We start from the raw sequence: 51,848 nt of genomic DNA, 5'->3' as shown, positions 1-51,848 counted from the left end.
GGAGTTGGAAAGATTGCATCAAATTCTTGTTTATTTTTTGATCCGTTGAACGATATCAACCATTTTATTGTCTTTGTAAACAATATCATAACTTTATTTATGTTTGTTCTGCGTTAGATTTTATCATAACATCAGTCTATTATGCTTGTCCTACATCATAATTCTACTAATTCGTTAGAAAATATTTTTCCTAGTTTAAGCCGGGGGATGCTAAATTTATTCGTTTGAAACATCGTATATTAAGATTAGTATATCAGAATGCTAAATATATTGAGAACAATATATTATCACTTACGATAAACAAGTGTACAAAATTAAGATTGATATATGGATGAGGATATTCTGGTTACAAAAGAGAACAAAAATATTGTTGCTGGTTAGAAAAGAGAACAAAAATATGGTTGCTGTGAAGCATATGGCCCTTGGTTGCCGAACAAGACAGATAAAAACAGGAATTCTCTTTTTCTTTCAATCAAAAACTGATGATTCGAAGAAAATGGAAAATATTAAGCGCCCTAACATCAAACAGTGCCAGGCATGATAAAGAATGGCCCGTTTAGCACGATAAGTATTTAACGATATTGCCTTTCGCTTTAAAACTTATCCTTTAGACATTTCAAAGACAAGTTGACACTTCTGGGACATGGGACCAAATTCTGTTCTTATACAGCTTTATACACAAATTAATTTATGTCTTAACCGTTACTCAAAATGGAGAATATTAAGGGGTTTTATGTTTTTGATGAATCTTTAGAAATTTAATTTTTAGAATAAATGGAACTAATTAATTAGATAGTGGTAGACAATTGACAAGGTATTGGGACGTTAATAAATTATCGTAAGTGTTGTCCAGTTGCTGCACATGGGAAGAGAGAAAGGAGATTCATAAGAAGACAGATTGACAGCTAAAAGCTTAAAATTATCTTTCAAGCCTTGCTGTCCTACAAATCACAACCAACGAAACAATGCGTGGCCTTCAAGGGTTCCCTTTCTGTTAAGATTTTTATCCACTGGATATGCCTCAGTTTTCACACTAGCTTTATATTAAGTGTGGCTTGTCATATTTTGATTATCTTAAGACTATGCAGTTTATCTTTGTCAATGAGGATTGATTTTTATCTTGATTTCGTAAAGCGATTGCCCAATGGAAACAAGAGAATTTTGGACAAACGGAAGCTAGGTTAAGAAGAAGCATTTAGCTAATTTCTGTCTTATTCTCCTGACTTATAATGTAGAAACATAGACTTCACAACGTTGACAATAAGGGTAGAAAAGAGTAATAAAAACCAATTACCTTATAGTTAGAGGCCAAATGATTATATCCCACCCAAACTTTGATGAAATGAGATTCCACCTTCTAAGTTTAAAAGGTTTGTCTTCCCACCCATCCATCAAATCTGTTAGTGTAAATCGTCTGATTCCTCAATAAATTACTTGGTTTATCTTTTAGTGAAATTATAAAATTGTCCTCAATACTTAGCACAAATTAATGACACCACTCAAACCCATTAACTTCACATATTGAAGCCCAAGTTAATGCCAGCGTAGTTCTCCACTTACGCTTCTTTGATCTTCAAATAAAGAACTTCTTCGTCCATCCAAATTTTATCAAGTCAGTCACCACCATTATGGACACACTCTTCGAAACTATTGATGTCACAGATCTCTTCTCCACTCACGATATATCAAACCGCACCACACCACTCATATTTATCTTCTAATCTCTAATGTTGAGTTACACTAATTTTAAATCAAATCCAAAATCTAATCTTGGACTCTTTTTTTTTTTTAAATTAATCCAAAGAACTCTTACTGTAAAACCTTCGAAGTTAGTAGCCATTTAGATTCATAATTACAGACTTGATAAATTAAAAATAAATTTTATTATAATACATCACATCAGGATTATTTAAACTTTAAACATTTATAAATAACTTTTGACATTTCACCACTTAGGTCAGCCATTAAGGTCTCTCTTGGACTTCGCTTTGCTTGATCATTTTTGTCTACAACGACGCAGTTTCTTGAACCAAAAAAATATCAAGGTTGGTGAGAGTAATTGTAAGAATCAACGAGGGAGTTCAAAGCTTCGGAAATTGGCGATGAGAATGCTAGAGCCAATAGCGTACAGTTTCCTGATGAAAGAGCGGCTTGATTGGTTAGAGGAGCTAGCTTAGAGAATTTGTGATGAGAATAGGATTCCATCGATTAAAGAATATTTCAAGCAAATGACTTTTTTAACCTTTTAATTAACAGTTTTCATTAACAAAATTGTCAGACAGCTGAAAAATAAATTTTCCAAACTTAAAGTAGGAAAAAAAAAATCTTTTATTAACTATTAGGTGGGAAATAGTCATTTTCCATGGTTAAAAAACTTTTAGTTATCACTAAAATTAAAATAGCAAAGGAAAATAAAGACGTAACATGAACATTTGTGCAGAGATTTAAACAGATTTGTCTTCGCATTTTACGAAAATGTCCTCATTCATTCACTAAAGATATGGGAATGACAATTTCGAATATTTTAAAAAATGAATCATTGGCATTATTAAAAGATTTTGTCTCTATCTTACGGATGCATAGCTGATTCCAAAATAACATTAAAAAAAATTCTGACAACTGGAAAAAAAAAAAAATTTACAGCCGCAGGTGAAGTTTCCTGGAACTTTGAAATGGAGGGTCAAAGATAAGCTGCAAAGGATCGTAGGTTTAATACTCGAGGAAGCCAGCAATTTATGGAAAATATAAGGGTAAATAAAGCTAAAACTATGCCGGTAAGGTCCAAATATTCTCTTACAATTTCGTAGCAGACTGACTTTGTGACGATGCAAAGTAGAAATAGGAAGCGGACAAAATTTGAAGATCTTAGAATCTTTGTTCAGTAAATTGTTGTTTAGACAGAAGAAAATAGCATTCAAAGTTTGCATTTACAGGCTTTGAAACGTGCATTCTGACGATTTTTCTTGATGAATATGAGAAAGGTAGATTGTACTAGTGCAATCATACGTGCTTGAATTTGCCATTGCCAGACTAGTTCTCTGGACAACACTGAATCATAATATGCTTTCCAAAGGACAATATTACTGCACCTGTACTTGTTCAATGCTGTAAACTTGGACAGGCTTGACTTACCTATTTCATGATATTTTTTTGCCGAATTATACTCTGGTAAGTCAATAATATGAATAAACCCTAGATATAATGATCAAATTTAAACATTTTTTTCGAAAGTTCTAGTGTTAAAGAAAATGGTTTGCCTAATTATTTACCAAATTGTAAGTCACCAATTCGATAATTCACTTCAATTGAAGTCAGTCTGGGCTGATAAATGGGTCACATGGCAAATCCCAAAAATGGCTTAAATTTGCAAGATGAATTGAAGCCCATCCATAGGGAAAATTTTATGCTCAATGCAAATTTGTTTTTGTTTTTTATTTTTCTATTTCCAGCTACATGCTAACGCTGGCGAGTGGTAGCCAGGCTCACCTTTCACAAATTTCACCGCATAAATGCTTAATTTTCGTACCTTTCAAGAGTTTGCCAAGCTATATAGACATGTAACATGATGAATATTGTTTTAACAATTTATAACCTTTCAAAAGATAGATTACAGTAGAGATGGTGAGGGTACAACAATGGACCCTAATATCTATTATGGTAGTTAATTTAAAATATATGGTTTCATTAAAATGGTTATAATTGCGGCTGATAAAGAATAAAATTATTGTTTTTCATTATAGGTGGATGATATGGAAGAAATATAAACTAACATATTACATTGTCTAGTCATAGGATATAAATCCGTTAGCAAAGGCACAAGTTATCACTTGCATAGATGATCGCCTCTGGAAGAGAGGCTCCTAGGAAGCTACTGTGCAACAAATATTAGCCTAAAATACCAAGCCTTAAAAACAAGGTCATAGAGACGATAGGGGGCCACACCGGCTTTGGTAAGGCCTACCGTGCCAGCCTAGGACCCTCATAGTTATGGATTGGGGCTTTATCGATCCAACCCTCAGGTTTTGCAGTGGGTCGAATTGGTAATTATATTTAAAAAATGATTAAAGTTTACTAATTTATATTTTCTTTTAAATTAATACAATTAAATATCATAAATTATAAGTCGATTATTCAAATCATATTTTGTATATATTTTTTAATATTGTAAAATCATTTTTTATTACTAATTAGCGTTTTTCAATTAAAGAAAACTTTTCATTTTATCAAAAACGTTGTATTATGACTTACTTTTTTTAACTACATTTTCTTGGCTTAGCTGGCACTTAGGGGGCGTTTGGTTTGGATAATATTTTATTATCAAAATAAAGAGATTACTTTAAAGATATATTACTTAGAAGATTACTGGGTATAAATAATTACTATGTTTGATAAATTTTAGTAAATATAAATAATTATTGTGTTTGGTTAAAAGTAATAAAAGAAAACTTGTAAATTATTTTACTTAAATGTCTTTGAGTATAATTATTTTTAAATATTTTTCATATTATTTGTTATATTAATTAAAAATAAATTTATTTTTATTTCAAAAAATTAATAAATAATAATATAACTATAATAAACTCAATATTACCTTAGCAATCTTTTAATACCTAAGGTAAAGGTAATAATAAGATTATCACTTATATTACCTGTCACGTTAGCATAATATTTTATTACTGACAAATCAAACAAGGTAATAAAAGATAGATTACAAAAGTAATCTTTAAATCCTGAAACCAAATAGTCCCTTAAGATCTGGGACAATTGTTGTTCATATACTTTGCTTACGAGAAGAATCAAGTAACTCACGTGTGTGATCGTTAAATAATATCTCTTCTCGTATTTTTGTTGTACCTGCTATTGCCACAATTCCTTTAATATTTTATTAACAACTTAATTTCTCTTTTGTTTTTTCAATTTCATTAATTATTATTTTTCTTTAAAATAATTTGATAATGAAAAAACTAAATATGTTTTAAACGAAAAAAATGTTCAAATGATTGTGATGACTTTACTTTTTCCAAACTTAATTGACCAGAAATTGGTGCAATAAAAATACTGTTAGAGAAACTATGTAGAAGCAACTAAAAACATATTAAGTTTTTAGAACTCTTATTTGTTTCTACAATGTCTCTTTTATAATGTTTACGTTATACTCATTTCTAGTCAATTAATTCTACAAAGTGAAGTTGTTTAGATCGTTTGTACATCTTTTTAGTTTAAAACATATTAAGCTTTTTTTATTATCAAAATATTATTAAGTAAATAATAATTAGCAAAATTGGAAAAAAAATATAAACTAAATTGTTAATAAACATTAAGGGAACAGTGGAGGAATAGGTAAAACAAAAACCAAAAAACAGGTGACACTATCTAAAGGCTATGTGTGCTAGTTTTTAGGTTCTTCTTGTTAGCAGAGCATATAAACAATAGTTGTTCCAAATCTCAAGTGTCAGGTAAGCCAAAAAGGTGTCGTTAAAGAAAATAAGTCCTAATGTGATGATATTGATAAAATAAAAAGTTTTCTTTAATTATAATATGACAATTAATTATAAAAAATAATTTTACATTATTGGAAAATATAAACAAAATGTGATATGGAGGATCAACCTGTTATTTACAATCCTCTGTTGCATTGATTTTAAAGGAAATATAAATTAGTAAAGTTAAATAATTATTTTTTAAATATTTTTTAATAAAAATAGAACACAAAAAATAAATGAAAAAATACAAAATTTTTAAACAAACATAAACTAAGTTGCTAAAGTAAGACAAAATTAATGTTTGGTTAAGATTTATAAGAGTTTGAGATTGAAACTGAACGAAGAAAATGTAAAAAAAGATTAAGAAATTAGATTTTGGATGTGTGTGGTTAGACAGTGGGGGAGGGGAGTTTTATAGAAAAAAAAGAAAAAAATTCAAAACTTTAATGGCTATTGGATTGCAGGAAGGCAGAATGACTTTTGCAATTGTAGAAATTGTTATATAATTTCATCTTATTTTTATTTTTTAATTCGGTTATAATGTTGGGTCAAGCTAGGCTAGAGTGACCCACGGGTTTGAAGTTCAGGCTTGCGACATGCCTCGGACAACTAAAGTTTAGCCCGTGACACAATGTGGACAACCTATGGGTTTAAAGTTCAGGTCCGAAACATGGTTTGGTTAACTCGTGGGTTTGAAGTTCAGGCCCGCGGCATAGCTTGGACAACACATGGGTCATTTCTACCCATGCTGGGAGAAAAAAAGGGGCTCAAGGCATGGCCCGACCGGCCAACCTCTTTGCCATCTCTAATGGGAAATAATCCTTGTTTTATGAGATAATTGCATCTTCTCTTAGGGGAATATTAAATCGGAAGTGCCCAAGGACGAAGGACCCCAATAATTTAGGAAAATTAAACATTTTGTAAAATTTTTTAAGAATATTGCAAACATTTTCTAAAAATAACAGCAACCTCTTTTCTTGTACTTTCTAAAAATCATTTTCAGACTTAATTATCTCAGGAGGTGGACCATTTAACTTGAGTCTTAACAATTTCTTTTTCATTATTATTTTATCTTCTGCAATACACAGTGCAATCAGTTGGGAAGCAACCCATGGAATCAGGCAAGCACACTGACTCACTAAGTCTGGTTTTCTGAGTCAAAGAAAAATATCTCAGGTAAGGTTTAGACCTATACATGACTCTGGAAATTCTGCCAAAACACTCTGCCAACCATGCTTCACAAGGAAAGATGACTAAGACTAGAATCTAAAGAGATGTATTCTTTCAAAGGAAAGATTTTGCATAATTTGTAAAACAAACAGTGAGATTCCGTAATAATAACAATATTAATATTAGTTCATGGTGGGTTGGTTGAACCATCATAAAGGAGAAGCCAAGAGAGAGAGGCATGTGTTTTGGGACAGAGAAACACAGAGTGAATAGTCCTGACCTCAGAGTGCACTTCTGTGCTGACACTTCACCTGCCAACTTTCAACAAAGGTTAAAAGATACAGCTTTTAATAGCAAACAAACAACTTCAAACCTCTCTTTTATCCAATGGTTTTTCTATTGCTCCTCCTTTCCCACCTAATAAAATCCCACTTCTCCCCATTTGCAACAGTGTTCTTAAGAAAGCCATTAATTTTTTGCTGGCTGAGCAATAAAATAATTACATGTTTCTAGTTACTTTTACAATCTAGGAATCTCTAACCAATTCTGCAAACCCGAGTTTAAAATTAGCTTTTTTTTGACATGAAGGGTTGCTGGTAGTGCTAGACCATTGTTTTTTGGCTGGCTGAAGCTCCAAAACATGGTTTTTTTTGCCACTGTTTTAAAAAAGGCCAAACGAGATATTACCCCTTAAGGTTTGGTCCGAACCAATTTTCTATCAGATAATTTTTAAAATTTAAATTTTTATTTATATATGATTAAAAATAACAAAAATAATTAATTTTTAAATTAAATTATTATTTAATTAACGATATATTAAAAATAATAAAATTTATTTAATTTTTTAAAATTAAACTTTAAAATTTTATATTTTTTTACTGATTTTTCTCTCTTTTTAAGGCCAAAATTGACAACTTCACTCTCTCTCCCTTTTTTCAACGCATTCCTCTATTAGTGACTCATCCTTATTTAATAACAAAAAAAAATTATTTTTATCTAATATCAAAAATAATTTATTATTATTTGATGACAAAGATGAGTCACTAAAAGAAAAACACATTAAAGATACATAAAAAAAAAAAAAGTAAAATCGGTCATCCTACCATTAGAAAAAAAGAAAAAAAATTTTAAAAAAAATATATGATTTTAAAATTTAATATTAAGATAAATTATTAATTTTTTAAATTTAAAAATATAAATAATATTTTATTATTTTTAATATATTATTAATTAAATAATAATTTTATTTTAAAATTAATTATTATTATAAATAAGTGTTCTATCAAAGGAAGGAAGCCTAAGTCCACAATCCCTGTTTCTCCAGATTATCTTTGCAAACCGAAGGCAAAAGCGGAAAAATTTAAAAGGTTGAAAAAGAAAAAGCAGCTCATCCGTACTACAAAAGCAGGCCCAGGCTCTCAGCTAGGCCCTCTGAGCCTGAGGTGTGTTTGTACCTTGCCAGATGTCAAAGTAGTTTATAATAAAATAATATTATATAGCACAAACACAAGGCAAACCTTCCTAGTAAGGTCTTAAGGATTGATAAGTCCACAATGTATTAACGTGGCCTTTAGGAAATGAGACGGCACTCATTTCAAGCCAAGCTAGCCTATATTTGAATTAAATTATACTTATACCTCTCTGTACATTTGTTTATGGATTTCTGTAAAGATGTCAGAGACAAGGGCAGCAACAAGGCAGAAGCATCAGAGCAGAAGGCAGCAGGTTTGCAGTCATGATAAGGGCAGCTCACTCGGTACCCTAGGGAGAGAGAAAGAAAAATTAAACGAGAGAGAAGAGAGGTGAGGTGATGGCGGTAATTTTATCCTAGCCATCAGTTTTTATCCATGCACAAAGAAGATTCTGCAACCAAATGGACTGTGCGAAAATACCCTTCAAAACTATCAACCCAGCAAGACCAAAACTCTCTTAACTTGTTACATCTTCCGTCATCTTCAGCACCGTCAACAAGTTCGTGGTCTTTTATCAAGCATCCTTCTTTTTCTTCTTCTTTTTTCTGTTTCAAAGATGATCAGTACTGATGCAACAATTAGTGTAAGAGATATTAGGTCTCCTTTTACTCCAACTCAATGGCAAGAACTTGAACATCAAGCTCTCATATTCAAATACATGGTCTCTGGCGTCCCTGTTCCTCCAGAACTCATCTACTCAATTAAAAGAAGCCTAGATTCTTCAATGACCTCAAGATTCTTCCCTCCTCAGCCAAGTAAGGCTTCGCTCATGAACTTTAGATAGGCTTTTTTTAATATATTTATAAAAGTGTCTTATTTTGTTGATATTTTAGTTCACCTTTTGCGGTTTTGGTGCAGTTGGGTGGGGTTGTTTTCAGGTGGGTTTTGGCAGAAAGGCAGACCCAGAACCTGGAAGGTGCAGAAGAACAGATGGGAAAAAATGGAGGTGTTCAAAAGAAGCTTACCCAGACTCAAAGTACTGTGAAAGGCACATGCATAGAGGCAGAAACCGTTCAAGAAAGCCTGTGGAAGCTACTTCATCGTCACCTCCAACACCAACAGTAAATCCGTCACCAATTCCATCATTCAACAGAAGCAGCATCTCCATCAACTCTTCACCAACTTCTTTTCCACCTGTATCTCCTGAACTCTGTTCTCATCATGATCCAACTCAAAAGACTACCACGTCTCTTCTCAATCCTTTTCTTTACAACCCTCAAACTTCCTCTTCAAGAAATGTTCCCGGTTCTTCCAGCTTGTCACCTCATGATAACATCACTGCTACTCATCATTTGTTTTTTGAATCTGGAACTTGTTCTCAGGCTGAAAAAGATTACAGGTAATAAGTTTGCTCTACAAGGAAAGTTTAAATTACTATTTTGTTGCTTTCTTTGCCTTGGTAATCCGTTAGTTATTTAGACTATTTTGATTCCTATTGCAACTTAGGTATTTTCATGGGATAAGGGAGACTGTTGATGAGAGAGCTTTTTTCCCAGAAGCTGCAGGGAGTGTTAGAAGCATACATGATTCATGTCAACCATTGAAAATGGAAAGTTCATATAAACCATACTCTGACCAGTCTCAGTTTCAAACTTTTCCTCAAGAAAACTCCAAACAACAACAGGAGCAGCATTGTTTTGTTTTGGGTACTGATTTCAAATCAGCTAGAACAATGAAGTATGAAAAAGAAGATGAAATACAGAAGCCAATACACCACTTCTTTGGCGGTGAGTGGCCACCAAAGAACACAGACTCTTGGCTTGATCTCTCATCCAATTCCAGACTTCACACTGGTAATAAATTTGATGTTCTTGTTACTCTTTAGTCCTTCAGCACTGTTCCAACATTTGTTTTCTTATATAACTTGATTTTTATTTATATATTTCTTCTTTGTGTTTGCAGATAGTTGATGATGAGGTCTCAATAATGGACGATTATTCCAAGTCCAAAAGGGTACTCTTAGCTGGTGGGTCACAGCCTTTTGTTGCAAAATTGTGGCTAGGAGAGCTTTGGATTTGCTTAAAAGCAATGAACAATAATGAAGGGCCACATGAAGCTATATAAATATAAATGTTATATCTATATATATCTATCTTTTGTTTTCTCCATACTTCAATTGCTTTCTCTTATTTCCCTTAAAGAGAACATGTTTCGGATTTGTAAAGCTTTTTCTAGTTTGAGTAGAAGCATCTTTCATATGGGTTGGCCTCTCTTCATCCTTGTAATAGATAGTTTGATTTGACTAGCTACAGATTTGCTTGATTACTTTTGGGTTCCAAGCTTATTCTTCCTCACCAACGTGGGTTCTATCTCTCAGTATCCACAGCTAAATCAGATTATCAACTGTATCTCGTCATAAAATTAATTTGATATATCATAGATTCTCAGTTGTGACTGTTTCATGGATAACAAAATATTTGGTACTGATATTAAATAACCACACAATGGAGCCAAGAAGTAAAGCCATGAAAGAATATACATAGTAACTGTAAAACAAATGGGAGATGTTAATTTTTGGCTAGACAGTTCTACTGATTCATAGTTATGGTGGTGCAGAGCGAAGTTACAAGAAAGATGTGAGAGTGACACAACTTTAACCTTTCTCTTTTATCAGGAAAAAATTGAAGCTGCAAACCTGAACCTGAGAGATGTAAATTAACCAACAAGTGCCCTTCATCAATATGACATAAGATCATATATGTTGCAGCTAGCATGCAGAACTCGTGCAATAAGCAGACACTTGAAGAATTGGGTCTCTTCTAGTTAGAGTCTGTAAATTATATAGGTTTGTTATAATCACGATTTGAGAGCACAACTATTCAAATAATCTAAAATTTAGAGATGTTTTCTACCAAAGAACTCGAGAGAAATTATCAAAACAATAAGCTAAAATTTAGAGAACTCAAAATGTCAAATGAGCTTAGCAGAGGAAACAGTATTCAAATTAAATAAAAATAAAGAAGAAATGCTGTTTATATAGTGATTCAATTTGAAGAATGTTTTATTATCAAAATTAAAAGATTATCTTGAAGATAAATTATCTTAAGGATTATTTAGTATAAATTAGAGATTATAAAAGAATATTAATGTATTAATTTTTTTTAATATCCGTGAGTATAATTATTCTAAAATATTTTTTATATTATTGGTTATATTAATTGAAAATGAGATTATTTTTATTTTTAAAAAATTAATAAATAAACATATAATTATAATTAAATCAAGATTACCTTAGTAATATTTTAATACCTAAGATAGATATAGAAATCAGATTACCTCTTATATTATTTGTCATATCACTATTAATAATAAAAAATTACTATTAATAATAAAAAATTACTGTAATATTTTAATACTTATAAATCATATAAAATAAAATAAATAATAAAATATAGGTTATTATTTATCAAACTGATGTTCAATATCTTCAACCAAACAGCCTTTAATTGTTGACACTTGTAAAACCAAATCATGGTTCACTTGTCTTTTTGTATGAAAATTAAAATAAGTACAAAATGTATCATGTGCTGTACCCTGAAGTCTCACATCGCTCCCGTATTGTCTACTGAGCTTGTATATAAGCAAGGGCCAGAAGCCTTTAACTTAATAGATGTGTTTTAAAGTCGTGAGGGCCTGAATTCCAAAGCGGACAATATCTGTTGGGTTGTTTATAATACGTTGTTAACACGATAGCGATGGCGGGGGGGTGGTATGTTGTGACCTGAAGTCCCACATCGCTCTCGTACTGTCTATTGAGTTTGTATATAAGCAGGGGTCAAAAGCTCTTAACTTAATAAACGCGTTTTAAAGCCGTGAGGGTCTGAAGCTCAAAGCGGACAATATCTGTTGGGTTGTTTATAACATCATGTAATATATAACTAATTTTTTCAAGTGGGGAAAAGGTAACATATAAAATTTGTGATAACAAAGTGCTCAATATGTTCACCCAATTAATTAATGTTCATGGTTTGCCAAGAATATTTACAAACGAATCCTTTCCAAGGCAACAACAGGTTTAAAACTTAAAAACTTTCGTTTCAATTATCCTATACAATATTTGTTCAGATGGATCATTCTACCATCATATCCTGAAGAATAGTAGTCCAAACAAGGTATCAACCAATCCAAGTACCTTATGTTCGTAGGACACATTGAAAATAGTTCAACAAAGCAAAATTAAAGCAGTAGCTACAAACATCAACAAAGCAGTTAAAGTTGTTCAGGAAATCAACTTTCTTTTACCAGGATTCCTAGTTGGAATACTCGGAGCAGACTTAGATGAACTGGAGGAGTCAATATGTCTGATGGAGTAGAGTAAAATTGAGCAAGAGAATCAGTAGAGGGATTAGAAAAAGTATCATCTCTGATAATGGTTGGAACAAATTTTTGTGTGTCCACAAGTGTTTTTGTTCAAGTAAGAGTTTCCTGTAGCTGATATTTGTCTTTTTATAGCTATGGGGTAATTAATAGTTCCCCCACCTTCATTCACTACTCCATCAACCATTTTGTCTACATCTTTTTGAATTACAGTTTGCTCACTTGTGAGCACATGTTTATCCATTGTTTTCACAACAAAGAGAACTACATCCAGCTTATCAAACTATTTCTCTTGCTAAGGACATTCTTGCTCACAATTTCTTTCCTGCTATTTGTTGGTTTTTTAGGTGGTGGAGCTTAAGCAAACTTCAATTAATGTTTTGTAATTTCCAGGCTAACTTTGCTTAGAAAGGATTTGGGGTGAGGGAAATTTATGATCCTATGTAGCAATTGTCTTCTTTAACCTCTTAATCATGATTTGTTCATAAATCATAATGCTTTCATCAAACCTTTATAGTGCCCATTCTCAAAGACTTAACTTTCTTTGTGACTACACCACGAATTCACAGTGCTCATGTATAGTTCTAAAGGTTGTCTTAGATATATCTTTCTTAGTGACCCTCACTTGGTGATATCCATACCTCAGATCTATTTTGAAGAACATTGATGCTCCCTTTAGTTGGTCATTAATAAACTCTCAGTAGTTTGTGCACATTCTTAGAGACTTAGTTTTTTTCTTAACGAATAAGAATGAGATTCCTAGAGACAGTGACTCAATCAAATGAATCCACTACTGACAATTCTTAGAGCTTTTTCTTCAATTCTTATAGCTTGGTTAAGGCCATACTGTACAAGACCTTTCGTAATCAGTGATATGTCTAGTGCTAGGTGAATTCTATCTTTCTCTCAAGTGCTAACCTAGCAATTTGTCTTGAAATACATTAGGAAAATCATGAACCACTGACATATCTCTCAAATAAGGCTTTCCATCTTAGCATTGCCTACCATATGAGTTAGAAATCTTATGTATCCCTTCATTAGTATCTTTCGTGCTTTAATGCAGCTTATGACCGTGCTATGCAAGTGCTTTTTGTCAAAGTTAAACTCGTCCCCATTCTAACACCTCTCTCCAAATACATACTTTTACACAAAATATGACTCAAAGAGACATGCACAACTTGACCTCTTACTTATACAACAAAATAAAAGAACATGCTAAAATGACTTGAACATAAATGCGTACAAAAAGGTGTGACAGAAATAATTCAAAATATATTTATTAAACCATTCATATAAACCAAAAGTGTCTACAAACAAATCATATAAGTTATGCAAATCTATTCACAATTTATTAACAAAAACAAATATATAAAGTCATAATTAACTAAAAATGATGAAAATGTCTTCTTCCCCATGCAACGACTTGAGCTGAACCGCTGGTTTCCCTTATGTCTTGTTACTCACCTCTGCTTGCAGAACCACAAAAAATGAACACGCAAGTGAAAAACAATTGCTAAATAGATTACTTCCCAACACCTTGCATAGAACATAATAGAAAACCTTGTGTTCCAACAGTTCACCTAAATATAGTTAAAGCAAATGTTTTCTAATGTTCTTCTATGCCCATTCATCTACTCTTGATAACCTCGTGTCCTAAGTATATAGGTCATCTTACACATATTACGAGGTCTAACCTGATCTAAACATATTTGATGTTTTAATAAAAAAATTGGCATCCCAAATATCTATTAACTGTTCTGTCTTGCACACATGTCAGTTGAACTATTGGGTTAAGTATCTATAATACCCTTGTCACATGAGGAACTAGTTACAATCTTTCTCTTATCACATATGTATAATTATGAAACTATTAAATAAATTACCATCCTCAAATTACCCCTACCACGAATGTGTATATGATGTATCTCATTGACCACATGAGGAACTAACTAAAATGCCACAATTCTTGACTATGACACTTGAACTGAATTGAACTATGAAACTAATATGTCTTGGTGTAAAGTACATGAGGTATCTCATAAGTATCTATCTCTCGTATAGCCCTATTACTTTCACATATATGTTATTTATGTAGATAACTGGTGACTATTTAGGTGTATAACATTTTCCTTAACTTTCTTTATTTTTTACCCAAATTCAACTCAGTCAAGGTTTGTTTTATTTTTCACACAATCAGACACCTTTATTATAGCTAGTTATCTTAAATTACCTTGTTAAAGTCTTTCTATTCTCTTTCCCTCTTTGCACATAGTCTTGGGGTAAAATAGTCTTTTATTTTACTTAAAACACATGAGCGTCCTATAGCCATGCTCTCCCTGTGTTCATCATATAGTCTTTATATAGGTATCCCTTTGCTTGCTGACTACAATCAACCTTGCACTAGCTAACATTGTTATTATGACTATACTTAGTCATTTCCCCCCTTCTAACACGATCATCTGCTTTTGGGAAAACACATGCAAAAATGTGTCTTATGTCAAATGACTATAGTCAAACATGTAGTTTAACTTAATAGAGTATCAGTTTGTAGACTTTTAACTGGTTTCAAAGATTGTAAGGTTTGACAAGAGCTCTAGCTATGAAGTTGTTCTTCCTCCTACACCTATAGGGATTGTCCTTTTAAGTGAATTACCGAACAAAGTAAATTCAAAACCATTAACTATTTGATATGGCTAGCATGATCACATCTAAGGTTGGATCCAAACTCAGTTCGAATTCGTTTACTTTGGATATGAGTCAAACTCGAATTAAGAGATTTAACTCATTTTAAAACCGAACCAAACTTGAACTATAGAAAGTTTAGCTCGATTTGGCTGCGAGCTAAATAGATGGCTCGATTCAGTTTGAACTTGACTCGTGACTCGATTCAAATTATATTAAATAACTGTTAAACAATATCATTTTATCAATAAACCATAAATTTGAGCTATATATTCAAACCATGAATTTAAACTATAAATTCAAATCAAACTCAAACCATCCTTAATGTTAGCTCGATAAATTCAAATTGAATTATTTTTTATTTGAATCAAATTCAAATCAAAAAGTGTTCAAACTCGTCTTAAGTTGTATCCACCTCTAGTCGCATCATTGTTGTTTGTTGTATCTGTAGCTCCTCATAAAAATGGCAATAGTAGTGGTTCACAAATTAAATGCTCCTGCAAGAGAAACTTTCATTTTTTAGCAATTATTCCATAATAAGAATTGTTAATAACGAAACATGTTTTAATAACGAAAATAAGATACATGTCATACTTCATAATAAGAAACATGTTTTAATAACGAAAATAATTACTTGAAGAACATTTAAAAAAAATAAACTTATTAAGAAACCTTAAAAAATTGTTAATTAGTGTTAGACTCAACGTGAAGTATGGCTAAAAATTTATCAATAAAATTATATAGATATAATTTTTGTACATAATTTTATACACAAATAATAATATATCATCGTATAATTAGGTATTATTTATTTTTAATTTTTAATTATTTAATTATATAATAATATATCGTTATTATTTGTATATAAAATTATATATAAAAATTACATAAATAATATTACTCAAAATTTATTTATTTATTATTTGGAGCACTTCCAATATATTACATGCTGCTTTTTTATTCATTTGTGATGTATAAAATTCATCACTAAAGTACAATTATATTTCGAATTATGACCCCTCAACCCCCAGTCACCCTCAAATTTAGATTTCACCAAGATATCTGTCAAATCTGCATGCCAAACAATTGGCACAGGTTTAAAAGCAGGAAAAGAGGCATGATTCTTGCACATTATTAAATGTTTTAATTAGATTTGATCCATTGTTTATTATTTTATTCAACCGACCTTTCAACACCAAATTTAGATACATTCTGATAGAATACAGATCAAGGTAAGTGCCAGACAGTGACAAACGGGCAACAAGATGCCCCCTCTCTGTCCAACTCAAATATATTCCTAGTCAAATATTATAAGATTCCAATCTATAATTCTTTGGTCAGCAGCCTACCATCACAGGAATTATGACCGTATGAGCAATCAATGCATGAAGTGACAAGGGTTTTATCTTATCTCTAGTGTAAGATAACATCTGAGCTCTTTATAAACAGTTTGAAGACCCAACAAACAAATTCAGAAAATAATTCTGGGCAAGACAAGAAGTTATGGATGTTATTTACTTGGGTATTGGCCAACCAACCTATTTGCTCAGGGTGTGCATGAGCATTATAAATCTAACAAGAATCAGATAACAAATAGCATTAGTTCCATAACAGAGTGCCGCTTGGGTATCAATTAATGTTTTGTGATTTTCTTAATTTCCAGGCTAACTTTGCTTAGAAAGGATTTGGGGTGAGTGGAATTTATGATCCTATGCAGCAAAAAGGGGAATGAAAATATTTTAGAATTCTTCTTCTTTAACCTGTTAATCATGATTTGTTCATAAATCATAATGCTTTCATCAAACCTCTATAATGCCCATTCTCAGAGACTTATCTTTCTGTTTGACTACACCACAAATTTATAGTGCTCATATATAGTCTTGAAAGTTGTCTTAGACATTTTTCTTAGCGACCCTCACGTGGTGATATCTGGACCTTAGATCTATTTTAGAGAACATTGATGTTCTCCTTAACTGGTCATTGATAAACTCTCGGTAGTTTGTGCACATTCTCATAGACTTATCTTTCTTTTTGACGAATAGGATTATGGTTGTTAGAGAGAGTGACTCAATCAGATGAATTCATTACCGACAATTTTTCAAGTTTTTTCTTCAATTCTTATAGCTTGGTTGAGGCCATACTACACATGACCTTTTGAAATCAGTGATGTGCCCAATGTTAGGTGAATTCTCTCTTTCTCTCAAGTGCTAACCTTGGTAGTTTGTCTTGAAATACATTAGGGAATCACATGAGTTAGAAATCTTATGTATACTTTCATTAGCATCTTTCGTGCTTTAATGCAACTTATGACCATGCTATGCAAGTGCTTTTCGTCAAAGCTAAACTCATTCCCATGGTAACACCCTTCTTTAGATACATACTCTTATATAAAATATGACTTAAAAAGATATGCACAACTTGACCTCTTAACTCATATAGGGAAATAAAAGAACATGCTAAAATGACTTGAACATAAATGTGTAAAAAAAGGTGTGATAGAAATAACTCAAAATATATTTGTTAAATAATTCATATAAACCAAAAGTGTTTGAAAACAATTCATAAAAGTTGTGCAAATCTATTCATAATGTCTCAACTAAAAACAAATAGATAAAGTTATAATTAACTAAAAATGATGAAAATATCTTCTACCCCATGCAACGACCTGAGTTGGACCGCTGGTTTCCCTTATGTCTCGCGACTCACCTTTACCTGTAAAACCACAAGAAAAGAACATGTAAGTGAAAAACAATTAGTAAATAGATGACCTCTCAACACCTTGCATACAACATAATAAAAAATCTTATGTTCCAACACTTCGCCTAAATATGGTTAAAGCAGATGTTTTAGGAATTCTTCTATACCCATCCATCTACTCTCAGTATCCTTGTGCCCTAAGTACATAGGTCATCTCACACATATTATTGAGGTCTAAACTGATCTAGACATATCTAATGCTCTAATAAAAATAATTGACATCCCAGATGTCTATTAATTGTTATGTCTTGTGCATATGCCAGTTGGACTCTTAGGCTAATTAGTTAGTTGTGATACCTTGGTCACATGGGGAACTGGTTACAATCCCTATTTTACTAGATATGCATAACTATGAGACTATTAATTGAATTGTCATCCTCGAATAACCCCTACCACAAACGTGTACCACATGAGAAACTAATTGAAATGTCACAATCTCTTACCATGCACACTTGAACTAAATTGAATTATATGACTAATGTGTTTTGGCACAGAGTACATGATATATTTCATGAATATCTATATTTCGTATAACCCTATTGTTTTCATATATTTCGTCATTTATGCACATAATTGATTACTATCTAGGTATACACCACTTTTTTAATTTTATTTTTTATCCAAATTTGACTCAATCAGAGTTTGTTTTGTTTTTCACACAGTCAAACACCTTTACTATAGTTAGCTATCTTAAATTACCTTGCTAAAGCCTTTCTACTCTCTTTCTTTTCTCTTTCCCTCTTTGCACATAGCCTTGGGGTAAAATAGTCTTTTCTTTTACTTAAGACGCATGGGCGTCCTCTAGCCATGCTCTCCCTATGTTCATCACATAGTCCTTACACAGGCATCCCTTTGCTTGTTGACTAACAGTAAACATGTAGTTTACCCTAATAGAGTATCAATTTGTAGAACTTTCAATTGGTTTCAAAGATTGTAAGGTTTGACAAGAACTCTAGCTATGAAGTTGTTCCTCCCACACCCATGGGGATTGTCTTTTGAAGCGAAGTGAATTGCCGAACAAATTAAATTCAAAACCATTAACTGTTTGATGGGGCTAGCATGGTCACATCATTGTGGTTTGTTGTATCAGCAGCTCCTCATAAAAATGGCAATTGTAGTGGTTCACAAATTTAAATGCTCCTGGTAGAGAAACCTTCTTTTTTTAGCAATTATCCCATAATAAGATTTGGTTGTATCCAGCCATACTTCATAATAAGAAACATGTTTCAATGACGAAAATAATTACTTGAAGAACATTTAAAAACCAAAAAAAAAAGGTACTAAGAAACCTGATAAAATAGTTAATTAATGTTAGACTCACCATGACGTATGGCTAAAAATTAATCAATAAAATTATAATGATTTTTATACAAAATCAACGATATATTATTATATGATTGGATATTATTTTATCTTTAAATTTTAACTATTTAATCATATGATGATACATTATTATTTGTATAAAAAAATTACACATAGTTCTACCCAAAATTTATTTATTATTTGCAGCACTTTCAATTTTTTATTCATTAGTGATGTATAAAATCAATTATTTTTAAACCGGATTGAACCGGTTCAACTAGTTGAGCCGAAAACTGACTGCAAGTCAAGTCTAGTTAATATGAAAAGATAGTTTATTCATTTACTCAGTCAAACCCAGTCAAAACCGAGTTTAACTAAAATTTAGAATATTTTTTGAAATTATAATTATTTTGAGTAATTCAATTTTTTTTATTAGATTTGATGAATTTCTAAAAGTTTGTAAAGAAAAATAAGTTCAAAAATAAAATAAAATAAAAAAAAATGTCTAATATCTATTGAAATGTCTTCTATAAGTAATATTTATAGAATTATATTTTTTTTTATATAATGAAATTGAGACTTTTTTATTTTAATTATTTCATTGAAATCAAATGAATAATTATTATTCTTTAAAAATAATATATTCTAATCTCTATAAGTATGAGTATCCTGATTAATTTTATTTTTTATAAATTTTTAAATAAAATCTATTTATTATAATTTAATAATAAATTAAACTGGTCAATTCTCGATTAAATCGATCGAACTGATCAAACCATAAATTAGTGAGATAATCGATTTGATTACCAGTCCGATTGTAAAAACATTGTACAAAATTCATCACTAAAGCACAATAAAGTACAGTTACATTTCGAATTATAACAAACTCAACCTCCACTCTCCTTCAAATGTACAGGTTTGAAGGTATGATTCTTGCACATTAAATGTTTTCACTAGATTTGATCCATTGTTTGTTATTTATTCAACCGACCTTTCAACACCAAATTTAGATACATTCTGATAGAATACAGGTCAAGGAAAGTGCCCGACAGTGACAAATGGGTAACATGATGCCCTCTCTCTTTGCAACTCAAGTATATTCATAGTCAAATCAAATATTATAAGATTCCAACCTATAATTCTTTGGTCAGCAGCCTACCATCACAGGAATTATTACTATATGACCAATGAATGCATGAAGGCACAAGGTTTTTATTTTATCTCTTGTGTAAGATAACATTGAGCTCACTATAAACAGTTTGAAGACCCATCAAACAAATTCAGAAAATAATTCTGGGCAAAACAAGAAGTTATGGATGTTTATTTACTTGGGTATCGGCCAACCAACACATTTGTTCAGGGTGAGCATGAGCATTATAAATCTAACAAGAATCAGATAACAAATAGCATAACAGAGTGCCTCTTGGTTCAGATTTCAGTTCCATAAATAGATTACCTACGAGGCAACATACTTCTTCCCTGATATTTCCAAAAGCATCAAAAGAATCGGTGCATATCTAGAAAATATCTACATACAAGAGAAACCTAAACAAAGTATATTAACACACTAAGAGAACAGAGGCACTCAATACTATACTAAACAAGTACATAAAATTAAAAGAAATCATGAATCGCAGTAAACAGCAAGGGTGTCTAAAGAAGTAAAGTCAACACCTCAATATAACATCCACAAGAAGTAAAAGTTTAATCAATTTCCAGAAAACTTAAGAAGCTCTTCTATTTCTTCAGCACAACAGACAAAGTATGCAAACAGAAATCCCGTTTACACCACTCCAGCATTTCCATCATTTTAATTGCAGACCAACTCCGACACCTCCTAATGCCTGAGAATCATAAATCTCACCTTGAATGTTTAATGGAATCAAGGTGTTTAGCTATTCCTATTATTTGCTTCTCTTTCAATTTGTATTCCCCACAAGCATCAGAAAGGAAATGGACAGGAAAAATAGCAACAATTTTCACAAAAATGATTCAGAATGCGTCTTAAACATGACACAAGTCTTTAAGAGATGCGAATCAAAATAACAAGCATTTAAAGTGACTAAATACTGTCATTGTGATCCTTAGATGACCTCTCTATTTATCATTAAGTCACACAGTTAGCTGACAAATATAACAACGTTCAAGAACACACAACTGTAGGGAAAAGGGTTTCTCCAGCCTTAAATTATCAGCCGTGTAGACAAAACCGCATAACTGAAATGAAAATATATAACATGATGAACAAAATGCCAATATGCCCTTTTTTGTACAGAGAACTCAATGAAGACACCAATGCTTCACACTCAATTTGTTTATATGTACCATCATTCATCAATCCTTCATTGCCTTGCCCTTAGCAGCTCATTATCAAAGAATCTGAATCCAATCCCATAAAATCCTGACATCCCATAAACTCATTCCAATCCAATTCAATCAATAACCTTCCACATTATAATTCGATTTCCCAAACAAAGGAGCAACGATATGACAAACTTCCAAAAAACCTATAACAAAAAAATTATAGTAATAAATTTCAAGCAGAGCAAGTTCCATATCTGTCAGTGATTTGTAAAAGCTGCCTTCTCTTGAACGCCAAGAACCCCACTACACCAAACTGAAAAATTGCTGCAATGCCAGCAAACAACAAGCCAATCTTTTTACCTGTATTCTCTTTGTTTTCATGGGTAGATAGTGGTTTTGCCGAATCTCCTATTTCCTTACCTGGGGATTTGTTGATTTGATCAGATAAGGCATTGGGGAGCGATTGCGCATGCGGCAGCGGGGCGGGATTCAACGGCGTTTCTGCTGGGGATTGTGATTCAGGAGGTGGAACTGGGCGTAATCCATCAGATGGTGGTGGCGGTGCTAGTGGTGGTGGAGTCGCCGGAGGTTGTGGGAGAGGCGGTGGAGGGCTTATATTTGCATTAATTTGTGAATTTAACTGATTAAAAAGAGCAAAAAAGGTGAAAACAAGGCATCGATTGATCAAAATGGGTGATAATGGTGATTCCATTAAGCAAACAATCACTAAACGCCCAATAAAAACAAGAACACAAAACTGTTCAAGGGAAATCAAGATCTAGTTTTGCTGCCAAACACTTGATTTTCTCTCCTCTTCTAATATTTCCTGCATCTAGCTCAAACGGGTTCAGCCCCAAATTTCTTAATTTCTCTTCTTTGAAACAGCCTTCTAAAAAATTTCGGTTCAAAAACAATATTATGGTTTGGGCAAAAGATGAAATATTTAAATCTGGGTACTTCTGATTCCCTCTTTTATGAAGAATCAAGGATAAGGATCACATGGGTTCGTTCCATAAACCCTTAGATAGCTCAAAAAAAAATGAACAATATAACTTCGACTGAACAAGAGCTTAGGCTTGTCTTCCGCTCCTGATTCTCCAGCTTTTTCAATTTTTTTCCTGGGATTCTTTTGTTGAGGTTCTGGGTGGAGAGAAATGAGTTAAAAATCAATAGGGTGGTTGAGAAAATTTCAATTTTGAAAACTGAAATAGGTGCAGAAGGCGATCAAGTTCTGTGCTGTCAGACCTTTTTTACCTTGACAGAGACATTTGGAAAACGGAGACAAAGTGTTATGTAGTCGTGCGAAAGAGAGGCTACGTGGGGCTCAACGGTTGGTGGCAATTTGGGACGAAAGAGATTTGCATGTGGAGTCTTTGGACGTGTTCCAAGGGAAGAATTCTTAAAGTCTTGAGTCTTAACTGCTCAAAGATTGTGTGATTTGCCTGTCAAATTGTGGCATAAACACCGTTTCGTGGATGCTTCGTTGGCCATTATAATTGGATATCAAGAATTGGGTTTGGGCCCCTTTGAGATTTTTTTTGATAAATCTTAAATCTAAAATTGCCACCTTCTCAGCACATGATCCATGGCATTCTATAGATTCTCTACTTGGACGTATATCTCATATGTGATATTTAACATTAATAAATTATATGCCTAGAAAATACAATAAAATTATTTGTATATATTTTTATTATATAATTTAGATATATAAATAATATATCATTATATAAATAGATAATTTTGATTTGAAAATAAAATAACACTCAATTATATGATGATACATTACTTATGTATTTATATTATTTATAAAAAATATATATGTATAATATTGCTCAAAAGAGGAGGGAATGAATTCGGTTGCGATTGCAATTGCGATTGAGATGGGAGTAAATTTAATTGTGGATGTGATAGAGTTTGAATGTTAGTGTGTTGGATTTGGACATAGTGAATTGATTTTGGGTGATTCCATGATTTAGTAATGGTTTTTGAGATGATAGTTGTTAGAATTTGTAAGGGAAGTGAGTTGATAATAAATTAGACAAAGGTTTAGCAATTTTTGAAAAATTTTTAATGAAGTGCCTATAGACCTTGGTGTGGCAAAAAAAACTCTGGACTCCCTTTACAGATGTCGGTGGGGCATCTTCTCAATCCCCCTTTATGACACTCTATGTCCTAGAACTATTTCTTCTTTCATCATATAATGACACTTGTCCCAATTAAGCATCAAATTAACCTCTGTGCATATTTGTAAAACCTTAGACAAGTTAGATAAACAATCATCAAAAGATGTTTCATATACGGAAAAATCATTCATAAATACTTCTATAATTAGCTTAGCAAAATCAGAAAATATGGACATCATGCATCTTTGAAAGGTGGCAGGTGCATTAAAAAAACCAAAAGGCATAAACCTATAGGCAAATATGCCATAAGGGCATGTAAAGGTGGCCTTTTCTTAGTCTTTTGGGTGAATGGGGATTTGAAAGAATCTCGAATACTCATTCGAACACAAAAGTAAGAATAGTTTGTTAATCTCTTCAAAACTTGATCAATGAAATGAAGAGGAAAGTGATCGTTACGGGTGAAACTATTAAGTTTTTCGTAATCAATACACATCCTCCACCCTATGACTATCTTAGTGCGCATTAAATCATTATTCTCATTTTTAACAATAGTTATACTCCCTTTCTTTGGTACCACTTGTACCAAACTTATCCACGAACTATTAGAAATAGGATAAATAATCCCTACATCCAACAATTTGATAACTTCATTTCTCACTACCTCTTTCATATTAAGATTCAATTTTCTTTGATGTTCAATGGTAGGTTTGAAATCATCAAGTATATGGATGTGATGCATGCAAATGGTAGGGCTTATTCTTTGATATTTTGAATGTTATAATCAATGATTTTTCTATATACTCTGAGTTCCCTAAACAACTTATCCTCTTGTTCATCATTCAATTCAACATCTATAATCATATGATAAGTGGAATTATGGTCAAGAAAAGCATATCTTAAATTAGCAGGAAGTGATTCAAGATCTATTTTAGGTGCATCTTCCATTTTAAGAGAAAGAAGAGAATGGTTACCTGACTTGAGTTCTTCATAATTGAAATTCAAAATGAGAGCAACCTTAGGATTTGCTTCCATAAACTGAATATAGGCTGCAATTTTCATATTTTCATCTTTGATTGAAGCTCCATGAACAATGCATAACTTGAGTGGATCCTCAAGATATTTCTTGATAAAGACTTTTTTCATGCGTTCATCAATGATCTCAACCCTACAACAAGAATTCACAATGTTAGGTTGCTTTGATATTAAAAAAATATTAAATTCTACTTTTTCATCTCCAATCTCAAAAATGAGTTTTTCATTTTTACTATTGATGATCACTCCCATCGTGACTAGGAATGGTCTTCCCAGAATAATAGGAACTTGAATATCTTCTTCTATTTCCAAAATTATAAAGTCTATGGGGACATAAAATTTTCCTACTTTAAATAACATGTTTTTCATTATCCCCATAAGATACTTTATAGATCTATCTCTTAATTACAGAGTCACTGTTGTAAGTTTTAATTCTTCGAGCTTCAATCTTCAGCAAATAGACAAAGACATTAGACTTATATTTGCACCAAGATCACATAAAGCTTTTTCAAATGATTTTTTACCAACTACATAAGGAATAGAAAAATTCCTAGATCCTTAAGTATTGGTAATAACTTATTTTGTAAAATGGTGGTGCATTCCTCTGAAAGAGCTACAGTTTTAAACTTTTCAAGTTTCCATTTATTTAAGAGGATATCTTTGAGAAACTTGGCATATGTCGATATTTGAGTTATAGCCTCCATAAAAAGAACAATGAGATGTATCTGTTTGAAGACATCTAAAAACTTTCTAAACTATTGGTTAAACTTTGCATTTTGGAACCTTTGAGGAAAAAGGCAAAAATGTTGTATATGTTTTAGATGACTCTTTCTTTTCAAGGGCTTCTTGAACATTTCTATCAACCTTTTTCTTCAATAGATCTTCCTCACTAAACTTTTCAACTTCCTTTTGCTTACCCTCATCATCAGTCTCATTTTTAACTTTGCCTACAGGTTTGCCCAATTATTTACCACTCCTAATTACAATTGTCTTATAATGCTTCCTTGGATTTTGAGATTGGTTAAGTAACTTTCTCATTTCTCTAGAATTAGAAGTACTTGTCTGTTGACCCAATTGTATCTTAAGTATCTTATTATGTGTGGCTAATTAATCAACCTTGGCAGTAAGTTACCTAATTGCTTCATCTTGCGCATCAACTTTTTATTTTTAGGCAAGAATGAAATTCTTCATCATTAATTCTAGATTTGATTTCTACTCTTGAGGAGGTTGAGGGTGATGTAGAGGTTATAGGTTAGTGTTTCTAGCTTGGATGGATGTGGCTACCTAAAATTCTAATTATATGAATTTGAGTAAGGATTACCCTATCCCCTTTGGTTATAGTTGAGAAAATTCACTTGCTCATTTGTAGGCTCATGTGCATAGTGGGTACCCAAATGACTTTCATAGCTTGCATTATCTCCTCCACACATCTCACAACTAAAAGTACTTATAGTCTTCATATCTAATCTCTCTAATTTCTTTTTCAATGCATCCAACTTAGCATTCACCATAGTAATTTTATCCACCTTATGTACTCCCAAATGTCTTCTACAACTATTTTTATCATTAGACCGTTGACAACTATTAGAAGTTATTTCTTCGATCAAGTGCAAAGCTGCATAAGATGTTTTACCCATTAATGACCATTAGCAACTGCATCCAAAATACTTTTCAATGAGTAAGAAAGACCATTATAAAAAGTTTGAACGACTAGCCAGATAGGCAAACCATGATGGGGGCACTGCCTTTATAAATCCTTGAACCTTTCCCAAGCTTCATATAAGGACTCATAATCTCTTTGGTAAAAAGTGGTGATTTCATTTCTTAATTTAATAGTTTTATCAGATGGAAAATATTTTGCAAGGAAAGCTTGAAAAAATGTCTACCAGGTAGTAAATGTACTAGTTGCCCTAGAATCAAACCAAACAGTTGCTTTATCCTTTAATGAAAATGGACATGTTAATCCTCATTTGCTAACCCCATTCATCTTGAAGTTGTCACATATCTGAGAGAAACGTGACAAGTGGACATGTGGATCCTCATTTGCTAACCCTCTAAACTGATTTGTTATACCATCTAAACAATGAAATGTTTGACCTCGAAATTATTGGCATCCACAGTTGTTAAAATATGTCATAAAAACCAATCGCTTTAATTGGTTTTAAAGATTGTATATTTGCATATACATTATTAATAAAAGAAGAGTTTTGTCATATTTCACATGTTTTCTACGTCACTTTTATATCTATGTTGTAGTTGTATATTACATTCATATTAGCTACATGCATACGACATGTGAAAGGTCTCGATGAGTTTTAATAAACGTCATCAAATCATTCATTGCATAGGCAATCTGTTTAGACAATAGTATTGTATAGTGGGTGTGTGCTATATCACCACAATATATCAATAGATGATATTAGACATGGTGGATATACACATGGGTAAACAATAAAACTATTTGATGGTTAGAGAACTGATCAAAGGTTATTCTATTATATTGTTTATCAAACGTGACCACGGAACAATGATCACATGGGCATTGATATGTAGTCAATGATACATCGTGAATCATACTAGTGTATAGATCTTTTGACTTGAGATATCACAGTTGTGTTTTGTTCCGGAACGTATGGTTTATACGGTGTATACCACAAGACTAATCATGTCTCGTTCATAAGCCATTTTGATCATATGTTGCTTGAGCAAGAGGATAAGTGATGATCATACAGGGATTCGTCAACTCGACTGCTCCCGAGGTACCATATGAATATTGAGAAACATGAAAATCTAATACACTGATCAGTGTAGATAAAAGACCACATGAAGAGAGTTTCGATATGGTACGTTATGATGTATTACTTGATATTCGAAAAGATTAAATATTAGATTTTGACATTCCGTGAATCCAAGTTTAATCGGGATGTAATGACAGAGAGATTAGACTATATAGTAAGTGTGAGTAAGAAAGGTTCATTTGATATTATGTGAAGCTTGTACTTCATTGTGATATAAGGGTCATGAGACATTGCTAGATGACACCACATGATCAGTGGGAGTTTCGTTTTGTAGCGGAAAATTAAGTATATCGGTTAACGACAATTTTAGGTTATATAGTGATATAATGAAACGTATCGTCCGATATGGGGCCCACGACTATGTCACTATGAACCTTGAAGGTCACTCATATTTCAAGGAAGAAAATGGTGTTATGAAGTTGAAAATATTTATCCATGGTTGGCTAGCACTTTTCGAGGATAAAAATTGTGTTTTTCGAATAAGATTCGAAAAAATGGCAAAATTGTTATTTTATACCTTTTAAATTGTTTAGAAAGTTAGAATGAATAATTTTGGACACAAATTATTCAATATGTGTCAAATTCTAATTTCTCTTAATTATCAACCAATGAGAATTAAACACATATTTTAACTTGATAAATATCAACTTTTAATGTAATAAATGTGAGATAAAATGAAGAAAAATATATAATTTCTCTTCTTCTTCTTCTTCTTTTTCCAGGAAAAATTCTCTTTTTCTTCCATTTTTCTTCCTTAAAGGGTGCAAGTTAAGAGATCACTTATTTTAGTGATTCAAGCTTCCAAACTTCAAATCAAATTACAAGGTACAAGGTAATTTACATGTTTTTATGTTTTATTTCTTAAAACAATATGTAAATTTTATATTACCATTATTACATATGATGTGAACATAAATTAAAAATTTTAATTTTCTTATCGAAATCCTTCAACAATAGGTCTCACAACACTAAAATAACCATCATGTATAATAGGTATAGCATAATCACAAAGCAAGTTGTATTATTAAACATTTTACTGGATTGTGCATGTAAAAAATGCTTTTGTACTCTTTTTGAAAACTGCAATAGATGTTTTTTTGTAAAGCATGAATTGAGTTTGACAAGTTTACAAGGTCTAGGTTACGATGGAGCAAGTAATATAAGGGGGTGAGTTCAATGGCTTGAAGATATTGATATTAAGAAAAAAATAAATCAGTTTTCTACATTCATTATTTCTCTCAACAACTCCAAGTAACACTAATCAAATTTGTAAGTAACCATGCAACATTGGGTGAATTTTTTCAATCTCTGTCATTGTTATCAAACATTGTAGTGGTATATTGCAAGTGTAGAGATCTTCAACGAGATAAACAATATGAATATGCGATATCTTTGATTTTTAATGGTGATCTTCAAATAGGATGAGGTCTGAATCAAGAATGCACTATTAAACGACTTTGAGATACACATTGGGGTTCACATCTAAGGACAATTCATAGTGTTATAAAATTATTTTCTTCTATTGTTGATGTGTTTAGGGTTATTGAAATTGAAGGAGATGGTTGGTAAAAGAAATGTCAAGCAAGGAGTTGATTATGAATCATGAAGAATTTTGAATTCGTCTTTTTGTTATTTTTTATTAAAAAAGTATTGGGAATCACAAATAAACTATCACAAGCATTACAAAGAAAAGATCAAAATCTTTGTAATGTTATGTAATTTGTATAAATTTCAAAGGGTCAATTGTATAAAATAATAAATGAAGATATTTGTTTCAACATCTTGATGAAATAAGCTTCTGATCTGTACAAATTAATGACATAACAATCCTAGAAAATATGTAAGATAACTTTGTGAGTAAAAAGTGAGGGATTGCACTAGTTATGAATAAACATCATTTTAAGGTAGAGTTGATGTATATAGTTTTATATAACATTTAAGAGAAACTCAAGAATCGTTTTGATGAAGTAAATATAAGGTTGCTTTAGTGTCTTGATCCAACTAACTCTTTTATTGCATTTTAACAAAGATAGATTACTTGAATTAGCAAAGTTTTATCCTGTCGATTTTCCTCAACGTGATATATGGTTCCTTGATGATTAACTTGAAAACTATTATGAAGATATTAGCACCAATGCTAATTTCACTCATATCGACGAGATTGTGAACTTTGCTAAAAAATTGGTTGAGTTTAAGAAGGACGTTGCCTACAATAAAGTTTTCTTGTTTATAACGTTAGCATTGGTTTTGTCTGTGGTTATTGCAACAGTTGAAAAAGTGTTTTCTACAATGAATTTTGTAAAAAATAGTTTGCATAATCAAATGAGTGACGAGTTGATGAACGATTGTTTGGTGGTTTACATTGAAAAGGAAGTTTTTGTTACAATTAACAATGAAGATATTATTGAACATTTTCAAAATATATCGAAACAAAAAATTATGTTAAAACAAAGATCTTTATGCATATCATTCTAATTTGCTTTCATTTTTAAGTAATTGATATTCAAATTTTTAAGTTTATTATTCTAACTTGATTTTTTGATTAATACACAACAAGATATAGAGATCTTTAATCTTAAAGATTTGAATTTTGATTTTAACGACTGTATTTGGAGTTATAAAGCTAGAAGATTGACAAATTCTGGTAATTTTATTTTATCTCTTTGTAAACCTTTATGTATTTTACTTGTGTTGAAATTGTGATTATGTTCTAAATTTTTTTGAAATATTTTTCTTGTATTATAGCTGATGTAAATAATTTTGATTATATTAAATTTGAATGGATTATTATATCCCATGTTTTTTTTCTTTTTTTCATTGAAAGGTTTTTCCATGTAAAAAAATGGGTTATATTATTGTATTTTTTTAATTATTTTCATTGTTTAATGATTGGTGGCTTTTTTTTTTAATTTTCACTAGTTGATTGACAAATAATTGTGGAGTCATGAAGACCCCCTTAACAATTATCTTGGGTTCGTCACTGCATGTAACCATAACAAGGAGCACGACGAGTGATACATTTAGTAAATAAATAATCTCTCAGCACCTAACAAATAACCATTCAAAGCTAGTGTTTCAATTCTATTTCACTATGTGATACTTTTAGATGTTTCTCTGGCATCCTAAATGCCGATCCAACCTTGTCTCTGCAAATTAAATAAATTTAGCTTCTAATTGTAGTTTGGGCTGCCCAACTAGATATTGCACATAATTACCCATTCAAGGGTAGGACATGAGCCCCTCCAGCTATGCCTCTGCAACGGTTAAAGGAGCTCATGTCCCAAATTGACCCGTTCAAGGGTAGAACGCTGCAAGTTTTGCCTTTTCTAAAATGGTGGGAAATAATTTCCTTGAATTATTTATTGCTTTCTAAATTAAGAATCGGTCTTCTATTTAAGAGTTAATACAATGTCTCCTTTTTAGGTATATCTATTAAGCAATTTACCATTTATGTAACTCACATAATAATTTGCCTTCAAAGTCGGTGTTTTCATTAGAGTTTACCTCATTTGATAAACACAGAGAGAATTGTTATCTAATTAGGACAAACTGTGATAAACACTTCTAATCACTCTTATCAAATTATTTATTAATCAAAGTTACATAATTCTTCTTTTTCTCATGTCAGTGTACACAAGAATCTATCATTCAACTTTGAATTCGTCAAAGGAGAAAAAGAACTTTGCCTGCTTTCCTGCATAAGTAATATGTTTGAACTTTTACAGTAAGTACCATCCAATATGCATGCTAAGAAAGATTCGCTCAAACTTTTGACTCCCTTCTGCAACAACGAATGACAAGAGTTTACCCTAAACCCTAGAAAAGCAGCAATGTCACATGAGAGAGAGAGAGAGAGAGAGAGAGAAATAGAGCATCCATCAGCAGCCCTTTCTTGCATTGTGCAGTGCAGCTAGGAAGAGCAAGAGCAAATGAAGAACGACTTATCAACCAGACGGATGTTTGGCTGGATGCATGGTCATCGCAGTCTCTTTCTTTACAGAATCCAAAATATGTCTGCACAAACTTTCCTATATCCTTCAGATTAAAGGATCCAAGAGAGGGGTTGGTGTACTTTTGCCCCATCATCTTTCTATCTCTCTCTCTCTCTCTCTCTCTTCACCCAAAGTTAAACCCAATTAAATTTCATAATAAAGACCATGAAAATGATGCCAATGGCAATCTTGTGAATCCTTTTATAACCTGTTCAACGCACATATTTATATGTACAATTCGTTCGTGTGAATAACATTATTAGAGTTGATATATAGATGTTGGAATTGCTGAGACAAACATGGGAGCGAATGGGCGAATTCAGAAGTGGGCCACGGGGTGGGGGACAACTCTTTTAAAATTTAGATATTTTAAACAAATGCCCTTGAACTTGATGATGCTCTGAAGTTTCTATTATAGGGTAAACTTCAGAAACCATGCGAGCTGTTGCTCTAGCTCAAACTTATTCTGGGTATTGCTTTCTCGCTTGCTTTTTTGTGCCTTTTAATGCAAAAAATGTGCAAAGATACCTGTTTCAAAGCCATGTCTATGAATCACCAAACCACAGGAAATGAGAGATCTTGAATAATTAATAGTCTCTATCAAACAGTAATAAAAAAATGCTTCGTTTGATGTGCAAAAAGTTGAGAAAGAAATAGTATTGTAATAATATATTTCAATCATCCAAAAAGTCAATTAGTAGAAGCCAATAGGGCATGCACCAATAGCTGTAAGTCTGAATCTGATCACAATCAATGGCTACAACCAACATTGAAAGCAAGTAATACCCATAGCTGGTAACAGATTAGAGGGATGAAGCAGGAAAGAACAGTCCCCAAACCCATGAAAGAGTTGAAACCCTAGAAACATAGCCCTGGTGCCCTATATGTGCAGGCAACCAAAGAATGCATTAGGTTTACGAATGTGGAGAGATAAGGGTGAGATCAGTAGTTTAAATTTGATGGAGAAATGTCGCTGCAAGCTGCGTGAAGTATCTTGTCCTGTGGGATTTTGTCACCATGTGTTTCTCTCTGTTACCAGTTTTTTACTTGAGCTAGCTTTAATAATTTGGATCCGAATCTCTCTCTAAATTTTCTCCCTGCAACACTCTCAAAGTCCGTACATATTCTCTTACCTTGATATTTGAAGCGTCTCTAAAAAAAAATCCATGTAAATTTCACTAAAAATATTTTTTAGTTCTTGAACAGAAATCAAGTCACTGAGAAAATTAGGCGCTATCATTGAATAAAAAAACTTAACAAATCAATGTTGTTTTCAAGTTAAATAAGGGTATTGCCTGAGAGAAATACTTCTATTGAGATTTTAGCCAGCTACAAACTTGGTAAAAGTATTTTAAAATTTTAGATTCATTCTAATTCATAAAATGTAATAGTTGATGCAATGAAATAATCGAGGGATTTTTTATTATTTATGAACCATAAATTAATTATTTTTGTAAGGATTATTACAATCAAAGAGATATATCAATATTTAAAATTGTTAAATTTAATCTCTAATGTACCAAACCCTGTTAGTGTAAACGTAGTGGACTCTATTATCATGGTGTCAATCTAATAAAATTATCGAGAAATTTTATGTTAAAATCAACACCTTAATTGTGATATAAATGTTAATCTTTTACGACAGAAAAGTTTGCACATATCTTGGACTATATGGGACAAAATGGATGGTGAATCCAGTGCTTTCTATATATATATATTTTTTTCTTGGGTTTGGAAGGTGATTTTACAAACCATGCGGGGGCGTGCTGGTGATTGGCATAGATTGAATGAAACTACGAGACAAAGATATAGAAGATAGAGAGAGGAGCATGTAAAGCAAGAGCACGCAATTTAAGGCACCCCTTGATCAGAAGGGCGGCAGCAGCAGCAGCAGGCTTGTTGGATTCTCTCTCTTTCTGTCCATGTAAGAGTCAAAGAGCTGAGCCTGAGCTTAACCAGTTGATGACTTCTTCTACAGCTGTATAATCTCCGTAAAGCAGATACGGTAGCAAAGGCCAAAAACTTAACCTCACCCAAGGTTTACTTCATTCCCATTTCATACGCGCCGGATGAAAAGCCTAATACGATCACGATTCGTCTCTTTTTCAGCAGATGAAAAGATAAAGACTTCGTCATTGTTTTTGTCTGCTCGTCAATTTTGTCGGCATTTCTTTATCTGTTGATAACTGATGAAGGCTTAAATTAAAAAAAAAATCTCACGTTTAGTAAAATTGAATAATGCGATGTACAAATATATAAGTTAGATTTTAATATAAGATAATTAGGTTTGTGTAATATAAGTTTTAATTTTTATATTTATAAATTTAATATATTTTTGATATAGTATTAGAGTATAAGTTAAATAACAGATTTAACAGTTGAAGTGTTTTTAGATATAAGTGATAATATATTATACCCAGTCAAAAGCTAACCAAGCCAAATAGTAAGTCTAATAACTTATAGTAGTTGTATTTGAATGGGGGTGTTAAAAACTCAAATAAGAAAAGTCTCATATCTAATAAAGGGTCTAACACCTAAAACCAGTTTAACAATCTAAATATTTTCTGGATACAAGTAATAATACACTCAGTGTAAAGTCGATTGAACCAAATATCAGATCTAACAACTTATAGGGTTCCATTGGAATAAAGGTGTTAGAAATTCAAATAAAAAAAACAAAATCCCACATTTAATAAATGATCTAACAACCTAAGGATGTTACATTTGAGTAAAAATATTAGAGAGTTAAATAAAAAAACGAGTCATACAACTAATAAAATTGAATAAAAGGTAGGTTTAATACCCTATCGTGACTATATTTGAACGAGAGTATTAGAGACTCAAATAAAAAAAAAAAGTTACATATATAATAAAATTGAGTAACCACTTGAGTAAATATTGAAGACTCAAATTAAAAGAAACTCTTATATTTAATAAAAGTGAATAAAATGAATAATATATAAGTATAAGCCTAATATATTTTGACAACAACAAAAAAAAATTGGCCAATGATAAAAAAGAAAAGAGAAGGTTGTGAGAGACAAAATGACAAAGGAAGAGGAGAGAAAAAAAACCAGATGAAAGGGAAAAATTAGTTTTTAAAATTAAATAAAAATAAAAAAAGGTTGAAATTAGTTCCTAAAATATAAAAAATAAAATAAAATAATATATTTTTAATATTAATATTAAAATAATAATTTTACCTTAACAATTAATAAAAGATAAAATATTTAATAATAATTAGATATTAAAAATTTTAAAATATAATGTATAAACTAAACCGTGCGTGGGAATATATCATTTGGCCCGTAGCAAAACTAATCTTACTAGCCAGCTAGCTAGCTGCCCTCTTTCAAGAGCCATCGACCAGGCGTTTACCCTATAATAAATCCCCCGTCATCAATATGTGATCTTCTCTCGTTCAAAGTCAAGTCTTGTCGTTGGTTTAAACTTCGAGCCTCCCCTAGAATTAAGCATTTGTCTTTGATGGCGAGAGAGAAACTTGGTTCAAGGGTTATTACTCCGCGTTTGAGCTGAAGAAAATAATTCAAATATATGTGTTGAAGTATTGACCCTGCTACCATTTTAAAATTTTTTCTACATTGTAACAAAACCCTGCAGTACGTCAAATCTTCCCTGGAATCTTCTTGATGAGAGAAGATAATAACACATTTGATCCAGAGCGTAGAATATTGCAGAAAATAATATTAGATGGATGCATACTTCGATTGTGAATACCAGTTGTTACAAAACTAACAAAACTAGCACAAAAACACCTAACAGCCACTACATTTTAATAGATATAATATGTAGTGCTGAAGACTATAGTGAAAATCGGTGGTTGAACATCAAAATAAATCATAATCACTTGTTAACATATTCAACTAGCCCCTGTTTAGCTAACTAAACTTGATTAACTTCCACTGTGAACTACTTTCTTCTACGTACCCCAACTTGTGTATTTTTTTTCTCCAAAATAAAACCCTTTTTACTACTCATTCCACAGAGCAAACATCGGGACTTGATTAACCAATCCCAGATTTGCAAACCTGGTGTTGCTTGCATGGTCACTTCCTGTATCGCTGTCTTCATACTTTGGACCCTGCAATGAGAAATAGCCTTGAGAGTAGTCTCCACCAATGCCGAATTCAGTGGTCAATCCAACCGAGCATTTAGGGCTCTGAGGATCAGATGAAGCCCTACTACTTACTGTCACTAGCGGCACATCATTGTTCGTGTTATTGCTTTGATGATGTTGTTGATGATCATCTGAGTTAGTACTCCACAGCATGTCAGCCAATTCATCAGATGCCTCACCGCTCGTTGCCATGGCAAGAAGGGGTTGAGGTGACGTTGAAGAGGCGCAAGAATTGTATGCCTCAAGAGCAGTTGGAGCAGACTCCTTAGGTGATCTTTTGGCAAGGTCACTGCCCAGAAGCGTAGGGCTTGAGCAAATTCTCTTTACATCATACCTACTTATATCAAAATTGGTCACTGCACCAGTCCCCCTAAATTTAATCGCAGCAATATCATAGGCTTCTGCAGCTTCCTCTTGTGTGCCTACATTGTCACAAAGAGAAATATTTCGTTTCCAAACAAGAAAATTGACATCATAAATTAAAAATGAAAAAGAAAGAGAAAGAGAGAGATTGAAAATGGAGGCTTACTAAATGTTCCAAGATACAAGTCTTTGTTGCCTGCAACCCTTCCAATTCTAGCTTGCCACCTTCCATGCTGATGGTGTCTGTGAACATATATAAAGCTGAAAACTTAACAAATAAAAGGAAAGATGGATAGATTTAATAATGGAACGACTTTAATAATGTACCAAGAGTACACAATTCATAACATAAACTATAATGCTTGTCTATTATTGCCTATTATAATGGGAAAGGGCTGCAAAATGCAGTAAATAATGGAAACTTTATCATTACCTTGTCACTCCTCTGTAAACAGAAGCTCCTCTTGAAAACCCACTACTTTTCCTGTCATAACATTATTAAGAAATTATATTAATCAACTTTACTTATTTTGTTACTACTTTACAGACATTCAAATGTGTGTAATTAATTAATTTTTATTAGATTTTTGATAAACTACAGTAAACATTAATACCTTCTTAAATTGGCAACAAATTCCTGTCTAGTCATGTGCTTCATCTGTTCAAGCTCTTTCTCATATGTACTCAACTAAGCAATTAAATAATAAAAAATGGCTACTATAATTAGTTGCTAATTAATTGCAATGTGAGAAACATTAATAATTGTCACCAACAAACTTACAGGAAAATTTATATGAGTTGTTGGACCCCAATACTTCAAGGCAGCCAAATCATAAGCCCTAGCTGCTTTCTCTTCCTTGTCATATCCACCTGATAAATATTTTTTTTGCGAAAAGAATAAAGGAGAAAATGCATGCACAGAACCCTAAGTTATTCTTAAATAAACAAAATTTGTAATAGTATTCTTGACTTCTTTAGATTCACTATAAGATAATTAATTAGAGAACATGCACAAGAATACACTAGTTTCACTTACCGAGATACACTGCAAAGAATTGAAGGAGCCAAAGGAGATTATAAACCCCAGACATGAAAGCAAAATCACAGTTAGTGTCGTCTTTTCAAGATGCTAAAAAGTTTTTTTTTTTTTGGTAAGTAAGATGCTAAAAATTTAAACAAACAATTTTAATGAAATAGATATTTAAATTGACATTGTTTATACTCTCTTACCTTGCCTTCCTTTTCTTGTTTGTCCTTCTTTTCTGCAACTATTGTCCCACAAATGAGCCTCGTATCGTCCAGTCCACCTATGCCTATCAAATTTAAGAACATAAACAAACATAAAACAACAGAATAAATACCTAAAAGTCTTGAATTAAAGCTGGATTTTAACAAAAATAATAAGTTGAACATAAAAAAAAAAGTGAAGAAAATAACCTTGTAACACCACGATACTGTGAGGTTCTTTGCCCGAAAGTATCAATAGATTTACGAGGAACCGGTTCTCTAGCAAGAGTTTTCCCCACTGCCCTTTTACGGGTATCCGTAATTACTCCTTGTAATGGCACTGAAATCGCACCCATTCCATCATTTTGCTCTAAGCTAATGGGGTTCATGGTGAGAGAGAGAGACTGATAGCTACAGTTGTTGGGTTGATTATCAGTAGGAGTTTTCTCAGCAGAAGATGGTGTTTGTCTAAGCCAAGACTTGAACCCAGAAACTGAAGTTGCATTCTCAAAAGGGACATGATACATGTTGTGATTAGAGATGTCGTTAGTTTGGCTTAAATCACTGGAAATTAGGGTTTGTGGGGTGTCAATGTAGTGATGGTGATGATGAGAATGGATTATCCCAGATGGGTTTGTGAGATTGTCACTGGGTTCCATCTCTCCGTTAGAGTTGTAACTTGGAGTTAGATTAACATTGATTCCAGATTTTAAGTCTTCACAATATACGGCTTTGTTAGAAACATCATCTGACGGAGAGTTTGAGTAACAACTCCCCAAGAAATCTTCAAGCTTTGGACCTTCCTGATCGTTTAGACCAGTTGAGCTTCCCATTCCATCTTCGTACCTCCAATCTCCTTCAAAACACAAAAGCAACAAACTTGAGTAACAAACATGCAACAAACTATGGAAAAGGAACAAACACGCTAGAAAACAAGAAGAGAATACCATGAGAAGAGCGCCTGAAAGGATCAACAACACAGAGAGAGCCATCAGAGTGCAAAGGCATGACAGACAAAGAAGAGTCATGATGATGATGATGATGAGAAGTAGAGAAACAAGGAGGATCTTGGCCATCTCTACCAACAAAACCATCATCGATTCTCAGGTGAGGAGTCAGAGAAAATCCCAACCAATTACTCATATTCTCTACAAAAATATGACAATCACAAACAGAAACTGTTTCTTATGTATATATAATAAACAAGAGGAGTTGATGTGTACTGTGTTGTGCTTTTCTCTCTCTTTTGTTGTTGCTCTTGCCTACTGGGACTTGGGATTTTGGCTTGAGAGCTCAAACTTCAAAAATGCATACAAACTTCTCCCGTCTTAATTTTCAGTTCTGCATCTGTTTTGCTCATGTGCATTGATTTTCGTGCCCCACCCTTTCATTTCCTACTCAGATTTTGCAGAGATGGCCGATTAATTTTTAGCGGCTCAATTACCCAAAAAAAAAATTTCACGGCTCATTTCCATTTTTGCATACAAATTAAAATCAGATCAATATATTCAAGAACATTTTTACAAAAAATATCTTTAATCAAAATTTTTAACATGTGTCATAATACAATTTATTTAAAGGTGTCATTTTTGCGTGTTGAATTCGTCAGAGAGAGAATGTTAACTCTCTATGAGTTAGCAAATATTTCTAATCTGAAAAGGATTATTTTCGTTTTAATTTAATTTTAAAATTATATTTATAATAAATAAAAAATTTTAATATTTATATGTAAATTAATTATCTTCTACAGTTTTTGTTAAAAATAGAAAAAAATTGTTATTTTAACTATAAATTTTAAAAACTTAAAATTTATATCATTTTCTCTACAGGTTTTAAAAACTAACACTTTAATCTATTCTTAAAGTTTAAAAAGTTTATATTTCACCTCTAGAGTTTATTTCCTTCTTTGGTTACTATCATTCTAACTAACGATCGAAAGTTTCCACTCATTTTCTAAATGTAGCCACGAAGGACAATGAAGGAGAGTTGTCCAGACGCAAAGACAAAAGACGACGAAGCGTGGTCCTTAGTTGAATGGAAGACTCGATGAAGAGTCATCCTTTATCTCATCTTCCCAATCTGGATGACGAATTCGGACAATGAATGATCATCCTTTGTCAAAGAAGACATTAACTTATTTTCGATCGTCAATCAGTTCTCTAAGCCATTAAAGATGAAATTTGGAAATGAGAGAAAGTGAATTTTTCAAAGTTTAATTATAGAGGATCAATGTGAGTTTTTTAAACTATAAAAGAAATGATAAAAATTTTTAGATTTTAAAGTTTATAGATAAAATAATAATTTTACCTATGTCTTTAACTAAAAATTGAAACGATAATTAGTTCATAAGTAAATATTTAAATTTTTTATTTATTGTAAATATAATTTTAAATTTGAACTAAAACTTAAGTGAAAAATTATCTTTTTTTCTATTTTTAATACTCTTAGGGTGTAATCATTTAAAAATATTGAATGGATTTGAATATAATTAAACATAAACGTATTCTTTTTCAATTTAAAAAAAAAAACCTCTATGATCAAATCTCAATAATGTCTCATAATCATTACATTATATATATTAAGTGTTTAATTATTTAAATTTAGGTAAGAATTCAATCAACTCAATTAAAAGTCTAATCATTCTTTCCCAATCAAGAGTTTACTCATTCAAATTTTATAAATATTAAATCATATAAACTAAAAATTTAATATTAAAATATTACAAAAATTTTAAATTCGAATTCTTTTATGTACAAAAACCCTTTTTCTCTATTCAATCAGTTCTTTGGGCTTTCAATTTTTTTTGTACTTGTGAATAACTTTAAAAAATTGTAATATGAATGGTACTAAAAGCAATTTTATATCAATTAATTACTTTTCAATTCACGCATTTACAGCTTTTGATTGATGAATGGCTGACATTATGGGGGTGACAAGAGTATGATGCTGTAGATTTATGCTCAAGATTAGAATTTAGGCTGTTTAGTTCTAGTTAAGATAAATTACCTTGATAATTTATTTTTTATTTTTTTATTTGATTTATCAGTAATAAAATATTACAGTAATCTTCTATTACTAATGCTGACGTGACTTATAATATAGGTGGTAATCGGATTACTACCTTCACTTTAGGTATTTAAAGATTACCAAAGTAATCTTGATTTTATTATAATTATACTATTATTTATTAGTTTTTTAAGACAAAAATAAATTTATTTTTAATTAATATGATAAATAATATAAAAAATATTTAAAAATAATTATATTTTAGGACATTTAAGTAAAATAATTTACTAGTAATATTTTATTATCTTTAACCAAATATAATAATTATTTATATCTATCAAATTTTATCAAATATATTAATCATTTATGCCCAGTAATCTTTTAAGTAATCTATCTTCAAGGTAATATTTCTATTTTGGCAATAAAACATTATTCAAACTAAACGCCCCCTTAGAGCATAGTCAATAGTTGATCCACGTAATCTACTTAAGAGTTGCATGATTTACTCGCAGCTCTAAATTTAAAACTTTAATGGCTATGGTGATGAAAGAAGAACCGTGATTAACCAAGTGTGCTCTGGTAAATTCATTTTGGAAACTTTGAGGATTTAGTTGGACATGTATCCAAGATAAATGTATATATAATTCGATTCAAATTATAAAATTAGATTGAATCGCTTAAAAATTATGATTTGTCTTTATTAGAGAAAAAGATATCAGAGAAAGGGAAGAAGGGTAGAATGATCACTGAAGAGAGAGAGAGAGTCGGGGAAAAATCGCTTGGAAATACAAAGCCTAATAAGGGAAAATATGATTTTTTTAAAGTTTAATTTTAAGATGAAAATTGTTAGTTTTCTAAACATAGAAGGCAAATGGATAATATTTTATTATATTTAATATATTAATGATTAAATAACGATTTTATCTCTAAAATTAATTATTTTTGTTAATTTTAACCTCTCATAGATGAGAGTTTAGATTTTTAATACTTAGAGAATACCAGTTTGGGTTTGTAATAAACCTCAGGTGGGAATATGTCTCTTACCCATAAATTTTTAAAAAATAGTTTTCAGTTTATGTTACAGTTTGAATGATTTTTAAGTCAAATCAACTGTAAATCATATTTTTTAAATACATATATAATATTATATTTGACATATTTTTTAATAGATTTTTTCAATAAGTAATTAGGTGTACAATTTGTTTTCTTTTTCATATTTGTTTTAATTTTTTTTTTCATGTATATTACATATATATTTCACATTTATTCTACATGTTTATATTATATTTTTAAAAGTTATAATTTTATTAATTTTATTAAATAACATGTATTTAAGAGTAAATGATTTTAACAGGTTTAAACCATAATATAATTAGAGTAAACTATATTTTTTCAATTTAGTTTCATTTGGTTTAACACTTAAAATGGTTTGGGCTTAAAAATTTTTTAAACTAATTTTTTAGTTTGACTTGAAAAAACTCTCAAACTAAACTATATATATCTCTAATTAAGGGCACAATTGTATTTAATTGTATTATGAGTTAAAGGAAAAATTAATGCTCTCCCGAAGGAGGGTTTTTTTTTTTTTTTGGACGAAATTTCCCTTTTTTAAGTATTTAATAAAAAATATGTAAATGTGGAAGCAAATTGACAAAAAAATACCATTGATAATAGGAGGAAACAAAATAAAAATCTTAAATCTTTGTGATATATTATTGACTTGTGAATAAAACAGTTCATGTCATCTTGTCATATTAGTTTGGATTTCGAATCAAAGATCTTCAATTTTAATCTAGCTCTAATTAGAATAATATTGAAATGTTGCAACTGTAAGTTGACCCAAATTGTATTCAGTTTGACCTGACATAATCCAAATTGATCTTAATCATCCACTATTTCTGGGAGTGGCTTTAGTGTTTCAATTCTCTTCCCAAATTATCCAAGTCTACCATTAACATGACATTTTACAAATGACCTAAAAGATTACATGCTAATATCTATTAAAACACATCAAATAATCATGATAATAAAATCTCATTTTCACTAACCAAAAATAAAATTATTTTTTTATAAGAAAATTAAGAATAATAGGAGTAAAGACAAACATATACAATATGTAAGCATTTAAAAATTTTTAATATTTTTTTAGTGCACTCCTAACAAATTTTGTTATTTTTGAGTAAATTTAAGTTATTTTTTGTCAATTAAAATATGACCAGATTTAATTTGAGGTTATATTGAGTTAATCTGAATCAAAATTACTTATTTGAGAATGTTGAGTATACAATAGAGTATTACATAGCATAATATGATAATCCATTGTGCATGCTATCATCTATTTGAAAAACATAAGAGATCATGCTTGTTTTTTTTATGCCAAAATTCCAGACAATGATCATTATATGTATAAGGCAAAAGGACTTATTCCCACTCAAATTATGCTACTTTACCAAATTCCTTCCCATTATCTTTGAACAACTCATTTACCTATTTATAAATAGTTAAATTTGTTAGTTTTAAAGTTAAAATTATTATTTTATCTATAATATTAAAAATAAACTAAAATGTTACCTCCTTTTCCTCTTAGCAATTTCACTTCTAAACCAAGTTTTAAAAAATAATATTTTTTCTTTTAAGGTTTAGTTTTCAATATTCAGTGACATCTCTGATGCCATCACTTTTAATGGTTTAGAGTAGATAAATGAGTTTTTCAAAATTAAAAAGTGAGAGTTTGGTTAAATAACATACTTCGGGTGGGAATAAGTTCTTAGGCCTATATATAAAAGCTAATGATAGATAAATTATATGGGCTGTAATTTTCCTTGATGGGTTTGTTGTAAACTTACATTAGGCCCATTGAGTTTTGGGCTTCTGCTTTCTTGATACACCTGTTGAAAATGTGAATTAGGCCCGGTAAATTCTGGCAGGATGAATGTGAAACAAGATTCCAATTCAGCATCTCAAGAAGAGAAAATCATTATAAGAAAAAAAAAAATGAAGAGTTTTAACTAACATGACTTGTTCCGTATAGTATTTTTGTCACACATTCAAAGTATTTATTTCAATTTTTGTTTTGTAGTGAAAATCTTACATATCAAAGTGCAGGTAGGAAAGATCTTGAGCGATAATTAAATATTATACAAAATTATAATATGATTGAAATTTCATAATCTTAGTCGATTAAAAATTATAAAATCAAAGATAAAAAAAAAAATAAAATTTTGTCAAAATTTGATACGATATCTAATAAGCCCAATTGTAGGCCCAAGAAAAGGATGATAAATGGGTTCATTTATATTCTCACACATCAAAAATGTTTTCTTACTCTACTCTGGTCTAAGCTTGATTCCAAGGCTAGACTTATTTCCTAAGAGTAATATTATATATATAATCTTTATGTATAATTTTATGTATAAACAATAACGTATCATTATATAATGATAGTTAAAAATTAAAGATAAAATAACACTCAATTACATATTGATATATCATTATTTGTGTATAAAACTGTGCACATAGTTTTATTAATTTCTCAATACACTAACTAATACATTACTTAATAATTATAAAATATATATTAAAAGCAATGTTACATGCATATATTTTTAATATACAATCAGGTATATAGTTTATGTTTTATTATTTGAATGAGTATTGTTTTATCTTTAATTTAAAATAACATGATAATTTAATATCTATAAACTTAATTATGTGCTTGGTAATATGTTAACATAGTATTATTGATATGTTATATGAAAGGATTCACATTTCATTCCAATAATATAAAACGAATTAGCCAATTAAGATATCCACTATTCCACACTATGATTCTCATTAGAGAAAATATATAAATCCATCTTTTTTCATTTATAAATAATTAAATTTAAAATAAATAAAATGAAAAATCCCTAAAAACTATTTGTAAGGAAATGAAACAATTTCTTCTACTCATTTAAGAGTCTAATTTGGGTAAAATTAATTAAATTTAGAAAATTGTGTTCACGTCAATAAATTAAGGCCAAAAGACTTATTTTCACTTAAGGTTTAATATATTCTCAAACTCCCATTTATTGAATTTTGAATCCTTAATATCTATCTTTCATCTGATTTCTGTTAAATTTTGTTATTAATATAAAAGGTAAAAATATCATTTAATGATTTTATTTTAAAAATTAAATATATATCTCTTTTTTCCCTCATTAATTTTGAAAACTGATAATTTCTTCATAACTTAGTTTTAAAAAGTTATTTTTTACCCACCATACAAGGTTTCCATATTTTAAAGTTAACAACCACCCCCCTCAAAGTTCAAAATATTGCAGTTACACCCTACAAATTTCATTTTATCCTTCTAATGATCATTATTCTTGATGATTTACTCTGACGTGTCATCAACCTTACCATCAGCACCCTTTCCCTCCCTGGTGGTTTCCCTGTGTGACAACCACACAGAATCTAGCGTTTTCAGTTCTTTGCTCCACTCATTCCACCATTGCCACCAAATGACTCCTTTCCATCTTCATTGACATTCAAGTCTATGCTTCACATTGCTCACTTTTTTCAGACCGAGACTTAAAGTCAAAGCAAGAGTCAACGTCGATGACAACACTTCCTTCAAATCTAAAGGTGAAGGTGTTGGTGGAGAAAAAATTGATGAACTTGCTGGAGCATGTGACAAAGATCCAATTTTTGACATTGAAATAAGCGATGCAATAACGAATAGATCTGGAGAGGGTCTTGGTGAATTTTGAGATTAAGAGTACTATGTAGAATGCAAAATAAAAAAAAAAAATCCCTCTTTGTAACCTATAATAATCAACTATTCTTGTGCATGTATCTTTCTTGTCCATTTATCTAACCTTTCCACTAACGGTCAAATTTTGTGTGGTCTATGGGTCAAGAAAGCATCGGAGAGGGAGAGGGTGTTGGTGGTAGTGTTGATAACGTGCTAGAGTAAATTGTTGGAAAAAACAATTACCAAAAAGAGAGAATGCATTTTGTGGGGGTGTAACATAATATTTTGAACTTTGAGGGGACGGTTTTAACCTTAAAATATAAAAATCCTATATGTTGGGGAAAGTAATTTTTTAAAACTGAATAAGAGGAGAAATTGTCAGTTTGCAAAAATAAAGTGGTAAAAAGGGGGTAAATTTTTATTTTTTAAATAAAATCATTAAATAACATTTTTACTTTTTACACTAATAACAAAATTTAACAGAAATTCGATAATAAGTAGGTATTTGGATTTTCGAAAGTTAACAGATGAAAGTTTAGAAATGAACTAAACCTTGGGTGAGAATAAGTCCTTTGGCCGATAAATTAATTTTGAATTCAACACTGCCAAGTGGAGCAATTTTGATTCACAAGAATATATATATATTTAAAAAAAGGTAAATATTAATGTAGCTATTAATCTAGAAACTTTTGAATATAAAATTATCTCAGACAAATTATAAAGGCCAATTAACAATTTCCCACCCAAGGTTTGATAAAACTACAAATTCTTAATACCTAAGTTTGAAAAAGTCATTTTCTCACTCGTTGTCAAAGTTAGTTGTCAGTTTTATCGGACAAATGATATGAATGTTTACTTTGTTCAAATATTATAATATAATTAATATCACTTATATTTCTAATAGTACAAACAAATTATAATTTAATTTTAAATATTTTTTTTTTTCATTTTCCTTATCATTTTCATTTCAACTAAATAAATTAAAAAGTTAACTATTATTGATGACATTCGTCATTGACAATATTGAGAATCACATAGGCTTAAAACAATATTAGCTTGGTGTGATTTTGATGGAACTGCAATTATTTGGTACAATTTTGATTGAAATAATAAACTTTTCAACAATTTTATAAAAAAATAACACAGTTTTTAATAAAATTAACAGATAGATGGGAAAATAACTTTTTCAAATTCAAAAGATATGAACTTGTCATTTCATCAAACCTTGAGTGGAAAAAAGTCATTTGACAATCTTTAAGTTATCAATCCTCAAACCCTATGGTTTGTGCAACCAGCTATTGTGACTTGTCTATATATTATTTAATTACAGGAAGATTCTATTATGTCATTGTGAGCAAATTATTCAGTGGAAGGAACAACTCCCAAGACTCATTTTGTAAAGTGCGGTGTTGATATTTTTTGACCTTGGTATAAAAACCAAGGTCAATGTGGTGTCGATGCCTTTTTCATTTTTTTCTCTTTTGTTTGTTTTACTCTTCTCCTCTGCTCAATTAGAATTTATTGTATATCAAAGAAAACAATGATTTATTGTGTGTCTCGATTTGAAAGTTGTGACTTTGTTTAGCTCTATTTCAAGGTAATTATGGTAATATCATGTCTTAGATCGAAGATTCTTAATTGCATTACAACATGTAAATTTTTTATATTGATTAATGGATTTGATTAGAGGAATATCCTTTACCTTGGATGTAGGGTGTTGATTAAGAAACCCGAACCAAATAATCTTTCTTGTTTTTTCTTTCTTTATTGATTCTTTTTTGTTATATTGATAATTGATTAAATCGATCCTAAACTCTAAAACCAACAAAGTGGTATCAAGCTTTTTCTAATTACTATCTCTTTCCTTTATTATTTCAATATTCTAGATTTGTTTGTTTGCCTATTTTTGTGGTTCTTTTTCTTCAAAACAGAACAAAAATAACTTTACACGACCAGGAATGGGTCAAATGTGAATCAACATTAAAGGTTTGGATGGAAAAAGGGATTTTAACATGTGGAGTTAGAAGACATATGTTGTCATGGTCCACCAAAAGTGTGCTAAGGCTCTTGGTGGAGAAGAAACCATTTTTGAAGAGATGTCTTCCTCTTAGAAGACTGAGGTATTGGAAACTACCTATAGTCTTTTATGTTTGCATTTATCAGAAAATGTGTTTATACAAGTTGATGATAAGAGCACTGTTACTAAAATTTGGTTGAAATTGGAGTTCTTATATTTGACTAAATCCTTGACTAATAAAATTTATTTAAAAGAATAGTTGTTTGGTTTTAAGATAGAGTCAACTAAATCTCTCGATGATAATTTAGATAAACTTAATAAGATTACTGTTAGCTTGACCAATATAGATGAAAAGATATCCGATGAAAATCAAACTATAATAATCTTGAATTCTTCACCTGACTCCTTTAAAAATGTAAAAGATGTTATTAAGTATGACAACTAATCACTGTCATTAAAGGATGTTTTAGGTGCTTTAAGATCTAAGTATTTAGAGATAAAACTTGGCAGAAATTTTATAAATGAGAGTCTTTAGGTTATGGGGCAGAATAGAGAAAAAACATTATTCTAAAGGTAAAAAATAATCTAAGTCTAAATCTAAAACTAAAAGAATTTGTTGGCATTGTTATAAAGAAGGTCATTTTTTAAGAAATTGTCCTGATAGAAAGAAAAAACATGGGAAACAATGATAACCATGAAATTGCAAATATCTAAGATAGTTATCATAGTGCAAAAGAGTTATTATTAACTAAGAGAGTCTTTAATGATGAGTGGGTAATAGATTCAGACTGTACATTTCACATGACACCTAAATTAGTTTGGTTTCTTAATATCAAGTATATTAATAGTGGAAAAGTTTTAATAGGTAATGATGAATCATGTGATGTAACAATAATAGGCAATGTAAAGTTTAAAATGTCATATGGTTCTATTAAAATTCTAGATAATGTCAAGTTGGTACCCAAACTTAGAGTTACTATATTCCTGTGGTTATACATATAAGTCAGAAAATAGGGTTTTTAAGGTTTTGAGAGGTGCTTTAGTTGCAATGAACGGTAGATTAGTCCGTGGGCTATATATATTAGATAGTATTGTTGTGGGGGATTTAATGAATACTACAATTAAAATTAATGAAACAATATTGTGGCATAAAAAATTATGACACATTAGCATAGTAGGCCTATAAGAATTATGTAAACAATATTTGATAAACTCTAGGAAAATCAGCTATCTAGATTTTTGTAAAAATTGTGTACTAGACAAAGTACACAGATCAAAGGTAGTATTGAGCTATATACATTATAATCTTTAGAGATCATCATATGTATTAATTCTCTCTCAAATTCTAATTACTTTCTTATCTTTGTTGATGATTACTCTAGAAAAGGTATGAACATATTTTTTGAAACATAAAGATCAAACTTTTGAATGTTTCAAGGAATGGAAAACATTAGTTTAGAATCAAATTAATAAGAAAGGACAAGTTTTAAAGACTGATAATAGCCTGGACTTCTATAATAATAAATTTCCTAATTATTGTAAAAATATTGAAAAATAAGACACAGAACTTGTACTATACTCAGTAAAGTAACCTTGTTGAGAGAATAAATAAGACCACCCCAAATAAAGTAAGGTATATACTTGTTGATTCATGCCTCAGTAAAAGATTTTGGGCCAAAATTGTTGCTACTACCTATTATCTCATTAACGCCTTTGCTACCTTGAATTTTAAGACACTTATAGAATTATGGTATAACATATTACCACAATTAAATCACTTGAAACCTTTTGGTTATTTAGCTTACACTAATTTAAATCAAGGAAATTAAATCTTAGAGCATTTAGAGCCATTTTTTTTTAGATATCCTATTGGTGTGAAGGGCTATAAGTGTTAGTTGTTAGATAAGCATAAATGTATCACAAACATAGATGTAATTTTCAATGAATTAAAATTTTATAAAGATTTGCTTGGCCCTAGTGACAAATCACAAGTTCAAAGGTAGAGAAACCAGAGCTTAATTTTAAAAAACAGTCTTAGTTGTCTAGTGATGAACCTAACTTAGGTCTGGATTCAATTCGTGCTCCAAAGTATGCAATTCAAGACTTGAGAAAGCAACCATTACAAGGGCAAGATAAAGTCTCCATGGAATTTGAACATGAGCCTGATTTAAGTAGCTATTAGTTATTTAAGGACAAGGTTGGGATAGGTATTAGACCACCTTCTAAATTTGCATAAGTTGATCTTATTTTATATGCATTCTTAATAGGATATACAGTTGAGCTAAATGAACTCACTAATTATGCATAAACCTGTAAAAGCAAATATAAAGTTGAATGGATAAGAGCCATGGAATCTGAAATGGCTTTTCTTCATAAGAATTAGACTAGGACTTCGATTGATAAACTTGTTAATAAGAGGTTTATATGATGTAAATAGGTTTTCAAAAGAAAACTTGATATCCTTGATGTTGAAAAAGCTAGATTTAAAGTCATGATAGTTGTTAAAGGTTTTTCACAAATTAAAGGCATTAATTATCATAAAATATTTTCACATGTTGTAAAACATTTGTCAATCAAGTTAATGGTATCTATTATTGCTTTGTTTGATTTAGAATTAGAGTAGATGGATGTTACTATTGTTTTTTTGAATGAAAACCTTGATGAACAAATTTGTATGGAAAAACCTAAGGGATTTGTTAAAAGAGAGATTGAAATGAAGTTTGTTTGTTGTACAAGTCTCTCTATGGTTTGAAACAATCTCCCAGACAATGTATACAAAATTTGATAATTTTGTGTTATCAAATGGAAGAAGTTTTTATGATCACTATGTTTATTATATGAAATATGAAGATGGTAGATTTATGTATTTGCTCATATGTAGATGATATACTAATTGTTTCTAAAAGCATGAATGTGTTGCATGAATTGAAGAATATGCTTAAAATTGAATTTGAGATGAAAGACTTAAGTCCTAAAAATAGAATATTAGGTATGGGCATTATAAGAAATTAAGATGAAAATATTCTTGTATTGTCTTAATTTGGTTATATTAAAAGTGTGTTAGACTTGTATAAAATGATAAATGCTAAGCCTAAAGTGTTCCTATAGGTGCTTATTTTAAACGGAAGTATGCTACTACTAAATTGTCTTCTGTTGAATATGATTTTATGAAGAAAATTCCTTATTCAAATGTGACGGGTAGTTTGATATATGCAATGACTAACACAAGACTTGATATTGCATGTGCCATTAGTCTAATGAGTAGATTCATGAGTAAGTCTTATAAAGAATAATGGAATGCAACTAAATGGCTTTTAAAATATTTGAAAGGTTTTTGTAATATTGGTCTGTTATATATTTTAGATAAATCTAACCAGTTTCTTGTCAAAGATTATTGTGATTTTGATTTTGTAGTAGATTTAGATAGGATAAGATCTTTGACAAGTTATGTGTTTACATTTGGAGGAAATGTAGTCAACTGGAAGAGCAACTTACACATATTGTTACACTCGCAACTACTAAAGTAGAGTATATTTCCTTGAAAGAAGTTTAATGGCTAAAAGGCATAACTAGTGAACTTGGGCTATCTAACTGTGTTCCAATAATACATAGTGATTCTTAAAGTGAAATTCACTTGTCAAAGAAAAGTGTTTATCATGAAAGAACAAACCACATTGATGTAAGATTGCACTTTGTGAGGGATGTTTTGGCTTAAGGACAGGTTAAGGTGGAAAAGATTTCAACTGATAAAAATCCAACTAATATTTTAACCAAAGTTTATCTTGTAAGTAAGTTTAGGTCAACCTTAGATTTACTCAATGTTGGTGTCTAGAATCCTATTAAGTTTGTCGGGGATATTTCTTATAGTTTTATATATTAAGTTTAAGCCAATGTGAAGTTTGTGACATAGTTGTCTTACACTTATACATTAATGGTATAAGAGTCATTTTGTGGAGTAGGGTTATTATGTAAGTTGGAGTAGGGTTAAAGTTGTAATTTCACAAGGGAGATGTATTTTAACCTAGGTATAAAAACCCAGGTCATTGTGGTGTCGATGCCTTTTTTATTTTTCTCTCTTTCGTTTACATTGCTTTCTTCCTCTACTCTACTAGGGTTTACTATACATCAAAGAAAACTAGCTGTTTTCTTTGATCTATTCTATGTCTCGATGGAGTCTGAAAGTTGTGACTTTGTTTACCTTTATTTTGAGTTGATTACAGTATTATTATATGTTAGATAAAAATTTTGATTGTCTTGTAACTTGTAAATTTCTTATATTATTTAATAGATTTAACTAAAAGAATATCCTCTACTTTATATATAGGTTTTTGATTAAAAAACCTCGAACCAATTAATTTTTCTTGTTTTTCTTTCTTTACTTTATTGATTTTTGCATATATATATATATATATATATATATATATATATATATATATATATATATATATATATAATCTCCTTATTTTTGTAATGCTATCAGCTTATATTTACTATTCAAGTAACGTTACTACGTAATTGATTGACAATGTTATCAACAAGTTTAGTTTTTAGATTTATAACGTTGTCTTGTTAGTTTGATTACAATATATTTTTACATTTTCAAATCTAAGAGATTAAAGGAAAAAAAAAAAAGGCAAAAACTAGGGATTATGAAATACCTTCAAGAAATATATTTCTAGGGGATGCTTGATTTGAGCTAATTTTTTTTTACACTAGTAATATATCTTTTATTACTGATGTTATCTTATTTGGTTTGTCAGCTAATAAAAGATTTGGATAAATTTTATTACCAAGTTGATATGATAAAAATGTAGGAGTAATCTAATTATCACATTTATATTAATTTTAAAAGATTATTGAGATAATCTTAAATTTATTACAAATTTACCCTTATTAACTTTTACATAAAAAATGCTTTTATATTTAA

General features: G+C 30.7%; 3 protein-coding genes and 1 non-coding gene across 5 annotated transcripts; 2 read left to right on the top strand and 2 right to left on the bottom strand.

Annotated features, from left to right (window-relative positions):
- The first annotated feature begins 8,302 nt into the window (after window positions 1–8,302).
- LOC123218583 (growth-regulating factor 5-like) lies at window positions 8,303–10,390 on the top strand. The gene is made up of 4 exons (XM_044640078.1): window positions 8,303–8,880; window positions 8,984–9,464; window positions 9,572–9,918; window positions 10,028–10,390. Exons 1-4 carry the CDS (start codon window positions 8,682–8,684, stop codon window positions 10,033–10,035), a joined length of 1,035 nt encoding a protein of 344 aa, XP_044496013.1. The 5' UTR covers window positions 8,303–8,681; the 3' UTR covers window positions 10,036–10,390.
- A 10,747-nt stretch (window positions 10,391–21,137) lies between these two features.
- LOC123218126 (sulfated surface glycoprotein 185-like) lies at window positions 21,138–22,896 on the bottom strand. Its single transcript, XM_044639358.1, has 2 exons — window positions 21,908–22,896; window positions 21,138–21,811 (listed from the first exon to the last, which is right to left on the bottom strand). Exons 1-2 carry the CDS (start codon window positions 22,197–22,199, stop codon window positions 21,720–21,722), a joined length of 384 nt encoding a protein of 127 aa, XP_044495293.1. The 5' UTR covers window positions 22,200–22,896; the 3' UTR covers window positions 21,138–21,719.
- A 3,473-nt stretch (window positions 22,897–26,369) lies between these two features.
- On the top strand, window positions 26,370–26,476 carry LOC123219840. The gene has a single exon (XR_006502919.1). It is a non-coding gene; the product is annotated as a small nucleolar RNA R71 (small nucleolar RNA).
- An 8,651-nt stretch (window positions 26,477–35,127) lies between these two features.
- Window positions 35,128–38,613, bottom strand: LOC123218520 (AP2-like ethylene-responsive transcription factor AIL1). Of its 2 annotated transcripts, XM_044639991.1 has the most exons (10): window positions 38,387–38,613; window positions 38,111–38,311; window positions 37,374–38,019; window positions 37,167–37,249; window positions 36,973–36,981; window positions 36,718–36,806; window positions 36,551–36,624; window positions 36,370–36,420; window positions 36,103–36,179; window positions 35,128–35,995 (listed from the first exon to the last, which is right to left on the bottom strand). In XM_044639991.1, the coding sequence occupies exons 2-10, from the start codon at window positions 38,304–38,306 to the stop codon at window positions 35,427–35,429; spliced, it is 1,794 nt and encodes a 597-aa protein (XP_044495926.1). In that variant the 5' UTR covers window positions 38,307–38,311; window positions 38,387–38,613; the 3' UTR covers window positions 35,128–35,426. The 2 variants fall into 2 exon arrangements, with proteins under 2 accessions (XP_044495926.1, XP_044495925.1); XM_044639990.1 differs by having other exon boundaries at window positions 38,111–38,613.
- Between the last annotated feature and the right edge of the window lie 13,235 nt (window positions 38,614–51,848).

The sequence above is a fragment of the Mangifera indica genome, chromosome 6 (assembly GCF_011075055.1).
Source record: "Mangifera indica cultivar Alphonso chromosome 6, CATAS_Mindica_2.1, whole genome shotgun sequence".
Lineage (NCBI taxonomy): Eukaryota > Viridiplantae > Streptophyta > Magnoliopsida > Sapindales > Anacardiaceae > Mangifera > Mangifera indica.
The sequence above is the reverse complement of the archived record's forward strand: the minus strand, read 5'-3'. Positions and strand labels throughout refer to the sequence as shown.

Excerpts from the sequence above, each read along its gene's own strand:
- LOC123218583 (XM_044640078.1), top strand. The coding sequence starts at position 8,682 with ATGATCAGTACTGATGCAACAATTAGTGTAAGAGATATTAGGTCTCCT. Across the intron at positions 8,881-8,983 it reads ATTCTTCCCTCCTCAGCCAA|TTGGGTGGGGTTGTTTTCAG; the intron begins GTAAGGCTTCGC and ends GTTTTGGTGCAG. Across the intron at positions 9,465-9,571 it reads CAGGCTGAAAAAGATTACAG|GTATTTTCATGGGATAAGGG; the intron begins GTAATAAGTTTG and ends ATTGCAACTTAG.
- LOC123218126 (XM_044639358.1), bottom strand. The coding sequence starts at position 22,199 with ATGGAATCACCATTATCACCCATTTTGATCAATCGATGCCTTGTTTTC. Across the intron at positions 21,812-21,907 it reads TCAAATCAACAAATCCCCAG|CAATTTTTCAGTTTGGTGTA; the intron begins GTAAGGAAATAG and ends CTGGCATTGCAG.
- LOC123218520 (XM_044639990.1), bottom strand. The coding sequence starts at position 38,306 with ATGAGTAATTGGTTGGGATTTTCTCTGACTCCTCACCTGAGAATCGAT. Across the intron at positions 36,625-36,717 it reads CAACTCATATAAATTTTCCT|TTGAGTACATATGAGAAAGA; the intron begins GTAAGTTTGTTG and ends TTAATTGCTTAG. Across the intron at positions 35,996-36,102 it reads CTTGTATCTTGGAACATTTA|GCACACAAGAGGAAGCTGCA; the intron begins GTAAGCCTCCAT and ends GTGACAATGTAG.